This window comes from Protomyctophum parallelum (assembly GCF_964188405.1).
Source record: "Protomyctophum parallelum genome assembly, chromosome: 6".
Lineage (NCBI taxonomy): Eukaryota > Metazoa > Chordata > Actinopteri > Myctophiformes > Myctophidae > Protomyctophum > Protomyctophum parallelum.
Window position 1 is genome coordinate 14,389,329 of NC_139701.1, and position 72,089 is coordinate 14,461,417.

General features: G+C 42.1%; 2 protein-coding genes across 5 annotated transcripts in view; one reads left to right on the forward strand and one right to left on the reverse strand.

Moving 5' to 3' along the window:
• Window positions 1-11,441: 11,441 nt before the first annotated feature.
• LOC310860190 (GRAM domain-containing protein 2B) lies at window positions 11,442-38,979 on the reverse strand. Of its 4 annotated transcripts, none has more exons than XM_083766987.1 (13): window positions 38,734-38,979; window positions 22,383-22,562; window positions 20,977-21,043; window positions 20,450-20,522; window positions 19,988-20,091; window positions 19,359-19,457; window positions 18,846-18,917; window positions 17,300-17,368; window positions 16,934-17,030; window positions 16,059-16,148; window positions 15,034-15,133; window positions 13,464-13,571; window positions 11,442-12,900 (listed from the first exon to the last, which is right to left on the reverse strand). In XM_083766987.1, the coding sequence occupies exons 1-13, from the start codon at window positions 38,823-38,825 to the stop codon at window positions 12,885-12,887; spliced, it is 1,167 nt and encodes a 388-aa protein (XP_083623113.1). In that variant the 5' UTR covers window positions 38,826-38,979; the 3' UTR covers window positions 11,442-12,884. The 4 variants fall into 4 exon arrangements, with proteins under 4 accessions (XP_083623113.1, XP_083623112.1, XP_083623114.1 ...); XM_083766986.1 differs by having other exon boundaries at window positions 22,368-22,562; window positions 38,734-38,977; XM_083766988.1 differs by lacking the exon at window positions 38,734-38,979 and adding an exon at window positions 29,671-29,916 and having other exon boundaries at window positions 22,368-22,562.
• Window positions 38,980-52,329: 13,350 nt separating this feature from the next.
• gipc3 (GIPC PDZ domain containing family, member 3) overlaps window positions 52,330-72,089 on the forward strand; it is a gene marked incomplete at both ends in the record, with an annotated part of 29,128 nt that continues 9,368 nt past the window's right edge. The window contains 3 exons of the mRNA XM_083766626.1: window positions 52,330-52,626; window positions 64,004-64,189; window positions 64,742-64,922. Coding sequence (XP_083622752.1) covers window positions 52,330-52,626; window positions 64,004-64,189; window positions 64,742-64,922 — 664 coding nt within the window. The remainder of the gene's footprint in view (window positions 52,627-64,003; window positions 64,190-64,741; window positions 64,923-72,089) is intronic.

Genomic DNA, 72,089 nt, shown 5'->3' on the forward strand with positions numbered 1-72,089 from the left:
AAAAAGCGATGGCGAAAAAAGCGATGGCGAAAAAAGCGATGGCCAAAAAAAGCGATGGAAAAAAGCGATGGCGAAAAAAGCGATGGCCAAAAAAAAGCGATGGCCAAAAAAGCGATGGCCAAAAAAGCGATGGCCAAAAAAGCGATGGCCAAAAAAAGCGATGGAAAAAAGCGATGGCGAAAAAAGCGATGGCCAAAAAAAAGCGATGGCGAAAAAAGCGATGGCCAAAAAAGCGATGGCCAAAAAAGCGATGGCCAAAAAAGCGATGGCGAAAAAAAAGCGATGGCCAAAAAAGCGATGGCCAAAAAAAGCGATGGAAAAAAGCGATGGCGAAAAAAGCGATGGCGAAAAAAGCGATGGCGAAAAAAGCGATGGCCAAAAAAGCGATGGCCAAAAAAGCGATGGCCAAAAAAGCGATGGCGAAAAAAAAGCGATGGCCAAAAAAGCGATGGCCAAAAAAAGCGATGGAAAAAAGCGATGGCGAAAAAAGCGATGGCCAAAAAAGCGATGGCCAAAAAAGCGATGGCCAAAAAAGCGATGGCGAAAAAAGCGATGGCCAAAAAAGCGATGGCCAAAAAAGCGATGGCCAAAAAAGCGATGGCCAAAAAAAGCAATGGCCAAAAAAGCGATGGCGAAAAAAGCGATGGCCAAGAAAGGGATGGCCAAGAAAGCGATGGCGAAAAAAGCAATGGCCAAAAAAGCGATGGCCAAAAAAGCGATGGCCAAAAAAGCGATGGCGAAAAAAGCGATGGCGAAAAAAGCGATGGCCAAAAAAGCGATGGCCAAAAAAGCGATGGCCAAAAAAGCGATGGCGAAAAAAAAGCGATGGCCAAAAAAGCGATGGCCAAAAAAAGCGATGGAAAAAAGCGATGGCGAAAAAAGCGATGGCCAAAAAAGCGATGGCGAAAAAAGCGATGGCGAAAAAAGCGATGGCGAAAAAAGCGATGGCGAAAAAAGCGATGGCCAAAAAAAGCGATGGAAAAAAGCGATGGCGAAAAAAGCGATGGCCAAAAAAAAGCGATGGCCAAAAAAGCGATGGAAAAAAGCGATGGCCAAAAAAGCGATGGCCAAAAAAGCGATGGCCAAAAAAGCGATGGCCAAAAAAGCGATGGCCAAAAAAGCGATGGCCAAAAAAAGCGATGGAAAAAAGCGATGGCGAAAAAAGCGATGGCGAAAAAAGCGATGGCCAAAAAAGCGATGGCCAAAAAAGCGATGGCCAAAAAAAGCGATGGAAAAAAGCGATGGCCAAAAAAGCGATGGCGAAAAAAGCGATGGCGAAAAAAGCGATGGCGAAAAAAGCGATGGCGAAAAAAGCGATGGCCAAAAGAGCGATGGCCAAAAAAGCGATGGCGAAAAAAGCGATGGCGAAAAAAGCGATGGCCAAAAAAGCGATGGCGAAAAAAGCGATGGCCAAAAAGCGGAAAAAAGCGATGGCGAAAAAAGCGATGGCGAAAAAAGCGATGGCGAAAAAAGCGATGGCCAAAAAAGCGATGGCCAAAAAAGCGATGGCCAAAAAAGCGATGGCCAAAAAAGCGATGGCGAAAAAAGCGATGGCCAAAAAAGCGATGGCCAAAAAAGCGATGGCCAAAAAAGCGATGGCGAAAAAAAAGCGATGGCCAAAAAAGCGATGGCCAAAAAAAGCGATGGAAAAAAGCGATGGCGAAAAAAGCGATGGCCAAAAAAGCGATGGCGAAAAAAGCGATGGCGAAAAAAGCGATGGCGAAAAAAGCGATGGCCAAAAAAGCGATGGCCAAAAAAAGCGATGGAAAAAAGCGATGGCGAAAAAAGCGATGGCGAAAAAAGCGATGGCGAAAAAAGTGATGGCCAAAAAAGCGATGGCGAAAAAAGCGATGGCCAAAAAGCGGAAAAAAGCGATGGCGAAAAAAGCGATGGCAAAAAAAGCGATGGCGAAAAAAGCGATGGCGAAAAAAGCGATGGCAAAAAAAGCGATGGCCAAAAAAAAGCGATGGCCAAAAAAGCGATGGCCCAAAAAGCGATGGCCAAAAAAAAGCGATGGCGAAAAAAGCGATGGCCAAAAAAAGCGATGGAAAAAAGCGATGGCGAAAAAAGCGATGGCCAAAAAAGCGATGGCAAAAAAAGCGATGGCAAAAAAAGCGATGGCCAAAAAAGCGATGGCCCAAAAAAGCGATGGCCAAAAAAGCGATGGCGAAAAAAAAGCGATGGCCAAAAAAGCGATGGCCAAAAAAAGCGATGGAAAAAAGCGATGGCGAAAAAAGCGATGGCCAAAAAAGCGATGGCCAAAAAAGCGATGGCGAAAAAAGCGATGGCGAAAAAAGCGATGGCCAAAAAAGCGATGGCCAAAAAAAGCGATGGAAAAAAGCGATGGCGAAAAAAGCGATGGCGAAAAAAGCGATGGCGAAAAAAGTGATGGCCAAAAAAGCGATGGCGAAAAAAGCGATGGCCAAAAAGCGGAAAAAAGCGATGGCGAAAAAAGCGATGGCAAAAAAAGCGATGGCGAAAAAAGCGATGGCGAAAAAAGCGATGGCAAAAAAAGCGATGGCCAAAAAAAAGCGATGGCCAAAAAAGCGATGGCCAAAAAAGCGATGGCCAAAAAAAAGCGATGGCGAAAAAAGCGATGGCCAAAAAAAGCGATGGAAAAAAGCGATGGCCAAAAAAGCGATGGCCAAAAAAGCGATGGCAAAAAAAGCGATGGCAAAAAAAGCGATGGCCAAAAAAGCGATGGCCCAAAAAGCGATGGCCAAAAAAAAGCGATGGCGAAAAAAGCGATGGCCAAAAAAAGCGATGGAAAAAAGCGATGGCCAAAAAAGCGATGGCGAAAAAAGCGATGGCCAAAAAAGCGATGGCCAAAAAAGCGATGGCGAAAAAAGCGATGGCCAAAAAAGCGATGGCCAAAAAAGCGATGGCCAAAAAAGCGATGGCCAAAAAAAGCGATGGCCAAAAAAGCGATGGCGAAAAAAGCGATGGCCAAGAAAGGGATGGCCAAGAAAGCGATGGCGAAAAAAGCAATGGCCAAAAAAGCGATGGCCAAAAAAGCGATGGCCAAAAAAGCGATGGCGAAAAAAGCGATGGCGAAAAAAGCGATGGCCAAAAAAGCGATGGCCAAAAAAGCGATGGCCAAAAAAGCGATGGCGAAAAAAAAGCGATGGCCAAAAAAGCGATGGCCAAAAAAAGCGATGGAAAAAAGCGATGGCGAAAAAAGCGATGGCCAAAAAAGCGATGGCGAAAAAAGCGATGGCGAAAAAAGCGATGGCGAAAAAAGCGATGGCCAAAAAAGCGATGGCCAAAAAAAGCGATGGAAAAAAGCGATGGCGAAAAAAGCGATGGCCAAAAAAAAGCGATGGCCAAAAAAGCGATGGCCAAAAAAAGCGATGGAAAAAAGCGATGGCCAAAAAAGCGATGGCCAAAAAAGCGATGGCCAAAAAAGCGATGGCCAAAAAAAGCGATGGAAAAAAGCGATGGCGAAAAAAGCGATGGCAAAAAAGCGATGGCCAAAAAAGCGATGGCCAAAAAAGCGATGGCCAAAAAAAGCGATGGAAAAAAGCGATGGCGAAAAAAGCGATGGCGAAAAAAGCGATGGCCAAGAAAGCGATGGCCAAAAAAGCGATGGCCAAAAAAGCGATGGCCAAAAAAAGCGATGGCCAAAAAAGCGATGGCCAAAAAAGCGATGGCCAAAAAAGCGATGGCCAAAAAAGCGATGGCCAAAAAAAGCGATGGAAAAAAGCGATGGCCAAAAAAGCGATGGCGAAAAAAGCGATGGCGAAAAAAGCGATGGCCAAAAAAGCGATGGCCAAAAAAGCGATGGCCAAAAAAGCGATGGCCAAAAAAGCGATGGCCAAAAAAGCGATGGCCAAAAAAGCGATGGCCAAAAAAGCGATGGCCAAAAAGCGGAAAAAAGCGATGGCGAAAAAAGCGATGGCGAAAAAAGCGATGGCCAAAAAAGCGATGGCGAAAAAAGCGATGGCCAAAAAAAGCGATGGAAAAAAGCGATGGCGAAAAAAGCGATGGCCAAGAAAGCGATGGCCAAGAAAGCGATGGCCAAAAAAGCGATGGCCAAAAAAGCGATGGCCAAAAAAGCGATGGCCAAAAAAGCGATGGCCAAAAAAGCGATGGCGAAAAAAGCGATGGCGAAAAAAGCGATGGCGAAAAAAGCGATGGCCAAAAAAGCGATGGCCAAAAAAGCGATGGCGAAAAAAAAGCGATGGCCAAAAAAGCGATGGCCAAAAAAAGCGATGGAAAAAAGCGATGGCGAAAAAAGCGATGGCCAAAAAAGCGATGGCGAAAAAAGCGATGGCGAAAAAAGCGATGGCGAAAAAAGCGATGGCCAAAAAAGCGATGGCCAAAAAAAGCGATGGAAAAAAGCGATGGCGAAAAAAGCGATGGCGAAAAAAGCGATGGCGAAAAAAGTGATGGCCAAAAAAGCGATGGCGAAAAAAGCGATGGCCAAAAAGCGGAAAAAAGCGATGGCGAAAAAAGCGATGGCAAAAAAAGCGATGGCGAAAAAAGCGATGGCGAAAAAAGCGAGATGAAAAAGCGAGACGAAAAAGCGTGACGAAAAAGCGAGACGAAAAAGCGAGACGAAAAAGCGTGACGAAAAAGCGAGACGAAAAAGCGAGACGAAAAAGCGAGACGAAAAAGCGAGACGAAAAAGCGAGACGAAAAAGCGAGACGAAAAAGTGAGACGAAAAAGCGAGACGAAAAAGCGAGACGAAAAAGCGAGACGAAAAAGCGAGACGAAAAAGCCTGATGAAAAAGCGAGATGAAAAAGCGTGATGAAAAAGCGAGACGAAAAAGCGAGATGAAAAAGCGAGACGAAAAAGCGAGACGAAAAAGCTAGATGAAAAAGCGAGATGAAAAAGCGAGACGAAAAAGCGTGACGAAAAAGCGAGATGAAAAAGCGAGATGAAAAAGCAAGTTGAAACACACCGTGTTTCATCATTTTTGAGGATTTGAAAAAAATGAAAAAAACGATGGGTTATAGCCCATCGTTTTTAGAATTTTTGAAGAAAAAAAAATCCTCGTTTTTCATCATTTTGGACCATGGGCTATAGCCCATATCGTACGGCATACTATAGCACGCCGTTTTTCATCATTTTTGAGGATTTGAAACAAAAGAAATTGAAGAAAAAAATTATCCTCGTTTTTCATCATTTTGGACCATGGGCTATAGCCCATATCGTACGGCATACTATAGCACGCCGTTTTTCATCATTTTTGAGGATTTGAAAAAAAGAAAATGAAAAAAAATCTATCCTCGTTTTTCATCATTTTGGACCATGGGCTATAGCCCATATCGTACGGCATACTATAGCACGCCGTTTTTCATCATTTTTGAGGATTTGAAAAAATGAAAATGAAAAAAAATCTATCCTCGTTTTTCATCATTTTGGACCGAGTTGGGTTATAGCCCATCGTTTTTTGATTTTTTTTTAATCCTCGTTTTTCATCATTTTGGACCATGGGCTATAGACCGATTCAGTAGCGGGTCTCATGGTCACAGCTTACGTATTTCCTGTAGGCGGACTCGACATAGCTGCGGGGTTTAAACCCTCACCAGGCGCACCTCTTCTACTACAGTGAACGGCAGAGTGACTGATGTTTAGTCTGCCTCAAACGTTACTCTTTTACCTCCTTTTTACTAACACTAACATTACAAATATGCCAAGAACATCGTGATGAACCCGTGTAGTTTATGGCTGCTCCAACAGTAGTGGCAACATAAAAAAGAAAAAGAAAACGGAATGTCAAAATATCCACCGCGGTGGCTGAGACCAGAGCCATTGAGTAATGGTTGAGACGAAGCAGTGAAAGGTCCTGAAAGATACATAACGTCAGTCTTACCCAATAGCCAATATTTCTGTTTTATGAACACAAGGCTGCTGTATTATATACCTCATACTAAGCATTTAAAGTATGAGGTATAAAGTACAGCAGCCTTGTGTTCATAAAACAGAAAGATTGGGTATTGGGTAAGACTGACGTTATGTATCTTTCAGGACCTTTCACTGCTTCGTCTCAATGGCTCTGGTCTCAGCTACCGCGGTGGATATTTTGACATTCCGTTTTCTTTTTCTTTTTTATGTTGCCACTACTGTTGGAGCAGCCATAAACTACACAGGTTCATCTCGATGTTCTGGGCATATTTATAATGTTAGTGTTAGTAAAAAGGAGGTAAAAGAGTAACGTTTGAGGCAGACTAAACATCAGTCACTCTGCCGTTCACTATAGTAGAAGACGTGCGCCTGGTGAGGGTTTAAACCTGCAGCTATGTCGGCTTCGCCTACAGGAAATACGTAGGCTGCGACCATGAAACTGCTACGGAATCGGTCTGTTAAATAAATAGTTGAAATTGCATGAGGCATAAATGGAAAATAAGAATCAGGGTTTTAAATGACAAAACACAGATTTATAAATAAAACGAATACAGAAGAGGGGAATAATCTATATAATCTAATATGACAAAACAAATTTAACAGAGAGAGAACATCATTCGGCACAGGTGTGTGTGTGAGTGTGTGTGCGCGTGGGTGCGTGGAATCTGCAGCCTTCACCTCTACACAACTCAACCCTTCTAAACACTACTCATTTTAAAAATTACACCATTCACTTACACAAATCGACCACAAGATGGCAGTGCCAGCACACGTCTCTGCAGTCTCTTATCTAGCTAGGGATGGGAAATAAATAAGTTAAATAACCCATGGGGACCCCCCCAGGGATCCTTGAGGGGGGTTCCACAGGGGGACCCCCCCAGGTGTGTGTGTGTGTGTGTGTGTGTGTGTGTGGGAAGGGGGGGGGGGGGGGGGGTTGAGAGGCAGTGGGTTAAGTCCCAGCAGCAGATGGCTGAAGCCTGAGTGCCTGAACCTCACGACAGGGATCCATTTTAACACTGATCACACAGTGGTGGACAAAGCACTCCATCGCAGGACTCGAGTCAAAAAGGTATAGATCCTCCTGGTCAAATTACTGGACCTAAAGTGGCCTAGCAATTACATATATTTTTTTTACTTGAGTAATTAGAATTACTTGCTTCATAAAAAAGTATTCAAAAGTACATGGTTTTGAAAATAGTACAAATTACAAAGTACATTTTGTTCAATCAATGATCAATTGATTGATGTTTTCTTCTGACAATGACAAAGCTGAGGAGATTCTCAGAGAGCAAGGTGGCACTCTGTGATAAGCTGCTGTCTATGTGAGCCACAGGTCATAATAATAATAACTTTATTTATAGGCTATAGCACCTTTCTAGGTGTAACCAAGTGTAGCAAAGGATTTACTTTTAGGTATGACTACGCCACCTTGAGATCGTTCAAGGAATTATCTAAATAGACCAGTAAACTGGGTTACCCAACAAATGCAAGGGACAACAAATTAACACAAAAGAAAACAGCTCAATGAACAGAAACAGAAATGGCTCAAAATAAACTTAAACTAAACAAAACAAACAAAACAACAGTGGCGATTACTAGGGAAATGGAGACAAACAACCATTTTAATATAACCAAATACAGCATCTAGTCAGAACACAATTGTTTACATATATATGCACCTTCAAGTGTCTGTGTGTTCTGTCATGTTATCCTTCTTGTACATGGACTCGTCACACATGACCTAAACCTGGGTAGTAACAAAGAATAATTAAAATGCTATATACACACACACACACACACACACACACACACACACACACACACACACACACACACACACACACACACACACACACACACACACACACACACACACACACACACACACACACACACACACACACACACACACACACACACACACACACATATACGCACACAATGCATCATGTCACTCACCCAGTCAGGGAAAAGAAAGACAACTGAAACAACCTGGGTCGCAAAACCCGCAGCCGACACCACAACAACAACAACCTAACGTTTGGTTGCCGGTTGGGTATACGTGATGACGATTGACGCAGCGCCTGAGGCTGCTGCGACGGTGGCCCCAAAGGCTCAATTCCAGCCGGCTACATAGGCATGAGCCACAAAGTGCTGCACATGAATAACTAGAAAAAGTGCCCTTCTGGGCACAGGTCTCCACCAGGATAGGAATGTAGGACATTGCAGCTTGCCTTCATCTGGTGGTTGGATAAAAGGGCAACAAAAGTAAATTAGAGGTAAAAACACTTTTCGGCCAGTTATAGCGCCACCTTGAGGCTGAGTTGAAATTGTTCATGTGGCATTTCTTCCTCGGCCTAGTGGGAATGTGCGTGCACAATTTCACGGAAATCACGCGATGTGTTCATGATTTGCAGCATTTTGTTTGAAACTGAGCACTCCTGTGAACTTTGGAAGCCAATCTTAACCAATCAGGATGGAGTCTGAGAAATCTGAAAGACCCGTTTCGTTGAATGGCTCTAGAGAGACTGTGTACCAATTTGCGCGATGTTTGGACAAAATCTGTAGGTGTACTGTGCAAAAACTTGTTTTGCACAAAGCGGCCTCCTGGTGGCGCTATAACAGGCCGTTCTGGAAATTTTGGGGCAGAGGTTCATCGTTGGCATCCAGGGAGTGTGTGTGCAAAATTTGGCATGCAAAAACTTATTTTGCACAAAGCGGCCTCCTGGTGGCGGCGTGGCGCTATAACAGGCCGTTGTGGAAATTTTGGGGCAGAGGTTCATCGTTGGCATCCAGGGAGTGTGTGTGCAAAATTTGGCATCGACTGGGTTAACGGTGCCAAAACATACTCTGTTTATTGTCTCAATAGACTCAAGAGACAATAACAAGAAATTTCACAATAGAAAAAATAGAAAAACACATAAGTAACATGATCTATCATCATGTAACACAAGATCAGTAAAAGGCAGGGAAAAACAAAAACAGTTTTTTAATAGGGATCTAAAACGTGTAACGCCGAGGCTCCACCGGGCGAGTTGCGTCTCCGTCGTGTGCGTCAAAAAACGAACCGGGGCAATTTTAACGCAGTCACGCAACGCAACGCAACGTGGGCAGTGGAGCCACCCTTCATTGATTAAAAAGGGAACATTCCGTGAGGTTAATTAGTTCTGGAAGCTCATTCCAGAGCTTTGGTGCTCAGATGGCAGGCCCGATCACCCTTTGTGGCGTAGTTCGCAGTACGAATTGTTAGAAGCCCCTTGCCTACAGACCTCAGGCTGCGAGGAGGGTCGTGAGGGGGCAATTAAGAGCTCCACGATATAGCTAGGGGTAGGACCTCTTTGAGCCTTAAAGGAGATTAAAATAAAGCCAGTGAAGCGACATCAAGACAGGGGTGATATGATCACGCTTTTTGGTGTTGGTTAAAAGCCTAGCGGCGGCATTTTGCACTAATTGCAAACGGGAGAAATGTGTGAATGACCTTTTCTAAATCGGCGCTAGACAGGAAGGACTTGGTTTTTGAAATGTTTCTAAGTTTGAAAAAACAGGTTTGAAGTTTGAACCACTTTGGGTTCATGGGTTCAAGTTCAGCCCATAGCATAGCCCATGGCCTTGGACGGCATACTAGGCCTATAGCATGCAGTTTTTCATCATTTTTGAGGATTTGAAAAGAAAGACGAAAATAACTCAGAAACTACAAAACATTTCAAAGTAAAAAGTTCCAGCATATGTCTCCACAGTAAGCTGAATTATAAAAAGTGTGAATGGAGTTGGTGAAAGTGCTTTTCGTGCCAATATCTGCCATTGAGCCCCATTGTAAATTTCTCAAATTTGAAAGCACTATATTTCTAAAACTATGAAAATTTTCGATTCCTTTTCAGTCAAACATGTCCACCGTAAGATGAACCTAAATAGGTTTGAATAGGGTTTCTAGGTGTAAGTAGGCCTATGTATAGGACTAGCAGCATGCCAAAGTTTGTGCTATTGCTATAGAGAATGCATTGGGCGTTTAAGTTAAATAACTCAGAAACCATAAAACATTTGAGCTATAGGGCCTATCCCTTTCTAGTCCAAGTTTGAACTTGCAGCCTCTGCTTTGTGGCACCACATGTAGACCATGTGGGACCTACATTGGCTTGCCCACTTCCAACCCATGCAAACTACCCCACATGTAGACCATGTGGGACCTACATGGGCTTGCCCACTTACAACCCATGCAAGTTAGCCCACATGTAGACCATGTTGGAACTACATTGGCTTGCCAACCACCTCTTCAGTGAAAGATTAATGCCAGATTGTCAGTTAGCCTATTTTAATTTCATGAAACAATTTTATAAGGTTCCATAGTGGTATGGAACCGTGTAAAATGCTGATCACAGTACTGTGGTCGACGACTAGTGTAATTAAATCCGATTCCTGTATAGCAGCTTTGGTCTAAATCATGTTCTCATTCAAGTTTGGGTGTGTTATGTGGTGTAACAGGGTTATCATTAACAGCTAATTGAAAGCTCCATTCAGACCTTGGTAAGATACAATGACGAGAGAAATGTTTACTTCTTGCAACAAGTGATTTATTATGAACAATAGCAAAGCCATCTCACAGAGACTACTTTGAATTACGCAGAATGCAAATAAATATATATTTATATATATTGACCGTAGTAGAATTAAGGACATTTAACAAAATCGATACAAAAAATTATTTACAACACTCCTGAATAGTGCAAAACCACACAAACAATAAACACTGTCCTCTGCATTGGAGATTCTTCGTGTTGAGTATTTTTGAGGACAGGTAAGATGTGTGTGTGCCGCCCCATGCTGGGGGTTCGTAAGGACTGACAGTACTGCTGTGATGTTGTAATTCCCCCTTAGGAGTCCCCCCTTAGGGCTTAGGAGTGCCCATCGAGGGAGAGCGAGACGTGGCGCTGATATGAGCCATTGCATTCTTAGTTTCTTTTTTAAACAAGGTCACGAGAAGGGAAAGAAAAACTAAGCATTCCGAGATTCAGAGTACAGTTCCATCAGTCAGTGAAGTCTCTCAGATCTGTAAAGTCACAAACATGATTCTCATATGAAATGTGGAGCACGTATGTTTCTCCAGAGGGCCGTTTTTTTTTTTTTAGAGAGAGAAAACTCCACTGCATGTGTGAACCCCACCCCATAACCCCCCATCCCCAGAGCACGAGACTTGAAATGACACCAAGGAAGGGGGGAAAACAAAACCACATGGCAGGTAGAGCCCACCAAACCTGAGTGAAAAGTTTTTTTTTTTTTGTCGTTTTAAATGTAAAAGAAATAAGGTCTTTGCACCAGTCAGTTCTTACCACAACATCTGCTTCACCCTTTCCCCACGTCAGTCCAGAATGTGACATCTTTGGATGGTGACAGACAACACATATCTCTGTAAAGTGCGCTCGCTCGCGTGAGCCGTTCCTTTCACTCTCAACTTTTCTTTTTAACTTTCTACTCTTTAACTTTCTTCTGTTCCCCTCTTATACGTCTTCCCTGTCAAACACCACCAAGTTTCAGTTAAAATCAAACAGAAAAAAAGGAGATCAAATTATTTGATAATTATTTTCAATACATATATTATTTTGCCATGCATAATCACTAGTTGCATATTGAAATTTTCTTTTTTGGGACCAGCACAGCTGTTGAAATTAGGACCGGTGTTGATGATGGGTTATTATTAGCGTTAAAAAGAATGTTCCTCTCAAAAGTGACAAGGCGGAGAGGGAAACGGACATCAGTCAAGTATGGATGGTCCAGACACATGCATGAACATTACAAAATACAGTATTGGTGCCAAAAGTTCTACAAATACCTCTTTGTCCTCGAAAAGCCTGTCCAGGACAAGAGGTACAAACTTATTTTCTTCATTACGTCATTGCCTTCTTTTCTTTTTTCTACCCGTCCCACTGACAGATGCCTGACAAAGACATAGTGATATATCAAATATTTTTTCTTGAAGACAAGAGTATAGAAAAGCCGTACTTAGGAAAAACAATTTGGCGTCTTAAGAGACAACCCAGCGAACACCTGATCATACTGGGTTACTTGTGCATTGAAGATGTGTTCGTCCAGTTTAACCTGGAGAAGCTAGCCTCTGAGCATTGGATCATTAAACCAGCTTAATGCCGAATGCTAGCGGACATGAATACTGCAATCATCCAGAATTGGAGAAGAGAGAGAAAGGAAGAGAACGTCTGGAGAAGTGCCTCCAACAGGCTAATCCGAAGTTTGAGATTTTGTTTTCGTAGTCATCATTTCAACCCAAAGCCGATTAGAAAAATCTGATTAGAACCATCCAGACAGAGATAACCACAACCAAGTAAACACTCTGTGTGTATATACCCTGATGAAATGTGGAAGGTTAGTAGTTGATAAAAGCAAATTCACAGGAGACAGGAAAGCTACTGAAAGTCATCTCTGTGCTCATGCAAGACAAGAAGAAAAAAAAAAGACGTGCACTCGGTGCATCTTTGGCTATGCATAACACTACCTCTCAGATGTTGAGGTGGAATATGTAAGAGGATATATACTGTGGGCTCACGGCTGACTGCTGGAGCCCTGCTAAGAAGACGGTTCCCAAATCTGGAACAGTTCTAGTGAGGTTGAGCAGCCGTCAACTTCATGGATGCCATGGGACCCTCCTCAAGTCTGAGCCGTTTTGGCTTTGGTTAGAAAACACTACGACACGCCGCAACCAGGCGGTGTGTGTTGTGTGTGTGTGTATGTGTGTTGAGTGCGTTGTCTTCTTGGCTCTGAACGACTACAATGTGGCATGCCCTTGGTTTCACCGCGCACCGAGGAGGAGCTTGTAGCCCTTTCAAGTTACCCCAATGTCTCGAGTTGCCTTTGGAATTGCACAGATTAGACACTCTTCCCCGAGGCCCTGGCATGCGCCGTGGCAGAGGAGCACAGTCTTAAAAGGTGGGCTGCAGTTCGTCCGCTGTGGGTTCTACTGGGAAGAGGTCCAACATCGTCCTCCAGTCATGAGTCTATCAATCTCTCCTTCAGCCAATATAAGGGTTATGTGTCCTGGTACCTGGGGAAAAAGAAAAAACAAAGAGGGAACCGGTTCAGTATGTGGTATGACCTGAACAGGCATTCTAGAGATGCCCTCTGACATTGACAATGGCAGAGGATTCCATTTCGTGCCAACAAAAGGCTGCACCTTCAATGGGAATTTGGCAGGCACACAAATGCAAACAAGGGTAAATGTGGGCATCAGACACCTTACATAAGTTTACACATTTAGCATAAATGTATCTAGATTACGGCCTCAAGATAGACACGTATACCACTGATAATGATTTTGTTTTTTAAACAAGTTGATTTAATGTCTGGGAATTCTGTCTGGTGCAGCTAATCCGACTGCATTAATGGCTGCTTTGTTCAAGAATATAGAGAAAAGGAAAGTGAAGGAGTGACAGAGAAAAAGCTACATTAAAGAGAGAAACAGACACAGAGAACAAGGGTGCACCACAAAACCCACAGTGTTCACTTAAAACTCATGTACAGACAGACGTCAATGGTTTACACTCTGGGGATTAAATTAACACAGAAAACTCAGTGGGCGAGAGCTGTGATTATATGAACGTTCCTTACCCGCTCTGTAGAGTGAACTCAGGAAGTGCACCGAGTGACGTCAGCTGTTCCTCCAGAGCGACGATACGAAGGCCGATGTAGCCCGAGGACAGCAGCAGCAGCACCACCCTGCAACACATCACACACGCACCATCAGCATCTGGCAGTCGCCACAACCACCCATCAATTAGACAAGCCTGGAGGACTACATCATACCTAGATCTCTTTTAGACTAAACATTCCAGAGTGGTGGAGTTCACTCGGCAGATGGCACGGCTGGGTGCACGGCTAATGAGGCGTATATACAGCCATCTTTTCATCTGTGCATTTGTTCAAGCCAGACCATCAGAAACCCCAGGTCTACAGATACATCTGGCGGGTGGTGGTGACATCTACATTCAAAGTCAAAATCCCACATTCAAAATGTTCAAGTTCTGGGCTGGCTCAAATATGGCATTTAGATGTTATCGGTAGGCAGTGATCTCTGATAGTCGGTCTATTCGAGACGACACTGTAATAGAAGTTAATTATTTTCAGTGGAACATGTGTGCAAGCCATCTGCTTTTTCCACGTAAAAACAACACGATCTGTTGATTTTCCCCATGTTCAGAATGCCGTAAAAGAAAAGAAAAAAACTCAAGAATGTCTGAGCCATCACTTCATGAATCAAGCCTTTTGAAACTTCTGAAATGGATACTAATCCGGAGAATTTGCACAGTACCGATAAGTAGGATTATTATTATTTTTTGATTATATACAAGATATCATATCACCCCAGGAGGCAGCTTCCAATGAAAAGCTGATACGTAATATGAGCTCATAGTTCAAAGTAAACACGGGACAAATAACGAGAGCAGTGGAAGGAGACAGACGCATGATCTATCTTACTTCTGCTGAGGTGTCAGCTGAGGTTTTTATAGAGACATTTTAGGCTGGAGCCAAATCCATGGAGCAATGCCAAAGTGTACGTTTACTTTACACAATGCAAAATGAACAGATGCATACGATATGAACCAGTTTTTCTTTTGCAACTGCTGACATGAATGGTTTCAAGCCTCATTGACTTGCACAATGCTAACAAGTCATCGCATGAAGATCAAATCTAGTTCCTCCAAAATCAAACAAAGACGTTTTACACATATTACGTAAAGAGGCTGCCAAATCAAGAGAACAAACTCCCTGTGTAAGGAGCAGGGAGAGTGCTGGGACATCAAGTACTATGGTTTCATTCATTTATACTTGTGACGTGTTTTGACCATTTAAACTATTTTTGGAAATATAATGAACATTTTTAACATTATGCAAAAATAAATAATTGCAATTATCTCAAATAACTGTGATTAGGAGATTATGTAATAATTCTGACAGGTCTACTATAGATCCTAATCAGCTAAGAAAGTAGAGACATGGGATTAAAATGCAGGGCAGAGGAGATCATATGACAAGAGAAATCAAAAGGACATGAGGTTGAGTAATATAAAGAGGAAAAAAAGTAGGACACGAACAAAGAGGAAATAAAGGAGACAAAAGAAGCGGAGAGGAGAAAAGAGGACGAGAGAAAGGAGGAAGAGGATGATAAGGAGCTACTCACAGTATCAGGTAGATGAAGAGGAGAGTGTTGAGAGTGCTGGCCTCTCTCTGGACGAGGATGGACCTGGCCTTCTCTGTCACGCTCCACACCCATGATCCACCTGGACCGGGAAGAAGAGAGGAGGAGGAACAACATTAACACAATACATCCCGTGGGCTGTGACACTAGGCGGGATCGTGAGGCCAGTACCAGTAAAATACCAAAGGAGAAGAAGAGCTCCCTCACTAACCACGTGGTGTAGCCCCCATACAGCTGTTATATTAGTCATGGAGGGGCAGCACCGGCCGGCGGTAGCATCAGTGCTACTGCTAACTTAGCTTGTTTTCAGGTTTTATAAGATCGTAAAGATTGTCTCAGAAAAAGGACAAACAAGGTTGTGTGTGCGCGTCGGATCCGTATGTAGGCTGTCTAAACATTTTTTGCTTGAAATAAAATTTCCAATAAAATTAAAGATGAGGGGGTGTATTTTTTGTGTCTTAAGTACCACTTAAGACCTGGAGGCGTGATCAATGCCATTTGGCTATATTCTGAGTGTCCAAAGAGCATTGACCACGCCTCCAGGTCTTAAGTTAAGTAATAAGACCTGGTACTTAAGACACGCAAAATACAGCCCGAGGTCCCTTGTCTTGGCACAGGCGGGCCGTGGAGAGAAAAAACGAGGCCCATACTTTGTGTTAACCACCAGAAAACACAGAGCATAACACGTTGGCTCAAAACAGTAGCTCTTAAAAATGAAAGAGGGAAAAAGAAAAGTAACTCAGTGTACAAATGAAACCAAATGGATTCGTAGTGTACACTCCGAGTTACAGACCTGTAAGGGTACATCTGGAACCCCCTCCTCAAGGAACCCCAAGGGTCCCTGGACCTCACTTTGTGTTTGCTTGTTTATAGAGTGACATCTATATCTCTCAGGAACATGAGGAGGTAGTTTAGAACTTCAGATGAAACGGTCGACATGTGCCGCATATTTCAAAAAGTCAACTCCATATCTTGGGTGACCAAAAACATTCAGCCATGATTTGTACCTGATATTGACAACTCCTCCGTAGACGAGCAGTCGCTGATCTGCGTCTCCAGGCTCCGGACAGAGGAGCTGTCTCCATTAGGCACCGGCTCTGGAGAAGGAAGCAACGGAGAAGAGAGGGAAGCCTTGTGATTAGAAACATCACCTTGGACTTTGCCTTTGGAACGGGACAGTGATAGAACTTGTTGTAAAAAACAGCCTTGGTGAGCATAATTAAAATCTATGGCTTATTTTACTGTTTAAATGTTGACATGTCCATGTCTTGTCCACGGGTTGGCCTTGATCCATTATCACGGGAATGTGAGTCTGTTGAGGCTTTCATCATTCGTCTAGCTTGTTTATGCTGTCTATGTAGGCGTTGAAGATTACACTACTATGATGCCTTCTGGATCATAGATTATGGAAACAATGGCTAATAAATACAAGGTTGGGTAAGTGATATTATTTTATTATGTGTTAAATAGCTCTGTATCCTGATAGTAATCATTGCTAGTGTTTTTTCAGTAACAGTGTCTTTATCAAACAAAAAACACTTTAATAAATAATTCGCTACTATGGGACTGTGTGGCAAGTTAACAGCTTTCAACTCTCAAACATCTGGCATCCCTATATTTGGGTGAAAGATTTCCAAAAAATTCTGAAATGTTCAACAGCAGCGGAAATAGGTATGAAATAGGTACATAATATAACGCATTACCAGCTCGTAATGCGGTATATGGCATTCTTTATTTCACCTATTCATCGTACCGTATAAATTAATTAGGTGGTTCATTTTATAAAAGTAATGGGTTGCAAGAGTGAGTTGCCTTTTTTATTATTTGTCTCAAAATGAACAGTGGTTCAATGTAATTGCATTGTGAAGTGATGAGACCTTACCTCTGTATGGTTTCTGGGGGGGAGGGTCCAGTAATGGCCTTGGGTCAGGACCATCAAACTGGTCAAAGTTGTCATCCAGGCTGGACTGGCTCGAGTTCTGTTGAGGCAGAAGAGTGTAGTGTACTGTGTTTTAGGCTGTAAGCTACTGTAAAATATAAAACAATTTGTTCATATAATTCTCTGATGAGCTATCCGAATGGTTCACATGACGCCAATAGCTCTTGAAATAGCTCCTCCTATCAAGCATAAGCAATGCACAATTATAAAAGTTTACGATCTGTGTAATCAATGAAAACACGTTGTTATTAGAGTGGGCCTGTGCAGAACTCATGACATTTTTGTACCGAGTGGGGAAGGTCTACTCACCACTGGTTTGCTTTGGTCAAAGCTGTTTTCTGCCGAGGAGAAGATGGGACTGCTGTTGACACTGCCATCCTGCAAGAACCAACAAGAACAACATTTAACTTCTATTGACAAAAAAGATAAAACATTCTAATTCTATTGAAGAAACATTAAAAACAAATGTCAGCATACATTGAAACACCATACACTAAGTTACAGAACATGACATACGAGTACTTTTACTGGATTCTGAAATAGACATTTGGCTCCATTTTCGTCACCGCTAAACCCCTTATCCCTAAACTATTTTGTAACACATTTTTGAATAGTTAAAATGGCTCACAACATGGCAATGTAGATTGGCTAGTTGAACTATTCAAAATAGTAAAAAAAGGCAAAGAAGTTCAGGGATAAGGGGTTTAGCGGTGACGAAAATGGAGCCCATTGTATCCATTTCATAAAATAATTGAGTTGTAAGAGTTTTTTGCCATTTCAGTTATCTAGTATAAATGTGAAATTGTATGAATGTTTGTTTGATGTTATTTTTCAGAATGTCCCCAACCTGCATAACACAGGACTAAAGTTTATACACTGGGCTCTATTTTTGTCGGTGCTAAACCCTTTATCCCTAAACTACTACAAGCTCACAACGTGTCGATGTAGATCGGCTAGTTGAACTATTCAAACATCATTTTCATTAATATTTTAAAAAAAAGGTAGTTTAGGGATAATGGGTTTAGCATGGACGAAAATAGAGGCCACAGTCTGTTGGATCACAACAGAAATGGTCTTTTTGTGCTTTTTGTGTTGTATCCTTCTGACAGATTTGGGTTTCATCTTGATGAATTTAATACACAATGGAACCAAGCCCTCAGTGCTTTTTTTGTGTTATCCTTTTAGATTATTGTATAACTGAACATGTACATTTTGGAAACAAGCCCTGGGGGCTTTTTAGTGTTATTGTATAATAACTGTAAATCTGTACTTTTTGCAAATTCATGTCTAAGCTTTTTTTGTGTGTCAAAAACAAGACAAAGAGGCAAGAGCGTGTGCAGACCTGCACAGGTGTGATAACGAGCATGGAGAGAGATCTTGCCTGTTCTGTGATCTTGATGAAATTGAAAACGAAGTTCACTTTTTGTTTTACTGCTCTAAAGTACTCTGTATAAATCTGAGTTGTATTATAATGAAGTATGTAATGTAAACATGCTGTAAATGCGTGAATTATGTAAAGTAAACGTGCTGTAAATGCAATTGTGAAATGATTAAGCCCAACACACACCTGTGAAGCGGGTGCACAGCGACGCGGCACCGACTGGAAAATAGAACAGTGGCGTATCGGAGCGTCAGGCGAGGCGTGAACGTGCGCCAGCGCGCGTCGGACGCCACCGGTGTGGGATAGGTTAATTGAAAATAACAGAGGCGGCTGATTTGACACGCGGCGTTCGCAGACGGTGTGTGTTGGGCTTTATAAACCCATGAGGGTTGAGCACATTGTGTGCAGGACACGGAAATAAATAAACAATCAATCAAAATCAATCATGCATGCATGGGTGGCTGGCTTACTCACCTCGATCTGAGGACACACTGAACGCAGCAGCTGGTAGCACGCCTCGCGATTCCGCAGGGACACAAACAGAAACTGCAAGAAAAGAGGGAAATGAAACATGAGGCATAGAATCCACATATTCTTCAAATACACCTTTAATGTATTTTTTTTAAACAATATTTCAACTCAAACTGTGTCTTCTAGCACACAGTCAAACACACAATTTAGAACCAGATGTAGGTAATCTGGTTCTGTGACCACACCTACTAATTGCTAAGGTAATACAGTTGGTGTCATTATTAAAGTTGTCGTTTGATCTTCCTCCGACCAGTGTCATGTGTCTGTGAACCTCACACTAAATAGGCTTTTCTGAGCCAAGTAATTAAATCTGATTAAGTCTCATATCAAGAGTTTGACGCGGTTGACTTTTTAGACCCGGACTTCAACCAGACTACACGTCACTTTTATCGGCGCTTTATGGAGGAGGTGGTTTGTCTGCACATCGTGGGAGAACATGACAGTGGGGAAACTGACCTTCTCGCCTTCCGAGGTGCGGACCGACATGGCGTTGGGCACCAACAGAGCCGTGTTCTGTTTCTTCACGATGTGAATAATGGAGACGGGAATCACCACCTGAGACAAAGAAAAAGGCACACACACGTCAGAAAGCTATAGCGATATCTGCCACCACCACCCATCTTAACCCATTTAGACCCGAGGCCGATTTTTTTTAAAGTGGTTCTCAAATTATTTCATGTCAAGGACCCCAAAAATGATATGAAATTGTCCGCGGACCCCCAACTGAAAATATGTTGTTCCAGGGAAACTTTAGAAGTTTTGAGTTAAAAACTTTCGCTCTGAAAGAATATATATCTACAAGCTCGTATATATAAATCTACAAGCTCGTAGCGCGGCACTCTACGAGCTTGTAGATCTGCTATCTGCTTAAAACACCAAAAGGGGTTCCCGTCCAGAATGGGTTAAATCATACGATGGAGATAAATGCGGCATTAATCTTAAATCGCACAAAGCGAAAAGATAACATGATAGAACGTGCAAACAATTCCAAACATGGCAGTGGTGGTGAGCTTTGCATTCCCAAGCCATGATGTGAGTAATCACTGGGTGAGAGGTGAGGACGAAGCCGTGGCGGAGTGGCCTACCTTGGTGTCCTTCAGGAGGACAGAGGAGTAAAAGCAGGCGTTGGTGTCGGTGATGTAGAGACGACCATGGTAGGGCACTTCCTTCTGCAGGGCACAGACGTATGCTGGGAGGAAGGCAGAATATGCAGACAATGTTAGCCATAGCGCTAGATAAAAAAAAATAAAAAAATGCCTTCTAATTCCTAACAGTTTTCCAAAAATGAAATTTTTATCAGCTCATTTGAAAGTCATTCCAATGGAGCCTTTATGTAATGAACTGAATCCCAAGACATTTTTGTTTTGTTTTTAATACATCGTGCTTGGCACAATGCTTCAAAGATATTAAATTGCATCAAAGTAGCTTTTCATGAAGTGAAATAACAATGCTGCAAACTCTTTCACTTTGGGCAACCACAGAGCTACAAACATAATGTAATAATGGCTTCAGAAAACACCCATATCACCCATCTAACTTTCACCTACCATGTATCACGTCCTCTGTCTCTGGAATGTCTGGGAACAACTTGTGGAATGTCTTGTTGTGTTTCATGAAACTCTGTGGAGAGAGGGCACATAAATCACATGATGAAAATGTACATATCAAACAAACATTAGGAATGTAGGTCATAGTGTGCAATGTGTGTCTACATTAAACCATTTAAGCCCTATATAGCAGTAGAAATAGCCTAAAGCTATTTTTTGTTGACTCAACGTCTATGCTGTGAGTTAAATTTGGTGAGGGAAGATTTGTCACTTCAGCTAAAGCACTACTGACATGCTCAAAATAGTGATGTCATGTAGAAAGTGGCTAATCTGTGTAGCGTCACTATTCTGGGGGAGAACAGTCTCCAGAAATAGCTGATCTACAAGCACAGAGCGTGTCGCAATGCGACACGTTGTGAGCTTGTAGCTCGGCTATTTTTGGCAAAGATATTTGGTGTAGACTAGGGATAGTCCATAGTATGGAGGGTTTAAGTGGGTAAGCGTCTTCAGACTAATGTTAGACTTACGCTTTGTGGACCACCAGTGCCCTCTGTCCTCTCAAAGGCTCTGCTGTCCGTGTCGAACGTCTGAGATCTGCGGAGACAAAGAAAGAACACAGCTGCTGGTTCAAAGGAAGTCAGAGGTTTTAGCATGTCTGTGCGAGTGTCAGGACCCCACAACATAGACCCTATGGTGTTTACTGTAATATGGGTAGTCCTTACGGTGTTTACTGTAATATGGGTAGTCCTTCCTTATTCACACATACAACACACAAGCAGGAAGAATGTTTACCCCATACATAACCAGGAAGGGTTTTTACCCCATACACACGTCAGGCGCGCTATGAGCTTGTAGATCTGCTATTTTTCAATAGCTAAAGCATAACATAATGCACCAAACACCAAAAGGGGTTCCCGCCTAAAATGGGTTAAAAACACCCATGTACAGTGACAATAGGTATCTTTTCCCCAAACTCTTTACTGAGTTTACATATATGGCCATCTTATACATGAAGATCACAACACTGACCTCATCTAACCCCCGATAACCACATATCAAAGCCCTTTGCTTCTCGCCCTCAGGGCGTCTTACTGGTTATTAATGAATGAATATAAGTTTGTATTTTGATTGTTACACAGGTAGAACTGCAATAAGCAATTAAGACTTACTGTAATACATCAAAATGTGTTTTTTTTTTATGTGTCCTGTATAATAAACAAATCTTTGATCATTTCTGTATCTCATTCAGTTTTGCATAAATGTGGCTTTGAATTGAGATAAAACTGAACTGCAGAAAAAACTAAAGCAGAAATCCAGATGAACAGGTATGTTGCAATACCCCGATTCCCCTCAGGGAACCACAAAGGGAATTTTCAGGACCACACAGGTGAACACTGTATGCTTTGCTTCCTAGGATATGAAAAGGGGCATTTTAAATATAAAGGAACCTACTGCGAGCAGGTACATTTCAAGGAACCAGCAGAATGGTGACATTTACTTTACCGTACAGTTGAAACCCTGTGTATTTTGGACTACCGCAGATGTGGACAGAACAGTAACAGTTTACACCAGAAGTTCCCCAAAAAAAAGACTGCAAAGAGAAATGAGATGTTTGCCCGGGACCCAAACTAGTGAAAATAGCAGATGTACAAGCTCACAAGAAGTCACTTCACACCACGTTGTGAGCTGGTAGCGCGGCTATTTGTTTTTTAATTATGGAATTTCTTTGATTCTTTTATTTATTCATGAAATTACTTTGAAAAATAGTTTATCTTTTTCATTATTAATAACAAAATGTATAAATCTGAAAAATAAAAGGGACCCATAAAAATCTGTCCGTGACCCGTAATGAGTCCGGAATACCGCTTTGGAACAAGTGGTTTTAGTTGGGGGAACTACAGGCGAGTTGGTGTCTAACCTGACGGGGGCTTGCCTGCTGAGGGTCTTGTGTTGCTGCTGGAGTTCCAGCTGGGCTTCCTCCAGACTGAGGGCCTTCCTGGCTTCCATCTTCTTCTTAACGCTGCCATTTGCAGAAACGCTGCTTTTGCTTTTCTTGAGCTTGGTTGGCGGCCCGCCGCCACCTCCTCCTCCAACGACACCTTCTACTGGGTAGCTGCAAGACAAGAAGACAGAGAGGTTCGGTTACACATCTTGCAATCAGAAGCCTTGGACGCACACTTCTTAAAGTGCGACACTAGGACATTCAGTGCCTGACATCAGAGCAGGGGAAAGTTAACGTCATTTGAGCTCCTCCTTATTGTCATTGTGAGACCGAGAAGACCTCACTGAACAAAAGACGACTGATTGGTTCAACTCGGGTTCAAGGTTAAAGGAATTTTGTTTTCATTCCATCACCACATCTCAAACTAAATCTAAGACGAGGCATTGTGACCGGCAGCCAAGATTAGAAATGGCTGCAGTCAGTTACAATACAGAAAAGGTTCCTTATGTTATGTACACTGTAGCTGCCCTAAATGTACAATGCTGGAGAAAACTAAACGTGCAGTCAGTGTACTGCATTCTTTCCATGAGCGAACAGTCCTTCAGTCAGTCTTTACTGAAGCTTGTGTTCATAATCATATACAGTAGATCTGCAGGGAGGGAAAATAAGACCGGCTTACAGTCAGTGTTTCTACTTCTGAGGGAAATTAATTAAGATCAGCTTACAGAAAAAAAATTCCACTTCCAGTGCAATTTGACTAGAGATGTCACCAAGAAAGTAGAAACTGACCCCATTCTATTCTTACAAGCCAACTGGCTTCTAAACAATAATCAGTAATAAGTGGATGCCATCATGCCATTAACCTATACTCTGCGGCCAACTTGGCCAAGACATTACATTTCCAGTTTTCCACCACTGGTGAATGTATTATCATTACTGGTTTCACATTAAAGATGACAGCCATGAGCATGGTCTGACACACGACATTATCATAGTCCAATCAAGGATCTGCTCTGGAGGAATGGACAGTTGGTCTGACCAACGGTCGGGGTTATCTTTATGGTCTGCTTGGAAATTCCCATTTCCCTATAATCCGGAAACTTCATCCATAGTGGAGGCACTGGAGGGTGCATCGCCACTCATGCAACAGCTGCCTGTAAAACAACGTACTTTATGGGCTTTGAGAACATATAAAAACAATGAGTCGAGACCGACATGGCTCTTAAGAATTAGAGATCTGTAGCCAGTGAGCCCTGTAACCGATCTGAACAGGTTTGATTCCCTTAAGAGCTACTGTGTCCACCAACACCCATGTCTGATTCCATTAAAAGCTAATGTGTTCCACAAATAACCATGTTTCCTATTGAAGTTTCCTTGAGAAAGACATGGAAAATGTAGGCTACAAGTACATTCATTGTTAAATAGATTTTAGCTCTGGAACGCACTGCCCTTCACCATCAGATCTGCCCAGTCGATCGGTGTTTTTACTCAAAACCCATCTGTTCTCCCTTGCTTTTAATTGCACTTGAGTTCCCTTGTCTATTTGTATTGTTGCTCTTTGTCAACGTATGTACGTAAATATGTTATAGTTTCTATTTTTTTGCCTTTAATGTCATGTTGTATTTTTTCTTGTTCAGCACTTTGGTCGGCCTTTGGCTGTTGGAAATGTGCTATATAAATAAAGTTTGTTTGATTGATTGATAACCTAATCATAAAATTGAATATTTAAACGTGCAGTCAGTCTGCACAAACACTGCTAATAAAAAGCAAATAAAATGAGCAAAGTCCAGTAACCAGGTCTGAATGATGAAAAAACTGCCATTTCAAAAAGGTGCTATGAAGGACAGAGGTCTTGAACATTAAGAAATGTGTAGCTTATGTCGCATTGATTACAAAATATAAAGATTACGCAGGATGTATTCCCAGTAAACCACTCTGGGTTTCAGATAAATGACTGAAATATGAGATATCATATGCTTAAACACAGGAGCATAAATCAAACCAACCAGAAAAACCGGCCTCACAACAAATGGAGTGAACAAAACGCACAAATGTAGCTTATGTCGATCTTAGTCAAACTTCTGACCTATGCAACCATATGTGAGCTTACCTGCTCAGATGAAATCTCTTGGACGTGCGAAAACTCATGTACCGACTGACAGTGGGCATTTCCTCTCGCTTTTCAAAAAAACGATCAGACAAAAAAAATTATAATAATGAATCAGTGGCCTCAAGCCATTATCCTCATCAGATGGAAGGAAACAAAAAGTAAATAATTATCACAACAAGAAAAGGTAAAAAGCTCCTATTATTGGTGGTAGGTGAAAGTGTGGTTAAGCCTGGGCTCGTAGCTACATCCTGCTGGAGAAGACTGTTGTATGAGTGCAGATTGCAGAAGAGGGAGGAAGTAGCTTTGTGCAGAGGATGGTGTGACACTCCGTAGAGTGTGACGTCAAGCTCAGCCACTCCCCCAACACACACACACACACTAATGAGAAGAGAGCGGTGCAGTGTAGCCCACACACACACACACACACACACACACACGTAGTACAGACTACAGACTAGTCTAGGGCTGGGCATGGATAAAAAAAAAGCTTATGACTGAAACTATTATTAGTATGTTGTTTCAGTCTGTTACTATGTTCTACATACTTCCAACCAACCAGGTGAAGACATCACAGACTGATCAGAGAAGATCACAGACATCACAGACTGAGGCTGTAACCATTGAGGTTATTAAATATCCGAGACCAACTAGGGTTTTTATGAAAGATGCTTCGGAACGCATCGCTACTGTAGTTTGACCACTTCAAAAGCTCTAATAATCTTAACGATAACCGAAAAGTCAATCAGTTGTGGTGAATAAGTACTTTTAATCAATTTGCAAGCTAGCCCATATGAAATACATCAAATATGTTTTTCTTGGGAAAGTACCTAAATGTTGATAGACGATAAAAAACAAACATTTTTGCTCAAAAAATAGGCGATCTAAGTTAAAACTCATGTCGTATCACAATATTACGATCCCAGACGATATCTAGTCTCATCTCACAATATTGATATATTAATAAATTGCCAAGCCTTAAATAAATCTATCTATAGTATTCACTGATCAATGTGGGACTTGGGGGTAATATTAAATGCTAACGTTATCCTGCAAGATTAAACCAAACATTCAAACGGGAACATGAAAACAACTGACAAGTGGTTTAAGTTTAATTTGGCTTGACTTGTACAATAATGCATTAAAAGGATTTTCTCTGACTGAAACCGTAGCTTATAAAGACCGCTAGGAAATCCAATCACCGGGCAGTGGAAAACATGTCCAGACAGACAGACAGACGGATGACTGTTTAATTTCATTGGACACTGTTAACTTCATTGGACACCATTCACCTCAAGGCTCTGTAATGAGATGCTTGGCATCGTTTACTACATTGAAGAACACTCACTGACGTCAGCTGTGCTACATACAGTAAAACAAGGGTTAGGGGAGGAGGTGACTTGTACATATCTCAACTCTAAAGACTGTTGTGATGTCACTGTGATGTTAATTCATAATATGACGTCACACTACTAACAACAACAGCACACACTTCCAAGTGTAAACGTGGATATAGGATGTGCAAATAAATACCCATCCCTATTCCCTACACACGCAGCCACAAACACACATATCCAACTGAAGACTGCAAATCACAGGTGTAGACATGTTCCATTAAAAACAAAACAATCCCTGCTTTGAAATTCTTCCACTGGCAATGAGTAACAGGAATGAACCGAGCCCTTTCTTGCTGGGTTTTGTTGCAGGCTGGGAACAGGAGATCAGAGGTTTTACAAAAGGCCAGGTGGTGTGCGCAACGACACGTGTGCAAATCCAAGATCCAGAGGTGTTCTCAAAACCAGCCTAGAAGGCTGATTTATTAGTTGTACATTACTACCTACGCTATAAATCTAAATAACACACAGGTTTAGCCTAACACATTGTAGAACAGACAATGGTTAATCCTACAGACGTACAGCCTGTGCTGAAATATGATCAACAACGCTTCAAATATTTAGTTATATTATTAAAGTATTTGGTATAATCCAGACGGTCTTTCATGGCATTAGCCCACCAGGCAATAAGCAGAATATGTTGACTCCCATCCTAATATACACTAGAATCCCTTAAACTCTAAATTATATGTCGGTCAGCTCAGCCCAAGCATTCCTCCTCTACCTCTACCTGAACAGCTGACAAACTGGAGCAAAAGTCAGTGGGGAAAAAAGCACACACGCAACACACAATAGAGAGTTACATAAACCTCTTATTAATTCTATGGTCAAGGCTTAGCAAACAATGAGGAGTGGTATATTACACCTAGTAACGGTACAAGCACTAGGGAAAAGTAAGACCTGCCGTTTCAGGCCTGTCACATAATTGCCATTATTTGAGACAATCACAATTATTTTTGCACAATCGTCAAATTCCATACATTTTCAAACTGCTTTCAAAAATAGCAAACATAGCAGTCTACAAGCTTGATGTATTGTAAGCTTGTAGATCAACAATTTCTGCTATTTTGTAAATTTGGGGAAAGTTTTTTTTAAACATTAAACGTGTCAGTGATTTTTGTATATTTAAGCAATACGTGATTACGAAGCCTAAAAGGCAAACAGAAATTAAATACGTTCTAATGTTCAATGCAAAAAACTATTAAATAGTTAATTGATTGTGCGACAATCGTCAACTTAAATGTGTAATTGTGACAGCCCTACTAGGGTGGATTATCATGGCAACTTTTGTGCAATCTTTTTGCCATGTTGAGAAAGACTGGATGTTAATGGTTAAGGCCACTATCAAAGTAGATGCTACTGTAAGGACTGACAATGCATCACAAATACCATGCGTTGTTCCCAAACAAAGTCAATTACATGGTAACGACGAGGCTTGCCTTTAAGCTTCAGTCGTTTCAACTCATACAAGGTCACAAGGTGGAATGTGATTGTGTTCTCCCGACCTCCTGCGGTGTATGGGAGGATAATAATTGAACAGACAGCCTATTCAAAAGGCCTTTATCTGTTTGTATTTCACAACAACTTCCTCTCTTTATCCATGATCCCAACATAAAGATTAACCCGGCCCGCCAATTGCTTCCCAAACGTAACGGTCGTAGAAGCAGTTCATTTTAGTAGATGTCAAGTAAAGTAAACACAGGGCAGACCACAAAAATCAATCAATTTGAACATATGTCATTGTGCATGTGGCATGTCTGAGCTTAAGCTAGTCAGTCAGTTCTGTTGATGCTTATTCATCAAGGAGGAAGTTCCTACTCAGTGCGCATAAGCTTGCTTATGTTTCCACTCATGTGGGTTCTACATAATGTACAGTATTCACATGAGGGAGTTAGCCCAGAGCAGGACTCAAAGCTCCTCCCATGGTACCGTCAAAGCATTTCAAGTGTCTTTACTTTTCCTTGTTCAGATTCCTTTACAATTTCCCGGTTCCTCTTGCACCAAACTATGCAATCATAAATCCCCATGTCAGCATAATGGTGCCAGTGCATTTGATGCTGCAATCAAGATATGTGGTTGGTCTGACTCTGATAAAACTAGAAAAGCGACTTCATGACTTCATTCCCTGCACTGCACAACATGTAAACAGTCCACAGTCTGCAATGCAAGTCACACTCACCACATATCCCTAATATGATGTTTATCACGGAGAAGATCCAGGAAAGACACTAATGCACTTTTCATGTTAAATGTTTAATTCTGATCAACAGGGTGAAATGCACAACGCATCAATTGTACAGAGCTACTGCTTTGCAAAACACCATTCAGCCACAGTTGAAAGGGTTGTGCAATTTGCCAATGGGTTTCAAATTGCCATGAATCATGAGTTCAAGGACAAAGATATCAAGGGTGGAGGAGGTTTGTATCCAAGAACAGCACGCAAAGGTCAGAACAACAAAAACGTGCCAAGTATTCTTAAAGTCACTCTTTAACAGATAACAAAACAGCGTTGATACCAACAATACCTAAAGGTCTCAACTTAAATAGAAATATCCAACACCAGGCATTGCAAATATACATGCTTCTCTCTCTTAACCTTGAATCAAGGGAAAGGCCTAAATCTCTTAATTTCCAGCTGGTGTTGTGCTGTCCAAGTGGTTTTGAACTCTGACCAGTTTCCATTGTGCTGGAAACTACTTCTAGTTGGGAGGGGGGCTTTTCAACCGACTTGTTCAAAAGATGTAAAAATGTGACAACAATAGGATCTCATTGAGACATATCATGTTCACTTTGCACTGTAGTGGAGAGAGAACAGTCATTAAAGACTGACATTCATTACCATGGCAATAGCATTGGTATAAGGCTGTTTGATTGATTCAGGTATTTAACAGTTTGCAGAATTACAGTACAATTCAAGCACAACTCAATACAAAGACCGTTAACTGCGAGTGAGTGGACAACCCAATAAAGCATTCCACTTTTTTACAAGAGGGTCCACCTTGTTCAATTCATCAAAACATTTAGAGACGTACAAATATAAACTTCTATATAGCCAAAGAACAGAACAGGAATTCTTCATAAAGGAGGTAAAGGGTAAAGAAACATTATACAGTGAGGGGAAAAAGGAGTGGGTGGGTGGCGATTCAGATTTTACGGGGGCAAGTTTTGAATTGTAGCCGTCCATAGGTGCCCTTTGAGAGTGGTTTTAAAGGAGTCAAGGGATTTGCATGTCTTAATGACTGTAGGTAGAGCATTTCACATTTTGGTGGCATAGGAGCGAAAGGAATTTGTGGCACATGTATCTGTGCTGCTGGCTGCAAAGTGTGATCTGTCTCAACTCGAGGAACACTGGGGGATGTAAACTGTACAAAATCTGCAGTCTGATACCACTTGGTGACAGACTCAATAAAAACATGAACTGACCGAGACATTGTGGTTTTGATGTTCTGGACCACTAGACTGATTAACCACAGCAAACGTTCAAACCGCCACACAAGACCAGCAGACCACAACTCACTGGGACTAGCCATGATAACATGATTGCCCTGACTTCACGAGAGGCTTTAAATCAATGTTTTGTTCTGGTGTAAGTTATAACAGCATATGACCTTCATAAAATCTAATCACATGAACATATTTATATTCCACATTTTGCTTCAGTCGCCATTGGAAAGAAAACAACCTTTGCCTGCCAAGCCAACATGCCACAATGCAGAGGAAAGCTTAATGCATGCATTTTTTTACGGGTCAAGTAACGGCGAGTTCTGCTTTCTCCTACCTTCTTCCATCCCCAGTGTGAGATGGATCCGTTGCAGGGTCCTGCTGACTCAACATGCTCTTCCCTCGCTCCATTGACCAAGAACTTGGTCAACACTCAAACAACACTTGGGAAAACCGGTCTGCAGTCACTGCAATTACTTTTTTTGCCCTTTAGACCCCGAATTGAGTCAGTCAAGTCCACAGGTCGTAAAGGTCTCTTTTACCAGCGCTGCGTGTCAGACATGCCTGAAGATCTCAACGCCAAGCTAGCACACCCTTCAACCACAAATGAATGTCGTCAGAGAGTGAAAGAGAAAGAGAGAAGTTGTGAAAAGAGATGTGGTGGGGTGAGGAGGGAAAGTGAGGGCTGGCTTAGTGGCTTTCAAACTGATCTATCCCATTGTCCTTACCCAGACAATGCAAAAGCTGCCGTTACCATGGAAACGGCTGACAGTAGGTAACAGTGGGAGGCGGCCAGTGGGGGAGAAGCAATGCTAGGCTATTCTTAACAAACAGTATTCAAATTGCTGCAAAACAGCAGCGTCAATGGGGTCTCGTTCAGAGTAACAACAGGGAGATGCATTACAAAGGCAACCTGGCACAATGTGTGACTGACTGTAAGTCTTGTTATATAGTGTCGCCCCATCACTCTGGTAAACAGAAAATGCACGTGCATTTGGGTAATACATTTCATCTAATCAGGAGAGAGAGAATTTAATTTATCCTGTATGAGAGAGTTCTCTCCCCTAATGGGATGAAATTGGTATCCTGAGTCCTGACCTTAATGTACTTTCTGGCTGCCAAATGAAGAGCCATTACTGAACAAACACTGTAATGATTACACTAACTAACATATATATATTAGGTAGTGCACACATATTTCAAATGAGCCATTTTAATCGCGATTAACTCCAGGATTGCAGTGAGATTACACACACACACACACACACACACACACACACACACACACACACACCTCTCTTAGTTACTGGACCTTTAATGTCAAGTGTTAAAAGCTGGGTAATGTTTAATTCTCACTCATTCTCGTTTCACCAGGAAAGAAAGAAGTTTACAGTCACTGCAATATAACGATCAAAGTGTGAGTTCATCGCAAGTACTTCCCATAATGGAGCACTAAAGTTCCAGCAAGGACAATAAAAACAATGTTTTGGCTTTTTCACACGTCGCTATTGCACCAATTATCACTTCAATCTACTTACAAGCCATTATATCCATTTCTAAAGCAACTGAAGCCGTATTTTGATGTTATCTGGCCTCTATCACATTCAAATCAGGGCATCAGAAGAAAAAGCCCTTTTCTGTTTTGTTTGGGGATTTGTTTTGCCTTTGGCTCTGCAGGAGTCTAGCAGTGGGTCTGTGTGACTGTCTGTGTGAGCTAATCTCAAACTGCTGTACCCATCACCATCAGTGCCAAATATATTGTGCACACAGCCAGTAGGCCAGGGGTGTCCAAACTTTTTTACAATTTACAATTTAGCAGACGCTCTTAATCCAGAGCGATTTACATTAAGCAGGAACAAAAGCATGGGAATACATCACAAAAAAGCATTTATCATGAAACATGCGTAAGCTAAGAAAGTAACAGTGGAATATCTATATTATGAGACTATACATATAAACTATATATCTATACTACTATGCTATACATATATACTATGGCGTGCTATGACTATATACAATGCAATTATAGTGCTGTCTACATAACATGCTATAAGTCTATCAAATGCTATCCAAGTCTACCGAAATGCTATCTAAGGGGGTAGGATAAGTGCTATGGGCCATGATGGAGTCTGAAAAGGTGGGTTTTCAGACTACGGCGGAAGATTGGGAGTGATGCTGCAGTTCTGACTGCAATGGGAAGTGCAGTCAGAACTGCAGCATCACTCCCAATCTTCAAAGGGGGGCATATTAATCAATATTTACAATTCGATTTAACGCATCAATATTAATGGTCTTTTGTCAGGCGTGTGTGCTGTGAACAAAAAGTGTATCTTAGCCTTTTTTCAGCCATGTCACATTACCAAATGTAACCAAGCAAGTGAGATAAAACTAAAGATAAGAAATACAAGGAACACTGACAAATTATACTCTGGGAAATGCCCAGGTTAAAACTTTAATGTAAAAATGTCCCATACTGTCAGGCGGGCAGTTCATAATACAATCCAGGTATGAAGCTGTGGGCCGTATAACATTTGCCACAGGGCCGCATCTGGCCCGCAGGCCGCACTTTGGACACAGCTGCAGTAGGCCAATGAAGTACCTCCACATCGTTTTCCCATGTTTCATACTTTTCAAAATATCCAACTTTGTAATTATAATTGAAATCACTGGGTCTCATTTATGGACAGAGAGAGCAACTCTAGTCTACAGTACTACAGTAATCCCTCGATTCCCCTACAGTGCGTCCAAATCCGCAAGAAGTTATTGCAATTTGAGCTCTCATACAATTGAACTGAATATACAAGTTTAGCTGTGTGTGTATATACACAACATAAGCCATGGATTGATAGGAAAGCCTGATGGTTTCTCTGTGTAGCTGGGGGGGGGGGGGGGGGGGGGGGGGGTGCCTTTTGTTTGCTACTTTGTTTTATCTGCAGATGCCAGATAGACAGATTGCTCAACTCACGGAGGTGTCAGGAAAACGGCTGCCACGATTACCTCACTCACAAGAAACCACAGACACTTTAAATACACTTCCTGGTGTCAAATTGAACACTTGGGCTTGCAGCAGACATGGTGTACACTGTACAGTTTATTAATACCAGCTTGTACCATGGCAGACTGGGTTGGACATACTGTGTCGTTATGGATATGGGACAGTGTGGCAGGTGGTGTGGCAGCTTCCTCTAGCTTCTAGCATAGGTCAAATTCCTTTGATGTTGGCCCGGCATTGGACTCGCAGTGTTGTAAACATTGCATGTTTATTGTTTACACTCATGTTCAAATTCGGTAATGCTACATTTTGTCTGCAGCTGGTTAATATCGATTCCCTCCACCAGCCACTTGTTTCGCCATGAACTCCGTAACTTATTGACAAAAATATTGACGTAGCTTCTTGTGTCTATAAAATAACCGTCATTAACGATTGTACATGAACTTTCACAAAACAGAATCAATTAAACAGCACCCCTTACAATCTTTTCAACTTTGTATGGGAAATGTTTTTTTGTTTAGTTTTTTTTTGGGGGGGGGGTGTTATGCTGCACTGACTTTATGGGAACTGCATTTAGTTTTGTGTGTGTGTGTGGGGGTTGTGACAGGTATAGGATGTTCCAGCAAGAAGACTTTCCTCTGGGGGTAAAGCGGAACAGAGTTATGATCCTCCATTTCTCCCTGCAATGAAACACTGCTCCCTGGCAGGGGGGGGGTGAGTCATCTGGAACCCCGTGAGGTTTACGCTTTCCCACAAATGAAGCCTGATTTATACATAGTTGCATGCCGGCGTCGTGCTCGGTAAAATAGCAGATCAATACGCTCGCAATGAGTCACAAATGTGACTTGTTGTGGGCTTCAATATCTTTATTTACGACAGACAACACCAGTGTGCGACCAAGTATAAACCAGGCTGGACAGTGGACACATGGAGACAGTGGACACATGGAGACAGTGGACACATGGCAAGAACTTCATGTACTGCCACCATAAGGCCTCATTTAGGTAGTTGTGCATCATTGTTGCACATCGAAAATAGCAGATCTACAAAGCTCACAATGCTGTGAGCTTAGACTAGCCGTTTTTGGTGTGCAACATGGCGTGCAAACCAAATATAAATAAATCAGGCATAACTCTATGCATGAGTGGCTGAGCGGTTCTCATAGGAAGAGCTGTGACTTTATGAGTCTTTATGTGCATGAGGGAAGAGAATACAGGACAGGAGTTCAACAGAACAATGAGTGCCCACTGTCCAGGTACAGGAGGGATGCACCATCTAGTGGACAAGTGAAGACAATGGCAGCAGCATCATCATATGAGCTTCTAATCATCCAATCAGAATCCGCCCATGATTCCCATGCAAATCATCATGTGACTGTGGCTGTGAAATTATAGTGCAGTAACATGTTTATGTGGCTCAAACTGGACCGGGCGATTTGAAAGAATACATGGAATGACGTGTGCACGTGTCCAAATAAGATCTTGATTATGTGGCTACAGCAACACTGTAGCTGCATTACACTAATTATCCCCACCAGGAGATCACGTGTATCTCTGTGTACAGCTAATATTGCATACCAATAGGCTGACAGCAGTCCGAGGGACGAAAATTTGCATTCTTGCTAAATCCGGTGTATTTACAGTACAGAACTGGTGTTCATTATGTGCAGTGCCTTAAACATAAATAGGGCCACAAATCTCAATCTTCTTTTTGTGCAACTATTGGAAAGTATTTTTTGTGAATGTCTAATCACAGACTATGGGAAAAGCATCCCGCCAGGCTACTGAGGCTAGCTAATTACAAGGCTACTGTCCGTCCAGATTAAGAATTGTAAACCAAATAACCAATGTTAGACAAAAAGTATGTCAAATTGTGAAGCCATACTCCAAATCACCCAAAGTATGACATTCAACTGGTAAACACTAAACACATGCTGTGCGTGTTACTCTAGCCAATTAGCTATAGGTAACTGAACTGAATCTATTAGGCAACTGATCACCATTACCATTATTAGCTTATAAAATAATTGGGTGTTGGGGCCACTTATCGGGAATTAGCCATGTATTGTATTGGACTGAACTGCATTTGGCTGTGTGTGTTTAGCTGCAGCAGAACAGTCAAGAAGGGCAGCGGGCCAGCGGCATGGGCCAAACAACACGTTGTTTGTGGCGGCAGGCCAGAACTGTGTGTGGTTTGTGCGTCTCTAGGTGTGCATACATGTATGTGCACATATGAGCCTCAAGTGTGGTTTTGAGTCGGTGCGCATGTACATGTACTTCATAAGCAGAACAGAGAGTGTGATTTAGGGAAGTCTCTCTCTCTCTCTCTCTTCTCTCTTCCTCTCTCTCTCTGCACACGTGTCTGCCTCTACTTCCCCTATGCACACTTGCGAGTCGCGAGTGGCGACCACCCCCCCCCCCATGCTATCCAGGCCAGCAGGACAGAGAGGGTCTTTCTTCTTGTCACATCAAGCTGCTTTCAGCAACCCGTTATAGTTCAGGGGACTGGCAAAGTTCCCCAACCTCACTCAAATAATACAGTGCGAAGGAAAAAAAAAGGAACACTATGCCAATCTACAGTACAGGCCCAGACCTTGTCCTGATCCTACAGAACAGAAGGGCTTTATCTTAAATGTACTACAGCAGTGAGACCAGCATAATCTACACTCACAAGTTAAAAATGGTACATCAAATAAAATATAAAACTACTGTGACAAAGATACTTTACCATACTGACAGAACGTTTTTCTCCTGAACATGCATAACAGGAGGGGAGATCATTTTACACGCACACCTGAGCCAACAGTTTCCTTTTCCGTTTAGTTTATTCTATTCAAGCTGCCCAGTCAATTAAAGAGTTCAAATTTGAAAATGGAGTACACAATTCAAGATATATCATTTCAGATGTATGCAACTGTATGCAAAATCTAAAGCAATGTTTTCGCTTGGCAGAAAATTGGGGGGAAAGACCATTTTTACTTGGCAGAAAATGGAGGAAAGATCTGACAATGCTCTTTTACAGAACCGTTAAAATAATTGATTGGCTATGTTAACAAACATGAACAAAGCATTGAAGTGAGATGTAAAATACTAATACCCTCAAAATACTAGAAATCTTCCACTTAATTTCTATCTACCATATAGATGCTTTAGCCTCCCATAAAACACAATAAGGACTTTATTGGCCAGTAATAGCTTTTTTCTTCAGACGTCAGTTTATTTAATGTTGTATTTTTTTATCTGTAAAAAAGTATTGTTCTTGTCAAGAGAAAAGTCATAACTGAACGTGCACGTGTTGCTCACAACAAACAGGCAAGATTATCAAAGAAAGCACTAATCTATACTAGTGTTCTGCCCTTGCCATCGCCAGAGAGTGCAAGGTTCACCTAGATGACACGTGAGAAAAGACTTATTCAAATGGGAATGGCTTCAAATGACTACATAATGTGGCATGCCATGCCGTGCAGTCTTCAGTCAGCAGTCTGTGAAATCTTATCAGAATGTTCAGATAGGCCTGGTTCCAGGACAACCTAAACTTAGAAGCTAGCTCACGTTTTCAGTACATGCTTGTACAAAGTCCTGAGCAGGGGAGACGTGGTGGGGGTTAACTTGTGGGATGATATGCTGGCTGGAATTTACCAAGTCTGTGGCAGGAGCGGGAGCCAAAAGGTGAAAACTCGGAACCGAAAAACCTTTTAACTTGGTTTTGTGACCAGGGCTTTGGAGAGTGGTCATTAGCACCAGACTGAGAAATACAACAAAAAACACGCACCCTCACTACCTTCAACCATAACCCTTAATTTCGCCATAAATCCCGCTGCAGACAGTGCAGATGTGGTTCCCGTTACTGTAACTCAGCCAACTCTCAGAGCTCTGCAGCATGACGGCTCATAATTTAGACCTATGCAGGACGACATGCCCTACCCGCAACTGCTGCTGAGAGCATCCTCCTGGAGACAGTGTGACGGCCGCAGTCCACCGGCCCCACCCTGTCATTCGAGGCCCCTGGAGGCACAGTAAGATCTGCAACCCGGGACACGTTCTGCCCTTTACAACAAGCCACATCTTAACCCATTAAGATTCTATAAAATGTCTTCTAAAATAGTTTTCTGGAAGAGGGATGTTGCTATATGAGTGCTCGATTCTTTTCATGTCAAGCAGACCCAAAATTATATGCATTTGACCATGCAGCACCCTCTCAAAATATTTTGTTCCAGGGACCCCCAGAAGCAAAGATTTGACACACACACACACACACACACACACACACACACACACAGAGCCATCCCAGTGTTAATGGGTTACCAAAATACACTGAGAATATAGAGCTCTAGTCATTTTGCTTACAGTTATTGATAGACGCAATTTCAAGTAGAGAAATAAATCCACGACATGGCAGTCTCTTCAACCACAAAGGCAAATTCAATAGTTTTTTTTTATTAAAGTGTCAAATCACAAGACTCACAACAACAAGTTGCCTCCAGACTAGTCCAGACACTTTACACGTAGAGCAGACCGGACATTGTCCCACCCTGTGGGCAAGAATTTCATTTTTTAGACAAAAAACTAACTGGAAGAAACGTCAGGCAAACCAAGGCTCTAGGGAGGGCGGCCATCTGGGAGGGCGGCCATCTGCCTCGACCATGTCGCGGGGGTTAAGAGAGGGAAGGAGAGACAGAGAAAGTAGTCTGTGTGTCACAAACTGCGGCACAGACACACAGGATTGATCTTTCCAGTGACCATCCATCTATGGAGTGGAAGTAGATGAGGCCTACAGCAGGAGGACGTCGGACGACACATTAGCAGCAGTGATACCACCAGGGGTCTTTACAGTTGGTATGAATGACAGCACCGACCACCTGTGGAAAACCCACGGCAGCTAAAAATAGCCCTTTCTAAGACATCTGTTACACAACGGACAAGTGATTATATGCGCTTTTTGGGGGGTGGCACCGTGGCGGGGGGGGACATTAAGGGACAGGGAGCCAGAGTGAGACAAACAGGAACTGTAGAGCCTCATTTATACTTGCATGCAGTAAATAGCAAGATATACAAGACCATCACACGTGACCGTCACTTATATCTTAAATTTACTGAGCAGGACACCAGCGTGCAATTAAGTACAAACGTGGCATAACAGAGCAAGTGTGGGCACACTGGACAGTGATTAAGATGTGCATCAGAGGACTCAGGACATGCATATGAGTGCAACTAAAGGCTCATACATAGTCTGGATTTCCGGAGGTCACATCACCACCGAAAGTCCAGACTATGAATAGGCCTTTAGTGTGTATATTTCAGTGTCTGTCAAAGAATCAGGGTGAGAGTGTGTGTGTGTGTGTGTGTGTGTGTGTGTGTGTGTGTGTGTGTGTGTGTGTGTGTGTGTGTGTGTGTGTGTGTGTGTGTGAGTGAGTGAGTGAGTGAGTGAGTGAGTGAGACAGACATGTCCCGTAAAGCCAGGCTGATCCACTCTGGATCTCACAACAGGATCATCCATGATCACAAAGCCAGAATAAATAGCAGTCAATCTGTGCCACATAAGGCCACAGGGATGAAGTCACCACTGCACACAGTCGGTCCAGGAAGAACTGACCAGACCTGGACTAAAGGATGTCCAGTGAGCCACCACCACACGTGCTGTTTATACACAACAGATAGTATATGGATTAGCCAGCAGCTGCACAATAAGCCTTGAGCCTTCCCAAAACAAACGGGTTCAATCTGAAATATCGTATCCATCCAGGTACAGAATAGATAGTATTGTGTGGGATGTTGTCTTGTTGACACTGGCTCAGGACAAAAGCACTTGGCTATAAACTGTGACAGCTCCTTAACTGATAACAGGACACTGAAAGACAGTGGCACGTCTGAACTCGCTGTTCCTGGCTCTCTAATCACACAATCAGTGCATTACACTGATTACAGAATGCACAGAAAGAATGGCAGATGACTTTGTAAGATGTGTACTGTGTAGCCTAGAGGCCCGAGTAAAGAGGGAGGTGTTTAGGCGGCATGGTTTCAAAAGGAAACAACAGTTGCACACGATTGTTGCACAGAGGCAGAACAGTTGCACACTGCTGATATACAACACAATCACCTTGTTGTCATCATTTCAATGCCAACACACTCACTCCCAGCGAGGGTAGTGGTGAGGGGCTAAGCTAAATCATTAGCTTTATCCACCCATTCACACTGCACACCGGTAACACGTACTAAAATACGTATTATATAGACGCTACATTCCGAGGCGTTCAATTCAAAAAGCCATATTAATAAGTTATATAAAAATAGATAGGCATAGACCATTCACAAGGAGGTGCTAAGGTGACAGCATCCTCACCCAGCCTCCTGGGAGGATGCTGACTGACTGAGTCCCAACATAGCGGTACATGTATGAAGCATTCATTACCTCTCCTTCATGAAGTGCTTGATTCTGACGATGGCCTTCTCGTCTATCTTCCTCAGGAAGGTTTTCAACCGCTCTCTCTTGTTTTCAAGCATTGCTTGTCCTCCTCCTCTCTCGTCCCGCCGGTGGCCGTCGTCGCTTCACGGCAGCTAGGCTAATAAACAAACACACGGAGAGGACAGAATGGGTTTGTTTGGGTTGAAGCTCCGCTCCTACACCACCATCATCATAGCGGGGCTGCTCGTTGCTGCTGCTTTTCTCTCACAGCCTGAGCCTAGCGGCTTTCATCCACTCATTAGGATAATGAGCCCCAGAATCGGACCAAGTCCCGTCGGCCAATCAGAAGCGGCAAGGGCTCGGGCAAAAAAATAAAAGTCTGACATGTCAGACGTCTCCTCCAATCGCGGCGCGGCACAACGCCACTACGGTCCCGCCCAGTTGCCTTATTTGGGAGACGCGTCGCGCGTCCTTGGGCTTTATCTATGGAGAGTGGGCGTGGCGCAGGTTTTATTATGATAAAGAGGGGAGGAGGATCAGTTCAGTTCAGGGAAATAATGAATGAGTGATTTGCCGGAGACAGGGTTGGGATAGGATTAGGACATCCGGGCAAAGCAAAGGGCAAGTTTGGTTTGGTCCTTGGTTTGTAAACAACTTGTGGTGGAAAAAGTAGGCCTTATTTGTTTTGACTTATTAGTAAAAATAACAATACATCAATATAAACATATACTCTGTTTAATAAAAGGCCTGTATTCTTTGCTTTATCGGCTATACAAAAAAAAGTATAAAAGAGGGCATACATGTTTAAGTATGTTTTGTAGGCCTATTAATCTAAACATCTGCAAAGTATAGCTAGAGGAATAAAATATACAATATTCGCCTCTGAGATGTAGTGGAGTAGCTTTGAAAAATCATGGACATACACTAAAAGTAGTACCTCAGAATTGTAATTAAATACAGTAGGCCTACTTGATTAATTGTAGGCTACTTAGTTACTTTGCACCATTGGCCAACAATGTTATTGTATATGTGCACATAGGTTGCGTTGCATCACATTCTACCCTATATGACAGCAAACAACCATGACAGACACAGGGGCAAAACAAGGACAGAGCAAATGTGTAATAGCCTTTTACACACACAAGTACCGGTACGTGAACTAAGGTAACTTGTAACTCGTTACGCTTCGAGCAAAACAAATCTCACAGGACTGTGATTTATTATGACCGGTTTTCTCAAAACATTTCATGTCAATTAAGGACTCCCACATTGATATGTAGGCCTATTTGGCCAACCCCATCTCTAAAATATTTTGTGCCAGGGACCTCCAGAAGCAAAGAATTCAGTTAAAATTGTAATGTTCGCTTTGAAAATGTATTTCACTATTTTTGAATATCTGAAGTATAGAATATCATTGAAGCGGTTAAAATTATTTTGACAATATATTAACTCATTTGCTGGGGACCCCATGTGCTTTAATCCATGTTATGATTGACACAGCAGACTTGGTGAAATAAATACATATAGTATACCTTAAAATAAAAAGAGATTGATATGAATTAGGCCTGTCAATTACTGAGTGAACTGAGTTAATTAATTTGTGAAATTAAATTAAATTAATTTGTGAAATTAAATTAAATTAATTTGATCAAAAATGTTAACGCAATTAATGCATGCTTAGAATGACCCCCCCCCCATACATCCCATAATCCCATCCACACAGCCCTAATAATAACACCATCCTACCACACTGGATTTGTTATAAAGAACAATAAAAAACACTAGTAAGTAAAACATATATATTATGTGCAGAAAAAACCACTAATCATGGTTAATTATTTTTAAGCTGTGATTAATCTCATTAAAATGTTAATCATTTGACAGCTATGACAACACTGATGACAGTATCAGTAGATTGATTGATTTACTGAAAAACTCTGGGAGTGGCAGTACCAGTGACAACCAGGAACAGACTGGGTGACCACCACGAAGAGTAGGGGGGACATCTGAAGAGATAGAGGACACGGGAGTCGAACCCGTGGCACACTGCCAGACTGGATTACCAGCCAAGGTGTCCAGACGGCCACGCCAGCCGCCACAGGGCGCAAGGAGGGTTTAAAATCAGCCTTGAGTGGCGCTGAGGCTGAGATGTGTGCTGTTCAGCGGTAATGACGGCAACGACGACGCAACACACAGAAGGATTCTGCCAGGACCCTCTGGACAGACGGAGGAACCAGGCCTGGGCCACAGTGCCAGGAGCCTCTTAGTGTCGCCAACATCTCATCAGCCATCTTCCCTATATATATCTTTTTCTAAATGTTTTATCAGTAAATCAAACATCAGTATTAGATGTTTGATTTACTGAATACAGGACTGACTTTGGACCAGCGTTTTGACCCATTTTTGTTTGAATTATGCCTGCTTGAGTCAGACGAAATGATCAACCCATTGAAATGATGTATAGTGCCTTAGTTAAAAGTAAAACTAAGGCTCCAACAACAATACAAAGTTCTCAGGAGGATGAACATCTGATTCTCATAAAGGGTAACGGACCCAAAAGTCAATCAGCAGTTATTCCACTTGATAATGAAGGGTTAGTCAGTCAGTTACACTCATGGAGAGAGGCATTCAATAACGCAGCTGGTGTCTTTTCTTCCAAGATCACAGCAGCAGATCATTGAAGGAGGCCTGCTGGCCAGTGGCCATCAATTAACCCCCCACCCCTAACACCCCCACCCCTAACACACTTACACACACACTTACACACACACTTACACACACACACACACACACACACACACACACACACACACACACACACACACACACACACACACACACACACAGACAGAGCTCTCACACACAGTCACACACACGTACACCATGTACACCAACTGCAGCTGCGGTTGTTTATGTTGATAGCGTATGAGGTGAGATATGTGTCACGTGTCAGCTGACATGGGATCAATGGGTGGGCTGAGGGGTGACTTTCACTAATCTGTTGCAACACCAGCAGAAGTGTACTACAATTATTGTGCTGCATAGAAAAAAATAACTAGTTTGAATGAAACAGTTTATATTGATTTATTGATACAATTGTTCTGTATGTATTTTTGTGCTTAAGACTTTAGTTTAGACAGATAGCCTATAAGTACAAATTTATGTTAATTTCCTGTGTGTGTGTGTGTGTGTGTGTGTGTGTGTGTGTGTGTGTGTGTGTGTGTGTGTGTGTGTGTGTGTGTGTGTGACCATTAATTTACACACACCAGCTCAGTGGCCTTGTGGTTAGACTAATGTTTGCCCTGAGATGTTAGGTGTAGGTTCAATTCCTGGCCAATTAGGTCATAGAAAAGACTGGTAAAATGACATACTAGCATCATCAAGCTGCCTCACGCTACAGAAACAGGAGATAGTCTCCTGACCTGAGACACATAGCCCCCCCCCCCCACACACACACACACACACACACACACACACAGACACACACAAGTCAGCTGACCATAGCACACATTAGTCACATTGCAGTTAATTCCCGGACCCGATTATGTGGTATTGTTCAAAGTGGTGTGATTCATAGTGTTGGTTAATATGGACAGGTGAGACAAATGCACATGGACACCTTCAATACACACAACTATCAGATGTGTTGTGTATCACAGTGTTTGTAGCTTACAGTTATTTTCAACACCTGTCACTAATTTAAAGAAAATGCATAGAAAGGGATTTAATGCAATCATAGTTTCACACGTGTACATGCACAAACAAGTACATTCACACGTGTACACGCACACACACACACACACACACACACACACACACACACACACACACACACACACACACACACACACACACACACACACACACACACACACACACACACACACACACACACACACACACATTATAGTAAAGGAAGGATGCTTTTGTGAAAGAAATTACACATTGGCCCCTTTTCCACTGGAGTTGAACTGGTTCGTTTTCCCCCAGCTATTTTTGAACCAATTAATTGGTTCAGATCCCTAAAAGTTGGTTCGGAAGTAGAACAAAAAAAAAGGTTCTTCCTGCCCTGAAGTGGGAACCAAAGTGGGCGTGTCACTATTCAGGTTGGAAGATACAGATGTGATATAAACCATCATAAAAAATACGAACTAAAAATAAGAACGAAAAGGGGCCATTGAGAAACGAAGTGGAAGTGTGTGTGAGAGAGAGATAGATAGAGAGAGAGAGTGGTCTCCTTTCTTGGCAGCAGAGGAGCTCATGACTGCGTGCGGGGCGCCTCCTCGCCGCAGCGAGGACAGAGAACAGAGGAAGCAGTGTGTCACCACATGATGCAAACACGCCACCACCACCTCCTCCACCCTCACGCAATCTATCTGCCTTGCCATGCCTGCAGCCCCTCTCACCAGCCTCTCACTCAATCAGCACCCTACCCAGGCCACTGTCACCACGCACCGAACAAAGACCAGAGCCATACTGTAGGTACACACAGAAAAATAATGGTTGTTAACCACTTGAACCCTCCATTCTTTGTAAAAAAATAAAAAAAGACCTATAACTGGACTTGGACCGCAGTTTTCCCTCTAATCGTCAGAATCAACTTTATTGTCACATCACAGGTGAAATTCGTTTTTGTTATTTCCATAAGAGAAAGGGAAGAAGAAGGGGTGCAAGAGGAAGAGAGATCAATAAAATTAAAAGCAAACAAAAATATCTACACATTCACACATATTACCAAATACCAACCGTATGTCTATGATGTGCAGGTACTTGATTGATTGATTGATCGCTTGATTGATTGATTGATTGATTGATTGATTGAATGAATGAAGTATTTATTAACAGTTTGCATAATTACAGTACATTTCAAGCACAACTCAATACAAAATCTGTTAACTGTGAGTGGACGACACCATAAACTATAAAGCATTACACTTTTAGAGAACCTTTTCAACCTGCAGTTAGCTCCTGTCCGAGACCAGCAGTGCTGAGTCATCTGCGAACAGGAACAAGTTGATGTCATGTCATTTACAAATAGTAGGAACAGTAAAGGTCCTAGTATGCATCCTTGTGGAACGCCACAGCTCACTGGGAGGGGGAGGGGGGGGGGGGCAGTGTTGCGTTCACCGCCACCATCTGTTCTCTCCCCTCCAGGTAGGATTGCATCCAGCTCACTGATGTGCTATCAAAACCAATTGCTTTTAGCTTGTTAAGCAGTATGGAGTGGTTCATGATGTCAAAAGCCTGCATGTCCATGCCGCAGTATACTCCAGCATCCGTGTTTGATGTGGTCACTCAAATAGAGGAGGCATATGTCAGTGGAGTGGGATGTTCTGAAGCCGGATGATAGAATATAAAGAATTTGAACAATTATGTCAATTTAAGCCAGACTGAGATGGTTGGGGCATGAATTACCTGAGGTAAGACATATGATCTTCTACATTGTAGTCTACATTCTACAACGAATCTCACTGTTGACTGACTTATGTGAGCTTGACGATCGTCTCTTTGTGCCCAATGTTCCCCCCCCGCGAATATTCTCCATTAGGCCTACCTACTGAAGAACCATTTTATTTAGTGAATGCTTCTCCATTGTTCCTCATATGGTTCTAATCTAGATAGAGAACCTATTTGCACCTTTAACCACTTAAACTCAACCCAATTTTGAGTATGTCTTAATAGGTGAACATTGGCAGAAAAGAGCAGATCTACAAGCTCCACGACAGCGTGTGGCTCTTTTCGACGAAGATATTTGGTGTAGAGGGACACAAGAAGCGGACCATGTAGACCCCAGCAGGACACCGGGCAATAAAGTATACTGTAGTGTGTAGAAGTATAATGTAGTGTGTAGGGTTTAAGTGGTTCCCAACATCCCCCAAATCCCTTCATGGCATGGCATCACTCTGAAGAGACAGTTTTTCATTTTTCAGTGCGCAGCAGATAGAGGCAGGCTTAATAAGGAGCGGGTGGAAGCTGGTGATTCAGGGAGCGAGGGCGGCTTGTAAATAACGTGGGCGAGTAACAGGCTTTCCCACATCGATTTGTCATTCTTCATTGATTTCCACACCAGGAGGGGGGGGTGGGGACAGGGGATGTAGCCTATCTATGTATCGTATCCGACGGTCTCTATCGTCTATTCATCTGTTAATTCAGTTCAGCTCAGTTCAACCGTATTGTCGTGTGTATTAGAAGACAATGACGCACTTGTGCTCTGGCTCTCTCTCTGCCTTTAACCACTGAGCCACTTAACAATTACACAAAAATGTAATTGTTTAAAAACAATATCCAATCTACAAGTATCGTGCACGCATTGTGGAGCTTGTATATCTACCCTTCTGCTATTTCTGTAATCCATTTTCTTTCCACATCAACAATCATCTACCTCCATCTCGCCAAGTCCTCTGCCTCCTCTTTGTCACACCAACAAACCCCATGTCCTCTTTCACTATACATCCATCAATCTCCTCTTTGGTCTTCCTCTAGACCTCCTGCCTGGCAGTTCCAACCTCAGCATCCTTCTACCGATATCTATCCCTCCTCTGTACATGCCCAAACCATCTCAGTCTGGCCTAAATTGACATAATTGTTCATATTCTATTAAATGTTCTGCCTATAATGACATGCCCATAATTGAGTTGCCAGTGTTTAAAGTGGATAACACAAACAACATACACATCCCAAACCCCCCCCCCCCCCCCCCCACCCACTATTAGACCTATACGTCGTAGACTGTTTACAGAGTGCACTCGCACATGCATTACGTACACTATAAACAGGACAGGATAACATCACATCCTATATTAACAGTGATGTGTGTGGTGCACACACTGCAGGTGCATCAGCTGTTCAGCAAACTGAGCGCCTGTGGAAAGAAACAGTTAGTGTGTGTGGTGTTATGTAGACGGAGGGAGGGATGACTGTACAATCCGTCACTATCACTGAGTCACCGACGGACGCATGTATGACGTGTTACAATCAGAATCAGAATTTTGCAATTATAATCTTCAATAAATATATCTACATATTGCTAAGCATATTTCAAATTATTATAGATCAACCCACTGCCGACTGCTCTATACACTTGTGGTATGTTGTGAAAATAAGGTGTGCATTGGGAATTATCGAGGAAAAGGAAAAAACATCCGCACACTATAGTTTCTAGAGCTCCATCAGACTTACTTATAGGGTGCGTTCGGAGATGTGCACCGGGAGCGCACTCGCCTATTAGTTTGCATTGCACAGTGCGCTATTTCCGAACGTGCCCTTATTAAAGGCAAAGAATTGCAACATTTCGACACTAGGTCTTCATCAGGCAAATATGATGTGCATTGGGAATTTCCAGGTTTGCACATACGAGGAAGTCGTAATAGTGTGAAAATGTTACTGTACACAGTAACATTTGACACAGTGGGACACAGGGTGCACATGATCAGATTGTGGAGAGAGTCTTCGCCGTAGAGACTGGAGTTGTTTACATGGTAAAAGAGGCTATATCATTCTACACGCATCCATGAATGTGCAATTTAGAGCACAACACATTCTTGTCATTTAAGCCTCATTCGATGAAATGTAGGTTACTTTACTGAGAAGACAAACAAAAACACAAGTTGTTATTGAGCTGGATTAACAGTAAACGTGAGTGTGTTGTGTGTACACACAAACTTCTCTCAGATACGCTGAAAATAATAGAGCCATTGAAAGAATATATAGACTGTACATTTCCACTGCAGCAGGCCTGTTCACACTTCAGTAAGAATAAGTAGGCTTACTCTAAACGTTCAAAGGTCAGGTCAGTTTAATTTGAAATGCAATTGAGTATCAAACGTGACTACGTGAGTATCTTATGTTGGGGTTTGACCATTGTTTTGGCTTTTAAACTTTGTCCAAGAGTTGCTGATAGTTTTATTTTGTATTTTTTAATCAATCACTTTCAATTAGGGCTGCGAATCTTTAGGTGTCCCACGATTCGATTCGATTCCGATTCTTGGGGTGACGATTCGATTCAAAAACGATCTTTTCGATTTTTCCGATTCTCGATTCAAAAAAGATTTTTTTTTCGATTCTAAAGCAGTTTTTTTATTTTTATTAAAAACAATTAAATAGAATTTTAGCATGATCTACTCCAGTCTTCTGGCATGAAAGCAGAGTACATTTAGTAAAAAGCTTGTATAATTGTAAAAGATTTATCAACTGAATGATTTAAACACACAAAGGTAAGAGTAAGAACATGTCTCATTTATTTAGCTTGCACAAATTTGAACCAGTACAAATCTCTTCTCACTCAATACCAGAACAATACATTAGTATTAAAACAGGTGTAAAATAAATACAATTGGCAGGCTTAGCTTAGCTGGTAGTAAATGCACTATGCAGAAACCCAGGCCATAATGCATTGCATACACAGGTACATTAAATGTACCTGTGCATGTAATGCATTATGGCCATTATTATTATTTTATTTTATTTTTGGAAAATGAGAATCGATTCTGAATCGGACGGCATTAGAATCGCGATTCTAACTCGAATCAATTTTTTTTGACAGGCCTACTTTCAATAGAGCATGTCAGTGGAATTGCATTTCTAGGAAGAACTTGGGTCCAAGATTATTTCCCATCCCAGCTTCTGATATTCACAAACACTGTGTGCAACAGAAAAACTACTTGGACCCATATAATGTTTATGTTGACATTTTGTCAAGCATGGAAAAGGGTCTATGGATCATTACCCTTTCAATGGCCAATTAATGTCCATCACATTTTGCATGCATGTCATGACTCATGACACAAGCTTTCAAGGACAATGCATATAGTTTCACACATTAACACTGTCTGAAAATGAATAAATACAAATAATTACTTAATTTAATACATATCCCATCTATATCAGTGGCGTATCTACAATAAGGCCTGTCCAAATCCATTTTCTGCCTGGCCAAAATCCAGACCTGAGAACTATTAGTGGACAGCGGATTGGCCTTTGCACGTATAGAGCGTGACCCTCAATCACCCATTCGAATGCAAATGCTGCCTTTCAGCCTTTGTATCGTACTGTCTGGCAGGTATATCTATTTGAAAACCTTTAGTGCTACTGATTGTGCACGGGGTGGGGGGGGACGACGACAATTAACACATCTTGCCTGCCCAAAATGTAATTCTTGCCTGCCCAAAATGTAATTCCTGTAAATGCCACTGATCTATATCTCTCTGCCAATATATTATCAAGATATTTGTAGACATTCATAACAGAATAAAAAGTATAGGAGTACCAAAAGCAATACAATACTATTAATATGTTTAAAAATGCGGTATACGATAGGCAATTCACTGCCCTGGTTGATATATGCTTTAAGGAAACACGACTCTAGTTTCCTTGTTGTGACTCACTTATGTCAATACACACTGTTTAAAGTAGGTGAAGGTTATCGTAAGGGTCTTCATAGGAAGACAGATAGAGTGAGATGGCCTCAGCTTTGATTACTGCTTATCAGCTGCTGTAGTAAATGACCAATAGTCTGCCTATAATCACCATGTAACTGACCTTCAGAGAGTATAACTTCTCAGCAGTGCTATTTTCCTCTGCCATAAAAAAAAGCTGTGACGCACAATGAGTTGCATTTTTAACGTGTCACTGCTGCCCAGGTGTTTAAGATTGCTTATGGCGCACTTCATGGAGGCTACATTAAATATGGCTTGATATTCTTGGGCTTCAGAACATATTGTCGCTGTCGGGTGGAAATAATGTAGATCAAACCGTTCCTTTTGTATTATTTAATAAAGAAATAATTTAACGTTTTTAAAATAGTGTAAACACTAAATAGCCAATCTACAATATCACGTGATGCCTTGTGGTGCGTTATGGGCTTCATGTAGCCTATATCTGCTTTTTTCACTACTTTTGTGCACCACTCTTGTATGATGGGCATTCATTCACGAAAAAACAAATAAGGAGATAAGAGGTTTCTGCCCTACAGCAACAATAATGCACAAAATAGAACAATTACAAAATCATCTTAAGAACATTTATATACCAATAATGTTCGACTTTTACTCAAGTACATTGAGTACGTATTTCTGCAGTGCAGTGCTTTTACCTAAGCAAAACAATTGAGTACTTTTACCCAGCACTGCTTTGTAGACAATTTGCCGTCAGCATCGAAGTGTCTCTATGGAGTTAACATAATAGACCCCCATGTCAGTGTGGTTAGTGGTTAAAGTACTCATCATGCAGAAAGCTTTAAAAAAAAATGTGGTCTGTTAAGATTGGTCAAATACACGGTCAACTTAACGCTCATCTTACCTTTGGAAAGAAATAGTATTAGTATGCAAATTAAATAAAAGTCTCTATACTTCAGTTAGGCAAACATTGGATTATTGGCTCAGAAATGTGACAAAAACTAATAAATGTATTAGAGGCTAGATAGAAGTCTGGTATGACTGCAAGCATTGACATTAACCAAGAGCAATCACTCCAAAAGACGTTAAGTAATTGGATTCCGGGCGATGGTATTAACTAGTTTAGTGTTTAGATATAGAATAGTGTTTAGTGTGTTCTTTTTTACCTGTTTAGTGTGTGTCCGCCTGTTGGTTGAGTGTTGGTTTGTCCGTACGTCCTGTTAGTTTATATAGTGTTAGTCCGTCGATCAGTGTACTGAGTGTAGTTCAACATGGCGCCAAAAAAAGGCTCCAGAAAGCGTCCATCTTCCCTTCCCTCTACCTCCACTGGTGGTGTGCATCAGACGACCATGGAGGAACACCTCCGTCTGATCTTCGTCTCGAAGAAGGACCGGCCCCGTAATCCGGATCCTCTTCCAGCTCTTACCGACGATGAGATCTCAGGTAGCGACGGAGAGAAGCCAGGAGATGTGGTCCCCCCCGGGCCTGATGCTAAGCCCCTTGTCCCCGACGTCGAGCCTACTGTCGTCCCCAATGTGAAGCTCTTGTCCCCCGTCAAGAAGAAGAGCAGGTCCGGTCCCCAGCCCGAAATGCGAAAACGGAAAAATGCGAAAACGGAAAAATGCAAAAACGGAAAAATGCGAAAACGGAAAATGCGAAAACAGAAAACGGAAAAATGCAAAAACGGAAAAAGCGAAAACGGAAAAATGCGAAAACGGAAAAATGTGAGAACGGAAAAATGCGAAAACGGAAAACGGAAAAATGCGAAAACAGAAAACGGAAAAATGCGAAAACGGAAAAATGCGAAAACGGAAAAATGCGAAAACGAAAAAATGCGAAAACGGAAAAATGCGAAAACGGAAAAATGCGAAAACGGAAAAATGCGAAAACGGAAAATGCGAAAACGGAAAAATGCGAAAACGGAAAAATGCGAAAACGGAAAAATGTGAAAACGGAAAAATGCGAAAACGGAAAAATGCGAAAACGGAAAAATGCTAAAACGGAAAAATGCGAAAACGGAAAAATGCGAAAACGGAAAACGGCAAAATGCGAAAATGCGAAAACGGAATCCTGGTATATAGAGTATGTGAACATTTTCAAATGATGGCTCTCAGTTTACATACATGTATTGTTGTACTCTCTTTATCAACGTGAAAACATGTAACTCAGAGGACAGATATACAATAAAAAGCCTCATTGACGCATAGTCACATAGTTATCACAGAAATGTCCATTCATAATCAAAGTACCCTGTTGTGACAAAGATTGGCTGGAATCTTTGGGGAATTTCCATGTGTGCAGGAGATAGATGGTGTTGTGTCCTAGCTCTAGCTGTCCTCGTCCTCGGATCTTTGCAAACTAATCTCTCCCATGTTATCATGAGTAATGTCACATGGTTTTAAATCGAGATGGTTTGAATCACCTATCTAAAACAGTTCACCCTGGTGGAAAAACACCAATGTGACCATTTTTATTGTGCACAAAAAAGGAAAAAGGAAAAAAAATAAAATAAAACTGTGCGGTATCTTTAAATTGGTGGTGTTGAACAGGAACAAATCCAAAATGAGACACTGACTGCCCTCCCTGCCACCAACAACACAATTATAATAGGACTGACTGAGACAACCACACAGACTTAAAATAAACTCTGGCGGTTTCTAAATGATAGTGGGCAATGGGCATTGATCGTTTGCTGCCTACAGGCACGAGCACACACAGGAGCCAACCAGTGCTCGTTTCACCTGCCCAATTGCCTTCATAGGAGAACATAATTTCTCTCATGTATATCTCTCTTGCAAAACCACAGTTGTAGTTCACTGTGCAACATTTGTTTTTGCTTCATGATGAATCAAAACCAGGGAACTGGCATGATCAAAAGTCTTCACAGTAAATCAAGTCATCAGCACTTTGACACAGCAGAACACAGGAAACAGATCTAGGCCTTCCTCAGAATCTCTGACACATGTGTGATTGTGTGGGCGTTGTCGTGGACTCGTGGTAAAGAGTCCACGAGTAATATTATTTATTTACTCTTGTCTGTAACTGTTCTGTACGTCTGTACTGCCATGACAACATTAGGGCCTACCCAAAAGTATGTGAACTTTTGTGAGGTATGTGAGGTCAACAAAATACAGGTTTGTTGACCATCGCATAATTTTAAGATACTGAGTGAAGTACTTTGTTTTAACCCCAAAATACACATTTAAGTCAGGCACCATGAATTAGTGTGGTTGCTATAGGCAACACACTGTTCCCAGTCAAATTGTCTTTTGCCAGCAAAGTGAAATGGTAAGACGTAATTCAGTTCCCAGTGGATTCCTCGTGACTCGCGTCTGTGCAACCACACGTGCAATTTCCCAGGATTGCACCTTTCTAGGCAAGGTTTAGCCATATGTCTTTACTGTGGTTCCAGTCATTTCCATTTCATGTCTACCTCATTACTACCTCATTACAATACCAGGTAGGAAATTGGTCCTCAGAAAGCACGACACACACCAGCGCACAGCCATTCATTAAATATCCATTTATCAGACTGAACTGACATCTTGCGTATTGGCGGGGGCAGAAAGGTCAACGCATCAGGGATCCACCCCAGCAACAGCCTATATCTCTTTCAGTGAGACTGACGGGGGCTTCGCTCCCTGCACAAGGCTATCGCCTTTCCTTACAACACATTGTCTGTGGCCATTTCCAGGTGGCACGCTTCGGCAGCCGTTTTGTTTGATATCAGAAGCAAGCACAAACCCTCACTCATTCAGGGAGAGAATGTCACAGGAAGCGCTGATGCCTCACTCACACCAGACTGCTACAAGGGGATCAATGATGTTAGACCGTGTCATATTTGTAAAGAAGTCTTTACCTATGTGGTGCATTGTGTTTGTGTTCCACGGGGGTGCTGATCAGGTGTCACCCATACGATCTTCGGCTTGCAGAGTGTTGGGTTTCCAGCTGGCAAGGCCCCCGAAAGGCCTCCTCAGGCTGCTGTTACCTGGAGACTCTCATCACTAATTCAGCAGCCAAAGCTGCAGAGCTCTGGGTGGCTGCTTGGCTTGCTGGTTGGCTGGCTGACTGGCTGGCTGGTTGGCTTGGTGAGTGTGTGTGTGTGTGGGGGAACAAGGACAATCGTCTATCGGTGACCAGGCCAGAGCAGCACAGCACACCACCAGAACGGCTCCCAGTAGAGCAGGACCATATCAGAGCTGGGGTTCCGATGCAGAACGGAGAGGCTATGAGCCCGCAGGACTCCAAGGCGGCAGCCGCCGCGGGGCCCCCGGAGGAACAGAGGGCCAACAACCACAGCCAGACTCACGGGAGCTCAGAGCCCTCGGCTCCACCGCTGCCACCTCCTTCGCCGCCTCCGCCCGGCCCCCCGGAGTACCCGAGGCCCCGGCTGGTCTTCCACACCCAACTGGCCCACGGCAGCCCCACGGGTCGCATCCACGGATTCACTAACGTCAAGGAGCTCTATGCCAAGATAGCCGAGGTTTTCAACATCTCCGCCTCAGAGGTGAGTCACAGTTCTGGGTCGATTCACTTATTATATCATAGTTGCATCATCATTTCTTTCATGGAAATGGGCTAACATTCTCTTTTCTTCCTGCTGTTACTAGTCAGCGAGGCCTTTGGGAAATGGGTGTTAGATTTCTATTGAGGCTAGTTTCCATGATACACTGTAAAAGATCGTTTGGCCTTGTTACTGTTTGCCAGACTCTGTACCCGTGTGAGCCTTGATCCTGATGAATAATAGCAACAAAATCACCAGATAATGATCTTCTGTCGGTAATCACCACATACAGTAGATATGGGTGAGTCATGTTGAAAGAGTCGAACAGACCTTGAGATGACGTTAAATGGTGCATTTATATTGCACTTTTTAGCAAAGCAAATTGTAATGTGCGTTACATCACCCGTTCACACACACTTTCCCAGACCAACTGCACCAACATGCATGCTCATCGGGAGTCTTGCTCAAGGACACTTTGACGCAAAGCCTGATTCCAAGCACCTGAGCCAGCACCTGAGCCAGTATTAGCATTTACGTTAGAGGTCATTTGTATCAACACAGTGAGGCTGGGTTGGCTTTGAAACTTGCCAAACTAATTTTTCTCATTCACAACAGAGTTATTTGATCTCATATCATGAGTTTTAGCAATAGCACTTACCCCACCCCCTTAGATAGTATTTCTGCAGACTTAGATAGCATTTGATACAGACTTATAGCATGTTATGTAGACAGCACTATAATTGCATTGTATGTAGTCATAGCACGTCATAGTACATATGTATAGCATAGTAGTATAGATGTATAGTTTATATGTATAGCTTCATTATATAGATATTCCACTGTTACTTTCTTAGCTTACGCCTGTTTCTTGATAAATGTTTTTATATGATCTATTCCCATGCTTTTTTTGTTCTTGCTTAATGTAAATCGCTCTGGATTAAGAGCGTCTGCTAAATGCCTAAATTGTAAATTGTAAACTGTAAAAGGGGAGGGGACATGACTGAGGAGATTGCAGAGGTAGGGGGAGCCAGAATGTTTAGTGCTTTGTAGGTGTAAGGAGGACTGGTGTATATGGTCTCTGGAACGGGTACTGGTGAGCAGGTGGTGCAAACCTTTTGCATTTGTGGCACCCCCATAGGAAGACGTGACTAGAGAGTGTCCGTGAGCTCTAATAGAGGCCCCTCAACAAGCTATTCCAATTTGGAGTTTGATTGCATGTTGCGTTCATGATGGCATATCAAAATCCTGCTTCACGCTCATTGTCACATGACTGAATTTGATTAAATAAACAAAGAAAGACAAATAAATCATCACCTCCCTATGGATCTAATGAAGGTGACCCTCAATGTGTGATTCAATTTAGCTTTTTTGCGTTTTTATTTTATTTTTACACCACAATTGTAGCCAATCAAAACGGAATGAGTATGACAAAACGGAATGAATGATACATGTTCATCACATGACTACTACGAGTAGTACTGACTACTGAAATCATGTAGTAGCCTAATTTGTGTTAATTTGTGACAGAATATGCCCTATATGGGCATGGTAAATGGTGCATTTATATAGCGCGGCAGCGCCTTTATCCAAGGCACTTTACATAGATTGTGCATTACATTCACCCATTCACACACACATTCATACACCGATGGCGGCGGAAACCATGCAAGTTACCAACCAGCACATCAGGAGCAATTAGGGGTTCAGGGCTGTATTTTGCGTGTCTTAAGTACCAGGTCTTATTCCCTAACTTGAGTAAACTAAAGACCTGGAGGCGTGATCAATGCTCTTTGGCCACTCAGAATAGCCAAATAGCATTGATCACGCCTCCAGGTCTTTAGTTTACTCAAGTTAGGGAATAAGACCTGGTACTTAAGACACGCAAAATACAGCCCTCAGTGTCTTGCTCAAGGACACTTTGACACTCTGGGAGAGCCCGGGTTCGAACTGGCAACCTTGCGGTTTCTATCCAGCCACTCTACCCCTGAGCCACTGCCACTGATGCAGTTGCATCATTCATGATCCAAGGAATCCAGGGAAAAATAATTGTTGATTGTATGACTGAGTTACCGGCCAAAACGTAGCTCGGGACACGCTGTCAGGCTGCAAGTGAGCCTAGGTGTCCGAACCGCTAGGGTAGTGGACCGGGCCTGCACGAAAGGTTCGATACGGACCAGTGCAGCAGTTTCCGAGATTAGCTGTGTACACAGAGACGCAGACAAACGGACACAGAGACGCAGACAAACGGACACAGAGACGCATACACGGACGGACGGACGGGCGGAGGGAGGGATGCACACGCAGTAGCACGCACACAGTCAAACAGAGGTGAAAACATCTCCCTCTTCCGAAGATAACAATATACAGATTAAAGGTATTGATTTTGCGATATGCATGCATGGAAAATGCATGGAAAATCTGTTTCACAACCCTGTTACCATCCACACACACGCACACACACACCAGCTAAAAAGAAGCCTGTCTGTGACCTTGACCTGAACACCTGCAGTTGTGTTCTAGAACGTAGAAGGTCTCCAGCGGGACCTATCCTCCTCGCTGTGAGGTCACAGCAGGCAGGCAGCTGCATGGAACACATGGAACACCGGGCCAACGGCCTTGAGATGAAATGTACTGCATGAACCTCACACACGCGCACGCACACACACACACACACACACACACACACACACACACACACACACACACACACACACACACACACACACACACACACACACACACACACACACACACACACACACACACACACACACACACACACACACACACACACACACACACACACACACACACACACAGCTGCTCTTAATGCCAGGACAGCCAGAGTCCACAAGGACAGCTGAGGTAGAGATAGGCCATGGCGGGGACTGAAATGGCCGTGTCATGGAAAGAACTGTGGTGGAAAAAGTATTGACATTCTTTTCAATACTGCCAATATACGCTGTTACAAGTAAAAGTCAGAAATTCTAAATTTACTTGAGTAAAAGTACAAAAGTATTGGCATCAAAATGTACTTTAAATACCAAAAGTACAAATTAAGTTTTCAAATGTATACAAATATTTTGAAAATAGCAGTTGGCTGAAGTGGTTAATGTATAGGCCTATGGCCTATAATAATAATAATAATAATAATAATAATAATCCAAATCTACGAAGTAACTAGTAACTAAAAGTTTTCAAATAATTGTAGTGGAGTAAAAGTATTGAAAGTATAGCCTACATTTTAGCTAAGTATATGTAGGACTACTTAGTTACTTTCCACCACTGTAATGTCTAAGAGCTCACTATTTTTGTGTTTTATGTAAAATAAGTTTTAGGTCTTGTTCACGTTTGGTTTGCTTAAATATGTACAGTACGTGTACCTTGAATTAATTGAGCTCAGTAGAACTGAACTGAACGGAAATGCATTGTTTTGGGCATTTGTATGCTTAATTTCAGAGGTATGGAAGTTTTCTAAACTAAAAGGCTGCAAGAGAGGCTAGCATGAAAGTCCATAAACAACAAAAAACGTGTTGATGATGTACTTTTGAGGACCGAAACGTCCACTCTCTAACTGTGTCACTTTGTCATTTTCTGCATTTTTGAAACTGAAGGACATCTTAACCGTTTAAATGCGGGAACGGGAGATTCACGTGGTTCGATTCCCAGTGCTTCGATGCGGGAAAGGGAGATTTACGTTTACTGTATGTTTTTATTGATAACTTTCAATCGCCTTTTTACACACCCGAGCACTTTACCTACTAGCACTGGATGGTAGCACAACACTCCGATCACGTGATAAAAAAGAAAAGAAAAAAAAGATGCCTCTTCCCCCTCCCTTCCTGAAAACTCAGCACGGGAGGGGCTCAAATGCTCACTATCACACAATGGCGGCCCCCATTGCGAGCGTAGCTACTAGCTAGCCCTTAGCCAGATCACATTTCATGACATCCGTTCGTATCTAGCTAGGCAGAGCTGTTTCTCACTCCCCCCCTGCATGTCTCAGGGGAGGGAGGGAGGGCCCCTGTTTTCTCGCGAGGAGGCGTCTTTGTGTAGACTCTGTTTCTGTCGGAACATGCTCGGAGTCTCGGACTTGTTCCCATAATGGACACCACGGATATAAAGTCTGGTCTCCCTTCCTTCATCATTACCGAGTCACGGCACGGTTATTTTGTTATGATGATGTCTTTACAAGACGCACGCGCCGCTGTTCTGACTTTACAAGTCAGCAACAACAACCTCGGCGAGCCAAGTTGGAACGATACACAGCGACAGATGGATAAATAATGACAATGGATAAATAATGGATGGATAAATAATGACAATGCGTCTTCGCATCGTTCCATCTGCCCGCCGGGGGTCTTGATCCGTCATCATCATAATCTTCATAAAAAAATAAACAAAACAGTAGTAACGTAGCCCCAATATGTTCCTCGACTCTCAGTCCCATTATGCGCAACAACAACCTTGGCGAGCCAAGTTGGAACGATACACAGCGACAGATGGATAAATAATGACAATGGATAAATAATGGTAAATGGTAAATGGTAAATGGTGCATTTATATAGCGCCTTTATCCAAGGCGCTTTACATAGATTGTGCATTACATTCACCCATTCATACACCGATTGCGGCGGAAGCCATGCAAGGTACCAACCAGCACATCGGGAGCAATTTGGGGTTCAGAGTCTTGCCCAAGGACACTTCGACATGTAGACAGGAGGAGCCGGGATAATGGATGGATAAATAATGACAATGCGTCTTCGCATCGTTCCATCTGCCCGCCGGGGGTCTTGATCCGTCATCATCATAATCTTCATAAAAAATAAACAAAACAGTAGTAAGTTAGTAACGTAGCCCCAATATGTTCCATCAGTCCCATATGCTCATTCTTTAGCTCATACAAAAGCCATTTAGTCACAGACATTGACAGGCAGATACAGTATACAAATGAACACAAATAATATCCTATACATACCATACACTGAATTAAAGCCCTGAATGTCTAATTTTAGGAGGAAAACAATATACACATTGATCCCATGTACAGTTTGTCAGTAATTGTTTATTGAATGCAGCTTGCGGCCACCAGAGAGAACTTTAGAGAAGGCATGGACCTGAACAACTATTATTCACAAAATAAGGCCTATAGCGACATGTACATACTATATACCGTATGAAACAGAAGACTCTCTGCTTTCATAAGAAAAAAACTAATACTGTAATAATAATAAAAATCACACCCCTGTGAAGTGAGCAGTGCAACTGTTGCAAGAAAAACTAGAGTTTGACACTAGACATATAATGTATATGTTTTTAAGTGTCTATTTGTACGTCTCTAAATGTTTTGATGAATTGAAAATGGTGGACCCTCTTGTAAACAAGTGTAATGCTTAATTGGGTCGTCCACTCACAGTTAACAGTCTTTGTATTGAGTTTGTGCTTGAAATGTACTGTAATTCTGCAAACTGTTAATACATATTTCAATCAATCAATCAATCTAAGCATGTTTACAAATTGCTTTACTGCTACGGTGATCATAAACCTCTTACAACACTGACAGACACTGTAGTAAAGACGTAGCATTGACGTTGGCGTTATCGGAAAGCTTATCACCTAGCTGTGCGGTGGGAGCTGTTGTAAACACAAAGCTCTGGTCCAAAGTTGTATTCAGGTAGGAGGAGGTGTCAAGGACCAACAAGATGAACACAACTTACACAACAGATATGAATCCACTTTCAATTTGAGCTGTCCTTGAGAGCGTTATCTTAGCACACAGGTTCATTGTCAAACGAGAACCTAATAACTCCATTTTATTAGCCGTGTTGCTATAGGCAACACACTATTGTTCTCTGTCCAAGAATTGTTTTGCCAGCAAAGTGAACCTGCTTTTTGTTAACTTTTGCACAACAGAAAAGTGAAGCTTTGGTCATGCTTCACACACTGTTGTCATGCTTAATATGACGTCACAATATATAACGTAAAAGTTAAGACGGAATTCAGTTCCCAGTGGATTCACTCCCGCTTTGAATGTTATCAACCGATAATCACCACTATGTTCCTTATCAGACCATGCAATGGAGCAATATGGACATTTCCTACATACTGCCTACAGCGAGTATAGGCGACTAGGAAATGCGGAAGTGAAATTACTGCCGCCGAGGCGAAAACAATGTGAAACTGCACTATACAACTTTGCTTTATGTCTACTTACGTGGCCGGTTAGGGATAGAGTTAGTGGTAAGGTGCGTTCAGACTTGGATGGTTAGAGCGGCGCGATTACATACAAAGTAAATTAATGCAAAGACGAGAATTTGCGCGAACAGTCACGGCACGACCTGGTGCGGCACAAACGGGACAAACCAAGCGAATATATATATTCAGATCTGAACGCAGCTTTAGGGTTAGTAGTCGGACAACACGCCTATGTCGCTGTCAAAACAGTAGCCATCATCAACGCACAGAATGCAGCTACTGAGATCTTGGTAGGTCAGTAGACGGCTACTGAGGCCATTCAATGGTCTGATTAAACAGCATAATGTCCCATTCAGTGCATTGAAAGCATTCGAATCTGGTGGGGCAACCATACTTGCAATTTTCCAGAATTGCACCTTTCTATTGTTGCTGTCGGGCAGTGTTTGGGTTTTTTCGTATAAGAACGCCCTACTTAAAACATGTTGGCATGCCGGCATGTTCTTGGGCACCTCTGTAGACAATGCCACGCAAAAACAAAAAAACGGATACACGCTATATCCAAGAGGCCTGCCGTAAACGCACGCCGTAAAACGTATATATTTATGACATAGGCGGACAAGTGAAAAGGTTTGTGAAACGTATATATATATATACGTTTATCGCAGGAAATGTGTCAGACTAGCCCAAAGCGTCACACAAAAGCATCAAAAGTAGCAGATCTGCAAGCTCTAAACGAGCGTTTCGAGCTTGTAGATCTGCTGCTTTTGCTAAGTTTCCACCTGACAGAGGCAATTAGTGGGCTCGATCACTTCAGAGAGCCTCGTTAGGTCATGCACTTTGCTGCTTGCTTTCTCTCTCTCTCTCTCTCTCTCTCTCTCTCTCTATTCAATTATTTTGAGAATCACACTGTAGCTCTTCTTAATAGGAACCTTTTGACATTTATTTCAGGAAGAGATCAAACCACACAATTTCTGCAGGAACAGTACCCATTAAGTTAACAGTAGAATAATACATCCATCATATGGTATTCATACCCTGTTCTCCATGTACAATGCTGCTCAATAAAGGTATGCTGCTCAACAAGGGAAGATGAAAACCAGGCAGAGAACACAAAACAATATTAGAGGCTGAGGGAATGTCAAGAGAGACCATGTTGCCTCTGTTGGGTGGAATATGTTGCCAACACTGTTAATTTTCAGGATTCCAATTCCAAAATAGCCAAATCTACAAGCTCAAAACGCGCCGCTTCACGCCACATTTCGAGCTTGTAGATCTGATACTTTTAATCATTCTTACCAAAAGTAAGACTCATAGCAGAATGTTCCATTCCAAGATTTCAAATCTATAATAATCTTTTGAAAAAAGCAGATCTACAAGCTCACAATGTGTAGCATGTATATAGGACTGAAGTATGTATGTGTACTGTGTAATAATCAAAATCTAGAAAGTAACTATAGTAACTTGAGTTTCCAAATAAATGTAGTAAAAGTGCAATATTTGGATCCGAGATGTAGTGGAGTAGTGAAGCAGAAGTATTGGAAAACGGAAATATCTATATAAATGCAGTGACTGTACGTGTGTACGGTTGTAATCCACGTAACTTGGGAATCTTTCGCCCCACCGACACATGCGTTCCACACTCCCACAAGGCCCCTCTGGACAGGGCCCCTGCCCAGGCTCTATGGAGCTCAGCTGGCCTGTTCTGACATCACAAATATGTTCTCACATCTGCATAGACTCCATATTTGGGCATGCCTGACAAAGAACTCCATATATATGGGCATAAAAGGGACACATACATAACTGGGTGGGGCATGCATTTCCAACTTCCATCGTCGGATACACACACGGTTGTCCAGAACCACCACAAAAGTTACTTATTACGCCGATTTTATCCAGCCGATTGGCTCGTCTGGAGTCTGCTGGCTGCGATTGGCGTTGATGACACGTTAACCGATCTAATCGGTCTAGTCAGGTCCACTGGACATGCTGGGACCCTACTAAAAACGACAAGCCTCCTCATACCCTCCCCTAAACTTAACCGCAAGCATGTCGCAGCGCGGTCCTAATATTAACGCATGTTCGCCAACCTTAATCCTGTCGGGTTTTTTTTATCAGTCAGCAGAGCATGCCCATACTCGTCGAAAACAATCATACTGATCCTAAGTGATCACTGCGGTCTTGTCTATTGATAACAGTCAAATCGGGTGTACAAAAGGTATTGCATAGCCGGTTGGGGCATGGATCTCCAACTTCCATCGTTACCGACTTGGTGCTGCCGGGCACGGGTCTATAGTTGAAGTGAAGTACAAATACATCAAAGTTGTACTTCAGTACAGTACTTACGTAAATGCACTTAGTTACTTAGTTTACACCACTGTTTTTTGGAGTAAAAACTCTACACACTGTAGAGGTCACTGAGTGTATACGTGCCTCAGGCGAGCTCAGACGTACGTCATTGTTTCGTGGATTTGTTGAGCAGACTACTGCCTGTCCTCGGGCCTGTTTGGGCTGCCTCCACTAGCGGTGTTCAATTACGTAGCGTTCATGTAGTCAGTGTGTCGGATGACCCTGAACTCCAATCAGACAGACAGCACAACACAAGACACTACAGTGTCTGTCTGTGTACCCAACAAGTAGACTACTACTGCATTGTGTGAAGAAGAGATAGCTGTAGGCTATATAAAAAAAAACTGCCAGTTGTTGTTTTTAAGATTTTGTGGACTGTATCACTTGAAAGTATACTGCACTATTTACACAACATACTTTAGTATACAGTTAGGCCTATAGCCCTCTATAACGCTGCAATTTATTTAGTGCAATAACATGAGCCAAGTAAATATTAGTTAAGTAGTGTTAGCCTTAACACTACTTATCTTTCTTCTTTTGACCTGTTTCATGCCTCTAAATTTGTATTTATGCTTTGTTTTCCTGGTGTAATATGCTCTATGGTTGCTTTTTCCCTTCAGGGACAGTGGATGCCTTTGCTAAATCCGGTGTTTTTACATTACATAAATATTGTTCATTACTAGGGATGCACCGATGTGTCGGCCACATACCTGTATCGGCCGATATATGCAGTTATCGGTCAATATTGGTATCGCCAAATAAAACTGACATGAACCGATGTCAGTAGCCTAGGGGTTTTCAACTGATTGTGAACCAGGGACCACCACCCTGTCTAAGAATCAAGCTAGGGACCACTGTTGTGTTGGGAGGGTATATGGACTAAGCTTAGCGCTTTCATAACACTTGCTAATGCTATGCAATATATATACACCACTATTTCTCAACCGATGGTCCACGGACAACTAGTGGTCCATGGCATAATAGGCATGCAGGTAGTCCATGAGAAAATGTTTTAAAATATAAATAAATTGTCTTTGTTAGATGTATTAAAACATGTTTAAATAATACAGTATTTCAAAAGTCCATCAAATGTAAGAAAATATTTGAATTGATAGCTAATCAAAATAATGAAATTAAATCATGACTGTTAAGGGCTTGATTTCATTCATTGCACGATACTATGTGCAACAAATTGTATCAAGCCAAGGCATTATTTAACTGAAATATACGAGTGCAGGTCCAGAGCCAAAAGATATATCTTTTGAGAACCACTGATCTATTCCTATCCCACGGTTACACTCTTACTTTATCCATCCTCCCATTTCCTAATAATGATGACTCAATCGGGTAAGCTGGTAGACTGCACCCTTCTTGAGAACTCCCTTTTCTGTGGAATTTCTTAACCTCAGACTTCCCAGTAACTGATTTATGCACTTCCACGTCCACCAAAAGTAGTGCATTGTTCCGTGGAAGAAAATACAAAATATTCACTTTGCTACAATACTAAATGCATGGTCAGGGACCACATGCAATACCTTCACGGACCACCAGTGGTCCACGGACCACCTGTTGAAAACCCCTGCAGTAGCTCATATTTATCTGTCGTTGATAAGCATACATTTTGCCTTGGCTATGTTGGTGTGTTGGTTATCTGTAGACTACCAAGCTGTAGATTCTGAACATACATTGATTGTATTGAAGATGTATTTGTTTCCCTGGCACGAAATGGGAAATAAAAACATAAAAAACTAAATAAACATATATCGGTATCAGTATGATATTTTAAACATCGGTGCATCCCTATTCATTACTATGCAGTGTTCTGACTAAATTAAGAAGTAAAGTAAAGTGGACTCTGTAGTGATACACTGATCCATAAGTTAAAACTCATAGTTGATGATTTCCTGTGTTTGGCTATATAGAAGTGAATATTTGTACGTCTCTAAATGTTATGATGAATTGAAAACGGTGGAACCTCTTGTAAACAAGTGTAATGCTTTATGGTGTCGTCCCCTAAAGTTTTTGTATCGAGTTGTGCTTGAAATGTACTGTAATTCTGCAAACTGTTAAGAAATCAATCAATCAATCAATCAATCAATCAATCAATCAATCACTCAATCAGTTAACCAAATCAGGATTTTCCAACTTCTTTCTCTTGCATGATGCTTGTGTGCTCAAAATACTTCTACGGCTGCACTCACTTGTCTGAATAAAACAAGCTAGCTAAATAAATGGTTTAGAATATTTGAATATGAAGCTTTATGACCAGACCACCCAGAACTCATCTGAATTACAAACCATAGCCTACATACAGTACAGGCAGACTATTATACCGTAGTCCCCTTGACTACCAACTGCCCTCTGCTGGTGAGATTATGTACAGCGCAACTGTTGAGACCTATGATGAATGTGCTTTAAATGCATCCCTGCTGCTGCTGGCTCAAGCAGTGTATTGCATAGACCACATTATATTATGTTTACTCTGTTCCGCCTTACTAGGGTTAATAAATAACCTTTTTCAATTAAACACGCTACTTTTAACATAATCGTTCGCTGTTAAATCTTTAACAATAACTGTTCCGCATAAATGTGTGTTTTTTTAATGTCTTTAAAAACACTATTTAAACATTATTTTATATTCCAGTCGGGGGACAGGCGCTCGGGTGACACTGTCCACTACCACGGAGGTTGTGGGTTCGAATCCACCATGGTGCATTCAGATTGGATGAGCGTCTACAAATGAACACAATTAGCCTGTGTTCGGGGGAGGGAAAAGAAAGAAAGAAAGAAAATAAAATAAAAACAACTACATTGTTTCCTTGTGTCTCTCCATCAGATCCTGTTCTGCACCTTGAACTCCCACAAGGTGGACATGCAGAAGCTGCTGGGGGGACAGATCGGCCTGGAGGACTTCATCTTCGCCCACGTCAGAGGAGAGACTAAGGAGGTGGAGGTCACCAAGACGGAGGACGCCCTGGGCCTCACCATCACGGACAACGGGGCCGGATACGCCTTCATTAAGGTGAACCATTAGTCAAACAATAACATGCTTTTGACATGAGGAGACATCAATATCCTATCCTATATATGGGCTATAATATATACACAGAATAAATCTCCCTGCTTCTGGGCCACTTCCCTACTTCCTTCACAGGTGTAACCTATAGTATAGAGTAATAAAAGGATAGAGACCGAACCGGAGCGCTATTCATTTCAATAGAAGTTGTTCAGTGGCATTTTGGAAGCACCCGGAAGACTGCCGGAAGTGCAATCATAACTCAATGGCTCGAGCGAGCGAAAGTTTAGCCTAGCCTAGCCCGGACCTCAAATTTGAGGTCCGGGCTGACGCACATGACGTTAAGTTCTTTCCAAGATGGGGTGTGTGCATAGAGCCCATGTGCATTGGAGCTGGCAGAACTGCAGGTTCACTGAGAGATGCAATGAACCTGTCCAGAATACACGCGCGTGATGTGACAATAAAGATGGCTCTGATGCTGAGCTCCTACCTTTTTGTCTGGTTTTTAACTAAGCACCATCATTTCACAAACTGTGTGCATGTGTTCCTCTTCACCAGAGGATAAAAGAAGGCAGCACCATAGACCACCTGAAGTTGGTATGCGTGGGCGACCACATCGAGGCCATCAACGACCAGAGCATCGTGGGCTGCCGGCACTACGAGGTGGCCAAGATGCTGAAGGAGCAGCCCAGAGGGATTCCCTTCACGCTGCGACTGGTGGGGCCCAAGAAGGCGTTCGGTGAGTTTATCGTTACTCCAGTCCAAGAGTTGTTGGGGCGCGTCGGCGGCCGGCCTGGATAGTGTGTCACAAAGCCAACGACTTAATGGCAGGTTTGATTCCAGCCGGTGAGCCCTGTGCATGCTGCGTGTCCTTACCTGCTCTCAGTTTACCGTCGCTTTCTCTCTCGGAGTCTAGTCTCTAGTGTATAGGTGACTGGAATCCACCCAGGGCTCTGTACTAGGCCCTCTACCGCTTTTTCGCTCTACACCAGTGGTTCTCAAACCTTTTCATTTCAAAGACCCCCAGTTTAAAAAGCGTTATATGCCACGGACCCCCATAACTCTGAGCGGGTTAATTTGGCAGCAGGGGAAAAAGTACCCAAATGTTTTACTTTACAAAGTGTCAGTACTGATATATATATATAGAAATACTCTGTTACAAGTCCCCCCCCCCCTCTCCTCCCTTCTTCTCTTTCCCCTCCCCCTTCTCCTTTTCTAATTTAATTTACTTACTTATTTTTTTTTCTGTATTTTTTTTTTTGTGTGTAATTTTCCCCTTTTCCAGCTGTATTGTCTCTGCATTGTGGAAGAGTGGGTGGGCTCAGTGGGTGGACGGGAGGAAAATGAGGGGTGCCTTAAGACGTACGTACTGTATCAACAAATGTATATGCTGACAGTGACATGTATAAGGACCCCACATGGGAGGGGAAACAAATGTAAAAAACCCAATAAAAATATATTAAAAAAAAACAAGTAATAATTCATAATTCCACGTTTACTTGACTAAAGATACAAAACTATTGGCTTCAAAAAGTACTAATTTAAAGTTTTCACATGTATAATAATCTTTTGAAAATAGCAGATCTACAGCGCATCGCGTTACATCGCGCGCGCGCGTGTGTGTGTGTGTGTAAAATAAATTAAAAACGATAACTAAACTGAAACTGTATTGTGTGTTCACAAAACTAACTAAAACTAACTGAAATTATAGAAAAAATACCCTTAGTTATAGTTTTTATCAATATTTATATGCATTTCGGAAATTCATAATATAAACCTTTTAAATTCATTCAATTAATTTCCTCATTTCTCCAACAAGTTTTACGGCTGTTTTCAGCACCGTACGGCAGCATGTAGACACACTTTACGTTGCTTGTTTACATTCTGCACTGCCTGAAACTGACTGCATGTTACTTGGAAAATCAGACCCGTCTTAAGTGAGTGGTACTGTACTGTACTGTACTGTACTGTACTGTACTGTACTGTACTGTACTGTACTGTACTGTACTGTACTGTACTGTACTGTACTGGATTGCACCAATGTGGTTGCACCACTCAAAATGGCAAAAGTTGGAAGAAAGAGACAGTCCAATATGGGAGAGAGACACAAGGAAGTGCCCTAGAAAAGGATGATTGTAAAATATGCGGAGCACATCGGAAGGGTATAGGCCTATTATATAAGGATCAGGCATTTGTGGAATGAGCAACACAGCTAAAACATTTGCCAAAATGGCAAGTGGTTGGTATTATTCACCCTTGCCACAACAGCTTGGTTTGGTATGGAACAATATCTCTCTCACGGGCAAGACAGAACTTGTCATCATTAAAGGCAATCTCAATGCAGTGAGATTCTGAAGCCAGTGGCGATCCCATATATTCAGAATCTTGGACCTAACACCATCCTCCAGGATGACAACGCTCGCCCCGTAGAGCCAGGATCACAGAGTACCTCCAAAATGTAGGAGTGGAGAGGATGGAAATGCTGTGAGCCCAGACCTCAACCCAATTGAACACTTGTGGGATCAGCTTGGGCGTGCTGTATGAGTGTATGTGCTGTACATGCGACCAACAGAACCAAGTGTTGTTTTTTCCTTATTACTGTGGGAGAGTGCAATCATCCAATCCACTAAGCAACTCAAAGCAAGGGTTGGTATACCAACCATTTGCAATTTTGGCTAAATGTTTGGGGGCGCTACCCACACGTTTAGCTGTGTTACTCATTCCACGAATGCCCGATTCTTACAATCTATACAGACTATACCTCGTTGTACAGGTGACAACGATCAACGATTAAAATTATATAAAACATAATACCAAATGGTATCATCAAAGTGGAGAAATAAAGGACCAAAGTTACGTTTCTGAACTTTTAGAGTTTATATTTTTAAATGGTATATTTTTTAGGTTTTATTACATAATACTTATTGATCTTTTTTAATCCTATACCTGATAAATAAACAAACAAAGTACGAAAAAAAACTAAAACTAAACTAAAACTAAGCATTTCACCAAAATAAAAACTAAATAAAAACTAGCAAACCCGCTCTAAAAACGAACTAAAACTAACTGAATTAGAAAAAAACAAGTCAAAACGAACTAAAACTAAACTATAATGAAAAAACAAAACTATTATAACCTTGGTGCATGCGTGTGTGTGTAGCCTTGAAAGGTTTATTTAGTGAATGAATGGATAAATGTACAGTACATTGTGCAGCAATTTGTGTTTTATTCTATTTGGGACCACCTGTGTAAAAATAGATGCAGAGGCACTGTATCAGCAGCCTCTATCAGATAGGATGACTTATGTTATGAAACATTATGTTATGAAAACATATTACATCATATGAGCAGCTGTGACCTAGATATCCTACAGTCAGTGCTGGGCACCATTTCTAATTAGTTTCTAATTATCACCCTTGGTATGGTATGGTTAATACAATATAACTTACAATAAGTGGTTGTATTTTGTCTCCCTGCTCTTCTATTGAGACATTTAGATTGTGTATCCCCTGTACTGAGCAAGCAGGACGGCTCCATTAGTTCAATGGTAAATATTTCAGCTCTTGCACAGGAAACTGGATTCAAATCCGTGGTAGAAGAGGGAAGTTGCATATAGTTCTGTTTAATGCTAACGGCTACAAGCATTTGATCATTTCCTGTTTCAGAATGACAGTCACATTCCAATGCATCTCATGGTAACATGGTAACATGGTAGCACCACAAAGGCCCTAGAAACAGGGCTTCAGACATCCCAAAGTAATTTAATAAAACTGATCAGGCTACGTACTGCTTGGCCTCACTCCTACAACTCACCTTACCCCTGCTCATTGTGATCGTCTGGGATGACTTAGGGTAGACGACAGGGTACGTTTGGGATGGCTTAGGGTAGACGACAGGGTAGCAACTTGCAATGGGCCTGGTCTACACCACAAAGACGCCCACACCTGTCAAACTACTTCTTGGACGTACTTTTTCCATCTCTTCCAAACCACACGGACAACACAGTCGAAAACCACAAATTCTGCAAACAAAACAAAAGCTTTGCAAGTCTGTGTGGTTGCCTCTAGTTGGTGTGTGAATAGAAATGCTAATATCAGTGGTTCTCAAACTTTATAAAGTCAAGAAAGACCCACACATTGATATGTATTTATTTAGCCGCAGACCCCCACCTGAAAGGGTGTGTGCCAGGGACCCCCAAGAAGAGAAGATGTGTGTTTAAAACATATTTTCTAATATTTTCAAAAATAGCAGATGTAAAAGCTTGTATGTATGTTGTTGATCTTCTATGTTTGTGCTCTGAACTCTGAAGTACTGTAATAACAGACAATTATTACTTGTTCTGTAAGGTTATGTTGGGTTAAGCTACAGCTGTGGCCTAGAAATCCTAAATGAAAATGATATAGGCCTCGCTGAAAATGTGATCTGGTAAGGCAATGCCTCCCTCTGCTGACACGATTAGGGTATTGCACTCATACTGTACTGTACAATTTATAGGATATAGTTATATCAAAACCCCATGGAATAGGCTATTGAGAAATAACTATGGCATATTTGGCGTATATTATATTAGCCAGGGAAATACAAATATAATCAGAATTCATTTCTAAGCCATGATATATTGTCACTTTTTATTTTATTTTTAATCCCACGATTTTGTAACCCATTTTCACCCCTGTGTCAATTATCTAATGTGATCCTGGGCTCTACACACCCTCCACCAACCTGGGGAGAGCAACGGACTTGAACTCATGCTTCCTTCATGCATGAGTGTCCAAGTTGCTCCTTTACACCTGACATGGGGGAGTTTCCCTGGTTGGACGTAGCGTGTGGAAGGAACACGTTATTCCAAACAGTTCCTTCCCCTCCATCAGGCGCCCCGGCTGGCCAGGGGGAGGCAGTTTAGAGACCAGGATATTGTCACTTTTAATTTTAAGAGGGTGATACATATACACTATGATTTGAAAACCCCTGCCTTTTGTCCCAGGAACTTAGGAAGCCCTTGAAGTGTTTTCTGGAATGCATTTGTCTTTGGTAATCAATCAGAGTGTGAGTGGGATTTGAAGTGGTTAGCGTGTATAGCCTTGGCTCACTCTCAGACCATGAGGTGATGGCAGCCAGACAGACAGGAGGATGTTCATAATATATCAGTAGGCTGGACTAGTTTGCTGTCAGGCAGAAACCTCTTATCTCCATTTTAACCTTTTGTGTTTTTTGTCATAAATGAACACTCTGACCCTACTTGATCTTACTACAGCCTCACAAAAGCATCAAAAGTAGCAAATCCACAATATCGAAATATGGTGCAAAGCAACGCGGTTGAGCTTGTGGAGCCGATACGTTTGATGCTTTTGAATTTGAATCCTGAAAAGTAACAGTGTCAGACATGATACGAGGTTTCCACCTGACAGAGAGGATTTAGAAAGTGTTCCATGAGCGGAAGCCAAGGTCAAGTGTTACTTTTCACTTCAACACCCACTGTGTGTTCACAGACAGTGGAATGGGAAATGCATGGGATGGTACAGGGCCGGGCAAATTAAGCGATACCCGACTTAATCTCACTCATGTAGGTTACATGAATAATAAAGATTAAAGCAGTTATTTTCTTATATATTAAATCCACATGAAAATATTCAATTTGATTTTCTTTTGATTAATTACAATTTAGCAGACGCTCTTAATCCAGAGCGATTTACAGTAAGCAAGAACAACACATGGTAGTACATCAAATACATAAAAACACCATAGAATGCTATGTCTACATATGCCATCTAATTAACCACTTAAACCAGTATTATACTTCATTGTACAATGGTGGCGTACAAAAATAGCCTCTCTACAAGCTCACAACGTGTCACATCGTAACTCAAAGAGCTTGTAGATCTGTGATATTGAAGTCGTATATCTCCCAGTGCTAGGATGATAGGTGAGTAAACGGTAACCTGGAACATGCAACCTGGTGTTGACGTTTTTCTGCACATTGCAGGATAGTTGTACATACATACATACATACATACATACATACATACATACATACATACATACATACATACATACTAGTTATCTCACTATGGTACTACGGTTCAACAAGATCTAGGAGTCAAACAAGTTTCACCGCACACAAATTACCTATAGCTAAGCCCCTCCCCAAACTGCTATGGTCCAATCACAGCTAAGTATAACATGGGTTAGACAAACCTCTACACCAATAGTTTTCCTATATGATAAAACATTGTTTTAAAAAAGATGTCACGCACATATTTTTCCAGTGTATATGGCAGGCCTTGTTGACAGATTTGGAAGAGATTTTGAAGGTCTAGTTCCAAAAATGAACCAGTATTAGAGGGTATGCGCGTGACATCATCGAACCTGGAAGTTATGCGGGAACGCCCACTGAGTTGCAAAAAAAAACGTTGTTTTGCCACTCAGTCTAGATGAGGGGTGCATGTCCTGATGGGAATCATGCCTGTGCATACTATTTACATTGGAATGAATGAGCCCGGTTGGAAAGTGTCCAAGTGGTAGAGGGCAGGGCTTTGCTAAAGGTGAATTGTAGTTTTGTTACTGACATTTTCCACTTAAGGTGCATACAGAGGACAATGAGGTGAAACATTTTTTATTCTGTGCACTAAGACATTTGGTATGTGGCACAGGTCCCTCCTGCATACGCCCAGCACACCTCGGCCAAAACACAAATCTGTTCCGCGACACTCAGTTACCCTTTAAACAAAATGTACTTTGATTGCATCTGTCGCTAAGGACTTTTAACATCAGTTCCCCATTTCATGAAGTGCTTCAGCTCGAGACAAAAGCTTTATTTACCCCAACTGAGTCTGCCAGGAAGTGGATGGGGGAAAAGGCTCTTAATATAGATGACTGGAGACCACAGCTAATTGACCTGCATCGCCTACACCCTTGTTTATCAGACAGGAAAAGACACATCCGATGGCCTGTGGGTTGGTTTCCTGCTAATAGTTTTACATATTGTTTTGTTCACAATCACTAGGCCCTAATCTTATGTTGCTGTGGAAAAATATAATAAATTAAACTACATTTATACAGCTATTTACATTTGAAGAAGCCTTAAACAGATACTGATCCCTCAGCGTTGATCAAAAGTCAGTACTGACAGCCTTTCTTATTAGTGTTTCTATTTAGTGCCCAAATTAGGGCCTTCCAGTTAAAGGGATCTTAATGCTACAGATACGAGTCTCGAGTCTAGACAATTGTATGCTTCTAATTTTGGGGCAACAGATTGTGGAAGGCACGTTCCTATTTCAGAATGACCATTCCACAGAGATGTTATCGAACTGGTGAAAAGCTGTACAACAATAGTGAAGAATAGTTATAGCATCACCAGGGGACCAATGGAATATCAACATCTATGATGACCTGCTTCCATTCCATCACAAGTGCATGGAGGTCAGAGACTATAGGGCTGCCAACCAACCCAAATTCAAATAATGGACACCCGGGCCGAAAATTAAGGGACGCACAGAAAAGGTTAATATGTCACTGTATATGTATAGGTTTTGTATATTATACCAGTAAGACGCCCTGAGGGCGAGAAGCGGCCTCGTCCTAAAGGGCAAGGTCACGTGCACGCATATGCCTGGGTGACAGCAGGCGGCAGACTGCTGGGCGAGCACTGGCATCACTGTCATGAAAAAGGACACAGTCTTCTGCAAACTGCTGACACAGAATTTGGAAGCACTAGAAATGTAATTGTAGCTGAAATAATAGAATTCACTGGAACAAAAGGGCAGTATGAAGAAAGTTAGAAACACTAATTAGAAAGGGTGTCCACAATCCTGACTATTAACCACCACTGACTATTTACCAGCCTTGACAGCGGGGCTGCATGTTTTCACTTTGTGAGTGTATGCAGTGTTTGCATGTAGAATGTGAT

Coding starts and splice junctions, on each gene's coding strand:
- LOC310860190 (XM_083766986.1), bottom strand. CDS start 38,825: ATGCTTGAAAACAAGAGAGAGCGGTTGAAAACCTTCCTGAGGAAGATA. Junction 15,134..16,058: donor GGAGGAGTTGTCAATATCAG/GTACAAATCATG, acceptor TTCCCGGTCCAG/GTGGATCATGGGTGTGGAGC. Junction 13,572..15,033: donor CTCTTCATCTACCTGATACT/GTGAGTAGCTCC, acceptor GATGTGTTGCAG/GGTGGTGCTGCTGCTGCTGT.